This window comes from Meriones unguiculatus, chromosome 8 (assembly GCF_030254825.1).
Source record: "Meriones unguiculatus strain TT.TT164.6M chromosome 8, Bangor_MerUng_6.1, whole genome shotgun sequence".
Taxonomy (NCBI): domain Eukaryota; kingdom Metazoa; phylum Chordata; class Mammalia; order Rodentia; family Muridae; genus Meriones; species Meriones unguiculatus.
Window position 1 is genome coordinate 112653139 of NC_083356.1, and position 72089 is coordinate 112725227.

General features: G+C 40.8%; 1 protein-coding gene across 2 annotated transcripts; it reads right to left on the reverse strand.

Moving 5' to 3' along the window:
* Nucleotides 1-8052: 8052 nt before the first annotated feature.
* On the reverse strand, nucleotides 8053-45016 carry Dnajc10 (DnaJ heat shock protein family (Hsp40) member C10). Of its 2 annotated transcripts, none has more exons than XM_021657459.2 (23): nucleotides 44855-45016; nucleotides 43178-43526; nucleotides 41734-41896; nucleotides 40090-40140; nucleotides 36011-36093; nucleotides 35637-35768; nucleotides 35059-35152; nucleotides 34076-34153; nucleotides 32655-32698; nucleotides 28332-28469; nucleotides 26085-26174; nucleotides 25258-25371; nucleotides 23540-23654; nucleotides 20608-20735; nucleotides 20276-20392; nucleotides 17572-17673; nucleotides 16485-16640; nucleotides 15090-15223; nucleotides 14400-14453; nucleotides 13999-14146; nucleotides 12505-12624; nucleotides 11207-11311; nucleotides 8053-9203 (listed from the first exon to the last, which is right to left on the reverse strand). In XM_021657459.2, exons 2-23 carry the CDS (start codon nucleotides 43379-43381, stop codon nucleotides 9192-9194), a joined length of 2382 nt encoding a protein of 793 aa, XP_021513134.1. In that variant the 5' UTR covers nucleotides 43382-43526; nucleotides 44855-45016; the 3' UTR covers nucleotides 8053-9191. The 2 variants fall into 2 exon arrangements, with proteins under 2 accessions (XP_021513134.1, XP_021513135.1); XM_021657460.2 differs by lacking the exon at nucleotides 44855-45016 and adding an exon at nucleotides 44432-44613.
* Nucleotides 45017-72089: the final 27073 nt, after the last annotated feature.

Consider the following 72089-nt stretch of genomic DNA (forward strand, 5'->3'; position numbering starts at 1 on the left):
AATTGAACCCTGGAAGAATGACCAGTGCTTTTAACCACTGAGCCCCCTCTCCAGCCCCCAAATGCCTAACTCTAGAACCATTCATTTCCTATTACAAGCCACTGCAAATATACCTAGTCCTAAACCTATCTTACTGCAGAGCTGGTTTCAATATGAAATTGCTGACATACCAGACTTGCTCAGAAAGACATGGGTGGCCATCTGCAGCTTCAACGAGTGCCTTCTTGGGCTAAGGAAGGGGAGTAGACCATAGGTTTGTCCTAACTGCTTGAGCAATACAAGTTATAAATTATTCAGAACCTAGACACCAGGGAAGTAACAGTTAAGGGAACTAGACCCACACTCTTTTCTTTTTAAAAACCAGTTTTAAAAAGACTTATTTTATGTATGTGCCTGGTGCCCACAGAGGTCAGAAAAGGCTATCAGATTCCCTAAACTGGAGGCATAGATATTTCAAGCCATCATGTAAGTGCTGGGAACTGAACCCAGGTCCTCTGCAAGAGCCTCTTAACCACTGCGGCATCTGTCCAGCCTTGCCACACTCTTTCTCACACATCCCAGAGACTGTGCCAATGAGGGTGTGATAAGCATGTTGTCACAGCTTGGCTTAGCATGGGCAGCTCACCAATTCCGTAGCCTCTGCAAGAAGAGGTCCCATCCATCACAGTCATGTGGTCAGTTGAGCTAAAATTGACTTGATGAAATCCATACAGTTGATGGATAAACTAATGACCAAGTGAAGATAGCAGTGTTTATTCTGATCCCAGCTGATCCTAGCCAGTATTTTTCCCAATGATATTTTTCAAGATATTTTTTTGCAAGTAAGATTCAACATCATATATTACAAATGTACCAAATAAATTCATATCCATGTAACATCAACATTTCTCAATAAAATAACAAATACTCCAAATTGTGTCAGAGACAGTAATAAGTAGCAAATATTCCACAATTTTATAAGTTTCTACCCCTACTGTTAGTGTAAACATGAATATTTCTGTCTGATAAGTGATGTTTGCTGCTTCTGTGAACCAGACAGAGTTCTCCAGTCTTTCCTCCTGAGGACATTGCTATTGAAGCTACCGTATGTGGCTCTATCTGGGTGACTCACTGTGGCCATGCAGTATGAGGGAGAAACAAAGTTTTACAGTGGGAAGGCATGAAGATTTTAGGATTAATTGGCTAATGTATCATGTTATTAGATGAATAGAAAAATTGGGAAAAACACTCAATTCACAGAGTAAATGCCAATGACTAATAATGGCACAAAATGATTGGCAAATGGAAAGATCACTGAAATATTTTGACCAGTAAAATTGAAAACATGGATGATATTGGTACTCTGAGTCTACAGTGTTAAAAGAATAAGAAACAGATGGTGTCACAGCATGGACTATTTCAGAAATAAACACAGCTCTTTTCGAAGGACACTTAGACAATATCAAATTCTTTTTAAAAAAGATTTATTTTATTTATTGTGTGTACAGTGTTCTGCCTGCAGGCCAGAAGAGGGCACCAGATCTCATTCTAGATGGTTGTGAGCCACCATGTGGTTGCTAGTAATTGAACTCGGGACCTTTGGAGGAATAGCCAGTGCTCTTAACCTCTGAGCCATCTCTCCACCCAACAACACCAAATTCTACACACGCACACCATGCAGGCTGCATCACACACGCACAGCATGATACACATTTGAGCCATGAATATGGTATTCATGGCTTTGTCAGAGAGAAAAAACATATCTAAATTGTTTATAATAAATACTTAGGTTATATTAGTTTCACTTTATATGATGTTATTAAAGCATTATAGAACAGTAGGGAAAAAGTTCAGCTTTTAAGTACTAGTGTGTTGCAGCCTTTAAGACACCAAGTTACATGAAAATTGAAGTTGCAAGAAGTGACTTTTTACTTGTTTTGATTATTTGAGACAGATTTTCACACAGTTGCTCAAATTGGCCTGGAACTCACTGTCACCTAGCCTGGCCTCAATCTGCGGCCATCTTCCTTCCAAGCACTGGGATTCCGGGCATGAGCCATAAACTCAGGAAAAAACAAATCCAAGCCAAACCATTTCTCAGCATTTCCTCAAGGCAGTTAATCTTCGTAGTTACATACGTAAAGTTGTAGCTAGGATTCTGCCAACCGAGAACGTCTCAGGTTGGTTTGACCTTACAGCTTCTGTTGATTTCTATGTATTAATTTTTTTTTAGATTTTGTCTTATGTGCATGGGCGTTTTGCCCATATGAACATCTTGTATTGCATCTTGAATGTCATGCAACACCTATAGAGACCGAAAGAGAGTGTTGGCTCCTAAGGGACTGGAGCTACAGACAGTTGTTAACTGCGATGTGGGTGCTGGGAACTGAACCTGAGTCCTCTAGAAGAGCAGCCAGTACCCACCAAATCATCTCTCCGATCCCTGTGTTGAATTTTGTAACAAGCCTATGTTCATGTGTTATCTGTGGACTCAGAAAATCAGAGAGGGGTCAAACAAATTAAATACTTTTTCAGTGAAAGGAGAAAAATAAAAGACATTTTCTCACATGTGTCAATGGCCATTCTGTTTGTTTTGCAGAAGGGAACATGTGACCTGGACGAAACTGAAATTCTCAAACGGACCTGCCAGTTTCAGCTCTCCGGGACCATGTGCCTGCTGCTTCTGGCCTCCCCGCCTCCACTGCGCCTGCCCAGCACTTCTGCTGTTGGTAAGCCGGAATCCCCGCTGCTCTGCCTAAGCTGCCGTGACACACACCACACGGTGGCTGGTAAACACAGACTTGTTTCTCTGAGCTTTGGCTCAGCATCTGGTAAGGACCCAGGTTTATATCATAGATGGCTTCTTCTTGCTGGGTCCTGGCTAGCTTTCAGGTTCTATATCAAAAATTATTCATCTCTCCAAAACCCTTCTCCTAATGTCACTTGGGGGGGAGGTTAGGATTTCTTTTCTTTCTTCCTTTCTTCTTGATTTATTTATTAACGTATAGTGTTCTGCCTGCATGTACATCTGCACGCCAGAAGAGGGCACCAGATCTCACTATAGATGTGAGCCACCGTGTGGGTGCTGGCAATTGAACTCAGAACCTTTGAGAGCAACCAGGGCTCTTAACCTCTGAGCCATCTCTCCAGCCCGAGGGTTAGGATTTCAAAGGATGAATCTGGTGTGTGTGTGTGTGCGCGCGTGTGCGCGCACGTGTATGTCTGTAGTTTCCACAAATAATATCCAGGCTCTTGTAAAATCTGAAAACATTAAAACAAAACATTCATAACTTGAACCTTCAATTTTACCTTTCTGAAACAAAAAACAAACAAATCCTTTCTATTGGTTAGGATTAGTTTGTACCCCAACTTGGGGCATTAGGGCATAGCTAAGTGTGTTTCTGGCCAAAGCACCATATAAACTGTTATACTCATAGCAGGGACATGGAAATGAATCTTCAGAGCTGTTACAGGCTCCCTAGAGGTCTGAATTTAGGCAACAATACGTAAGGATGGAAAGCAGGTCTAATGGTGTGAGCCTGTAACCTCAGCACTCAGGAAGCTGAGGCAGGAGGATTTTCAGTTTGAGGGCAGCTTGGGCTACATACTTGAAAAAGAAAACAAAAATAATGAAAGGACTGATAAGCTCTAGCTTAGCACACAGGGGAAGGGTGAGGCCTTTCTTTCTGTGACTTTAGAACACACAAGGTTAGTGTGTGCGTGTGCATGCATGTTCCGTGTTCAAGTCCACATGAGCCCATCGCACATGATATGAGTTTCGTTTCTGTGGGGCCTTGGATAGAATTAGCTCTGTTAAAGGAATACTAGTATTCCCAGGTCTAAAGAACCAGTTTAGATGGGGTATAACACATGGAATTCCCTTAAGGGAAAAGATCTAGTTTCCGGTATGTTATGCTTTTATTTAGAAGTAGTACTGAAAGAATAAGCGTGCACACACGGAGGGAGGGAGAAGGGGAAGGGAGGAGAGGGTGGGGAAGAGAGAAGCTGAGACTCTGCAGTGTGATAGTCACTGATGATGGTTACCTCGTCTGGGCACTGGTGCTGACAGTCGCCTAGGTCCACTCCTGGGGCCACAGAGGTCATCTTGGCTCCCTAGGACAGTTCGCCGGCCCTGAATTGGCTGATCTTTCTTGGAGGCAACGGTTAAGAGCTCCGTGAGCTGTTTGACTAGACAAGAACTCTTGGTGGTGGTTTGCACCTGAGAATTCAGTCTCGGGTGTTACTGAGGGAACAGGCTGTGATGTCGAAGCACTTTCAGGGGCTCTTGCAGAGAAGTAGACTAGAGTCTGGGGAAAGGACGCGAAGGGAGGTGAGGCAGCCTACCTCACATGGCTCCTCCCTCTGGCCAAAGCTGCTCCCACCCATCGACCCCCCTCCTTCTAACTTAGTGATTGACTGCTGGCAGACAATTTTAATGCTTCATTTGTTTCTTTATACATTTTTTTATTAAGCATTTTAAAATTAAAAATCGGTCAATACCAAATCTTTATCATGGAGTAGTTCAAAGGAGTTCATTAACCTTCATCTGACCCTTCTCTTCATCATCTGTATTTTGGGCCAGCCATCATTGGAATTCTGTATGACTCAGCCCTACCCATTTTATTTTCTCTCTATTCTCTGTATTTTGAAGCAAACCTTGGATATTGGTATCATTAAAGAAAATCAGCCTACGTACAAACAGAACACTCCTGTTAAATATCATTTTCAATTTCCGTGTTTTTCTCCCCCCTCCCCTTTCTTCTTGGTCCTCCTGTTCTTCTCACCCCTCATTCCCCACCCCTGTTTTCCCCCAGGGCCTTGTGTCTACACTGTGCTGTGTCTTCATACCCTGCCCCCCCTTTTTTTTTTGTGCAAATCAAGATCCAAAAACTCTACACACTATAGTTGGCTGATTAGACACACACACACACACACAAATTCCTTTTTCTGTTTCATAAATTTCTACATTTTGATCTTTGTCTGCACATTAAAAAATGTGTTTTATCTACATGACTAGCTGATGAAATAGGTAAGAGAGGCACCTTTTTTCCACTTGGCAGATCAGTCATGGTACAGAGAGATAAAGTAAGCCAAACTACCAAGCCCACTAGGGAACTGGGTCACAGGACTGGGACTCCTCTTTCGGACAACAGTCCTGTAGAAGTGAGAGTGGGAACTTCACTGCATACGTTTAAAAGAGCACAGAAACTGAGGTGTACGAGAAGAAGCGTGCGTGCAGTGTGAGGATGGTGTTAAATCTTATGGAGTGAGACATGTCAACGAGGTGGTGTTCTTCACTCGTGGGAGTCTGCTGTGCTCCAAGGCATGCGCAGCGCCTTCCGCTCTGGGGGCCTGTGAGGTTTACATGTGTTGTCACGCTCTGCACCATTTGCATCTGACATCAATCACAGACTTTAGTTTGCTTTTATTTCGCTAGTCAATACCTGACACTCAGCATCTTTTTCGCCAGAAAACAACGCCAACCATGCGGCTGCCTTCACAGGACTGGCAGACGCAGTGGGCCCTTATCCTCCCCCATGTGGAATGAGGTCTCTGCTTACTCCTCGCTGCCACCTACTGGTGCCTGGTGTTTCCAACTGAAACCCACAGGGAAGCCTGCCTGAGGGACTTCTTAGGAGAAAATCGAGGTAGGAAAACTGAGAAAGTTCTCTTTAAAGGAGTAGGTGTGGCCTCGTTGCCAAAGACACATTAGATTTTCTAGTTAGCATCTTAGAAACATCAGTTGCAATATCAGGCGTTGTGAGGGCTACTACCTAAACAGGAACTAGCAGCGATATGCTTTCATTGTGACATTTACACGTGTCAGGGCACGGCATGCAAATTATGTTCAAGGCATACAGAAGGCAAGCACGGGCTGCTGCCACTCCAGCTCTCCAGGCGGTAGCCATTCCTATGATTTCCTGCTCTCCAGTGCACTGGAGTGTATTACAGATTTTAAAAAAGGTTTAGTTATTTAGTGTTCGTGTGGAAGCATGCATGTGCCACGGCACGCATGGGGAGCAGGTTCTTGCCTCCTACCTGGGGAGTTGAGTCCCGGGGATTGAGCTCAGGTTGGGGTGGGGTGGGTTTCCGAAGCAGGCGCCTTTAACGCCCCAAACCATCTCAGCAGCTCCCATGTAGGGTGTTCACCCAGTTAACTGCTCCAGAACCAGAAGAAATGCCACTGTTTGACCAGCCTTCCTTTTACCTGTCTCGCTGCCCGCCCTCCCTTCAGCTTATGATGGCACCGTGGCCACTCCTGCTCTTCTAGAGGCCTTGATACTTCGCATAAACAACCGAAGGGCGGCATTTTTCTGGGCCTAGCTTATTTCACTTAGTACAGCGAGCACCAGCTCTCCACGGCTGAAGACGTCCCACTGTGTGCCTTGTCCCCCCCCCCCGCCTTTGTGACGACAGCCACTGGAAGGGGTGGCTGGTGTGTGCCATTGCCATCTGTGGCTCTGGTTTGCATATTTCTTCATCAGTGTGGCTGAGCAGTTTTTTATATTTGTTGACTACACAGAAGGGTCATATCTTCATGCTACTTTGAATTATTGTCTGGACATTAAGATCTGAGGTGAAGTTTTTACTTCCACACACTGTAAGGTTTTCTCTGAATGATTTCCTCTGTCATGCAGTTTTTTAGTGGAATGTAATTTTGTCTTTTTGTGCCTGTCTCTGGTGTCTTTACAAGATCATCGCTACACTTCTATCTTGAAGTGTCCATCTATATTTCCTTACAGTAATTTATAAAATATGAGCCTTTACATTCAGGTCTTTCATTTTTTTATTGATTTTTGTGTCTGGAAAAAGAGAACAAGAGAATCCCCCTTCTGCTAGCGTTTCCTACACTCTCCACTCTCAGGAGTCTTGGTTGAAGATCAATTGTCCATATGTGAGTATAATTTCAGGGCCCTCTTTTCCACTGACCTACCAGTTTTTAATGTTGGCACAACGCTGTTTCTGTTACTATGATTTTATAGTATATTCTGAAGTCAGGTTTTGTGGGATTTTACAGTTTTCTTCTCTCACTCACCAAGTCACTCTAGCTATTTTTTTTTTTCTCCCCAGTTTGTTTAGACTTTGGGATTTTTATTTCTATATCTGTGAAGTACTTGCATTCAGACCATCACATATGAAATAATAATACTCAGTAAATCTTATCACAGATGAATTACTAGTACAGTAATCTGTAGAGCACAGTTCTGTTTAATTAAACACACGCATCCTGTGGGTAAAGCCATGCTCTAAGCTCTGGGTACACCGGGAATTACGCAGGCACGGCTGGAGTGCGCTGGGAGCACGCACACGCCCAGCTCACCCGGCTCTGGCTGGGCTGAGATCCTTAAGCTTGCCTGGCCAAAGCTTCACCCAAAGCGCTGCCTCCCCGGCCCCTTGCATCCAGCACAAGTTCTAGTCAGCTCTACGCAACCCGCCTCCCAGGTCTTGCTCGGGTCTGCTGGGTGACACGCCTTAGGGTGAGCCCCGTTACACCAGCGGGCTTGCCGGCTCTGGGAGACCAGACACTGCCGCTGCTGAGCGCACGCGTGCCATAAGCACACAGCTGAAGCCACTAGACAGCGTCTACTACCGAGCACGGGAGTTCGCTGTAGCGGCACTCTAGGCCCCCACCCTGGTGTGGGTTCACGGCCGCGGGGGCCTGCAGGCTCTCGGGGCGCACGGGCTGCTGCCCAGGGCAGGAAGCGGTGTGCATGTGACTAGTACGACAAGTTAGTGTGCTCTTCCTAAGACTTCTTTCCATTTGGGCAATTTCACGTAAACAAGCCACTTTTAGAAGAAACTGTAGGTTTTCCAAGTTTAATAGATGGAAGGCTCTTGCCATTTTCAATCATGACTGAAAAAGCTGGTTGGGAACGGTAACGCCCACGTGTGCTCACACGTGCACACAGGATCGGAATCAGGCACCAGAGAATCTGAATTCGGTTAGAATCGAGAACACAGCGCGCCGCCTTCCCATAATCCTAACCATGATACAGCCTCTATGAAGACAGACTAGGGAGTAAGACCAAGTGATAATGAGCTTCCAAACACAACAAGGATCTTCAAAAGCGCTTTAGAAAAAATAATTTGACTTTATTTACCGGCATCCTTTGACCATCCCATGTGCTGTGGAGGGAACTGAACTACAGCTCACTCTGCCTTCTGAGTTGCAGGAGAGTGCAAACAACTGAGAATCGACACGTGTCCACCATGTGCTTGACTCCAGCTCCTACGGCAACGCTGTACTGAGAAAGACCGCCTTTGTCAGGGATAGCTGAGTAACAATGTCTTCATGAGTCACATGAAAATAAACCTAAAAGGACTGTTCCTATTTGAATAGTGAATATTGACAGGAGTAAAACCACAGCTATAGGGAAAAAAATCAATGTGAATGATCAAAACAGAGACCCCAGAAGGCAAATGTGTCAACATCAGGAAGACACTGCAAACAAAACCATTAGTAGGAACATATTTATGAAAGCAAATAAACAAATACGTGCACATTAAAACACAGGCCCACTTGTGACTTCTACACTGTCCAATGAATTGCTGTAAATACTTTTCCTTACTTTGTCCTAGAAATCATAGCTTACAAGATTTTTACATTTACCATTGTGATAAATTAAGAACATCTCTTCAATTCTTGCAAGAAAACAAAAGGAGAACCTCTGTATATACAATACTATATAGTATGAAAAATGAGCGCAGTTTTATTTTGCCATATTATGAAAATAGTCAAAATAAAATATATGGTCAGAGACAGAACTGTCAGGTGTGACTGAACCCAAGCCCCTTCTTTGAGGCCCATCACAGAATTACAAGCCGAAGCCACACCCACTTTGTGCGGTGTGAAGATGACAGATGCACACAGAGGGCCAGGCGTCCAAAAATCAGTTGGGGTAGCCAGCACACGGGTCGCTGGGCTGGGCTTGGCCTATGGAATACTTCTGTATGGCCCTGAGCTAAGAACGATGTTTGTGTTTCTAAAAGGATTAACAACAACAACAAAGACGCAACAAAGAACCACATGTGGCCTCAGTCCCAGACGGCGCCATGTGGCTCTCGGCAGGAAGTGTCTGCAGACTGCAGCCTCACACAGACAACCGCAAGGCCAAGGGCATCCGCTTCCTCAAGAGCATCTTAACTTTGGAAAGGATCTTCTGATGCTATTTTCCAGGTTCTTTCCCTTACAGTATTTTTCTTCAACATCATCAAAGTTCATCCTGTATTAATGTAGAGTGATTAAAAGAGAAAGGTATTACAAGTTAATCAGTATTTCATTTTCTTACAAATACGGAATGTTCTTACTGAATGGAGTATCGCACAAAGCACTCCCTGCTAAACTAACAATGAAAAAGTCAGTTTTCCCTGCACAAAACTACTCTCCAAGTGGGATGCTACTATTGTCAAGGGGAGGACTCTCTCCCATGGCTGAGATGGGGAGACTGTCCCACTCTGATGGTGCCACTTCCTAGCAGGGAGCCTGGACTTGGAAGACGGAGAGAGGGCACTGGGCAGCAGCACGCATTCATCTCGATTGTTTCCTGACTGGGTGTCACGCCTCCACTTCACGTGCCTGCTCCTGCACCCTTGACTTCCCCACCAAGGTGGACGGACTGTGTTTCTGGACCGTGAGTCAGAAGAACTGTTTTTTATTCTATGTTGCTTCTGTCAGAGTATTTTATCACAGCAACAGCAAAGAAATGAAGAGATTAAATGATAATATTGTATGTTAATTTCAGTTACAGTATTTTGGCTTATGAGTAATAACACATTTAAAAATATTTAACGTAAGTTTTAAAGTAACTTGAAAAAATTAAAATAACCCAAACATTAGGAACACATGTTTACTCTAGACACTAAAAAGGCATGGATTCATATCTCATCTACCTCTAAGATGTGATAAGTGTTTGTGAAACAGGCCATAAGCCTTGCCCCACTCAGGGCTCCCATTACCTGCTCTACAGAGCTAGGTTCTACAACACCCGAGCCTCTCAGAGGAGGTGCTGTGTCTGTCCCTCCTCTGGCTTTCTGAGACTGAATTCAATTCTACTGACATGCATCCAACACTCAGAGTCTACTCCTCAGTATGCTGACAACAGAGCTAAAAAACAGAGGAGACAAATTGGCTTGAGACAAGCAGCAGGAAGGAGCCTGCAGTGCCGAAGGTAGATGAAAACTGAGGGTACTGGTCTAACCACATTCCAGCCATACCAAACACAAAGAAACATTTGCTTTCCAAGATAGGCTGGAGTTCTAGGATATTTATTGCTAATAATTCAACATTTTATTTATACTAAATTTAATAACTATTAGTCATATCACTATTTTTAATAACTATTGTATATTTTTCCTTCTAAAATTTATTTTGGGTGGCTAGAGAGATGGCTCAGTGGTTAAGAGTATTGGCAAACCAGGAACTAATCAGAGTTCAATTCCTAGCACCCACATGGCAGCTCACAATGGCCTGTAACTCTGGTTCCAGAGGATCTGAGACCTGCGCACAGACATGCAGGCAGAACACCAATGCACATAAAAATAAATCCATCTTAAAAAAATAATTATAATGGAAACAGGATCTCATTCCTGGCTAGCTTGGAACTTGCTATGTAGATCAGGCTAGCCTTGAACTCAGAGATCTGCTGGTCTCTACTCTATGTCCCAAGTGCTGTTGAGATTAAAGGTGTGTGCCACCAAACCCAGCTTGCATATTTCACATATTAAAAAAAGAAAGTCCACACCGAAAGTCCAGTGGTATACTCAGCTATACTACTTCTTTCACAACATTTTCTGCACTTCAAAGCTGTCCTCGTCCTTACTGTCGGCAGCCCTGGCAACCACAACCTGCCTTCCCAACTGCATATAGGAACAACTGCACACTGTGTGGGCCTTTGGGGCTGGCTTCATTCCACCAAGTGTACTTTCAGAACTGACCATGTGGTATGGATGCAGTCTTCATTCTCACCTTAAAGATCCCATGGCACACAACGCCACATCTGGCTCATCCACTCTGCCGGGGTGCCTGTCTTTCCCTAGTTTGCTGGATGAGTGATGTTGCTGTGTGAACTGGAGTGTACACAAATTTCCAAGCATTTCATTATCTAGAGGCTATAGTCTTGGCTGTCGTACTTCACAATGGGCATGGCTTCTAATACTCATTTTTGCATGGAATGCACACTAAGAACACCCTGGCCACCTGCCAGTTACTTGTAGGTCTGGCTCTTACCTTATTTCTCTTTACTTGGCTTTGGAGAGTTTCCAATTTTCCATAAATTAAGGCAGCAATAGTTTTTGCATCTCTGGAATTTATTTGCTCTTCCCATATACTTTTCTAAAATTAAAAACACTCATGTTATCTTTTAAGTACTTAAATTAAAACATGACAATTCTGTATTAGCTTGCTTACTTAAGGTCTTAAGGTTCTTTTCTTCTAAGGCTGTTTGAAACTCAAGCTTCAAGTGCATAATGCTGCAAAAGCAGTTAACCCCGACTTGGAAGAATAATAACAGGAGCATTATGGGAACACAAAATGATTTCTAAAAAACACATCACTGATTTCAAAGATTTTTATGTGGTGGGGTGTGTAAATGAGTGACTTGGGGAGGTTGCTTGAGTGGTTACCTTTGGTACTACAAAACAAAAACGGCGAAGACAAGTGTTCCATCCTTGCTCTTTCATTTAATTCCTTACAAAATAACTCAGTAGAAAAAAAAACCTGTCTTCCTTTGTCTTAAAAGTGATCACCATTGTTGCTGAAATGTCACAGTTCTGTTCATAAATACAACTCCCCTGGCAGACTGCACAGGCCTTACATGCCTTCAGTTAACAAGCCTATTAGCTCAAAAACGCAACTTGTGAACCAGGGACCACAGAGACCACAGACTGTGGTTTGCTGAGACCCAAGCAGAGCACTGTCTTTCACAGAAAGCCCACACAGCCAGCCACTGTGTGCACATGATCCTAACACTCAGAGGCAGGTGGACATCTGTGAGTCCAACGGCAGCCTGCCCTACAAAGCCAGTTACCCAACACAACAAAATCAAACCTAACCGACAAAGAAAAAAGGCGTATTGTTAGTAGTGTCCCCAAATTCTTACAACCAAAGCAAAGGACCCCACTGGTCATCACAGCCCTTAGTGAGCATTCTGCAAACAATGCTCGCTACTAAGTAGAGTTCAGTGTATCAATTAATTTTCTTCAATTTTCCTTCTGAGAACACTGAAAAAACATCATTATATTAAAAAGTAAGAAATATAAAACTTCACAGGAAATTACTACTACAACACAGAGATAACATGTATTAATGTTTGGTCAGGTTTCTATTTATGGAAAACGAAGTCTCTAAGGTGACCGAGAGCACAAAGAGTAGAGCATCCTTTGAGGTCCTCAAGCACACTGGAAAGGAAGATCATTCAGTGGGAAATAGTTTTAAATCATGAAGGGAGGAACTGGAGAACTACAAACCCCCACACTGCCCTGGGGTCGGGTCGCTGAGGAAGGCCCGGAGCGCAAGCCTGTACATACCTTTGCTCTTTCATACTGATAAAACTTAACACTTGGGTAGGCTTTGATACCGGCCTTCTGGCATGTTTGGGGGTAGGCCTGACAGTCCACTTTCCCAGCTTTCACTTTTCCTTTGATCATCTGAAAACAAAAGAAAACAATCCACAGAGCTTGCCACTTTCTCTATGGCATAAACCATCTGGCAATTACAGCCAAGATAATATATATCAAATCTTTATATATTTAAAGTTTTGTTACTTTTAAAACTCAGTATTAATTCTTGCTATTCACACACGATTATTGCTGCTCTTTCCCAAACCTTTTAAGCCTCCCCCGTGCTGCCATGTGTCTGGCATAAACAGCCCTTCCTTTAAGAGCACCTCGAGGCTTTACCTCTAGCCTCCCAACCTCCCTCCAGCCATCCCACGCAGCCCGCCACAACCAAACATCTGTCTTGAGTCCTAACTGGCCTTGTTCTTCTGGGGCTGAGCACACCATCTCCACAGCCTGGCTCAGATTTCAGCCCTTCTATATTGCTGAGGTCAGCTCTTACTTCAGGTCATCACTGCGGTGTTTCCTCTCAGCGCCGGCATGCATCCCTCCCTCCTCATCTATGCATGTGGTTCTCTCAGCTCATTTCTGTTATTATCATTCCCAACACTGGAGCATCTTTAAGGCTACAAGTGACGGCTCCTTGACCTGGACTTCTGCCTGTATTCACTGGACTGCGGGTCACACTGCCTCATCTCTCCTGACACCCCTCAAGTAACCCAGCCCCTCTTTTTTCCAGCACAGGGAGCTCCTTCTTTACCCTCAGGCTACTACATCCCGAGAGAGTGCCATCTTTGGGGATCGTCCTGGCAACAGTCTCTCAGTGAAATCTTATATAGTCCTAGGCCGATCTGGTAACCTGCACTACCAGACTGCTCTCTGTGAATACTTCATGACACCTAAACATAGGCTGTCTGAAGTTAAACTTTCTCTGCTCCTTCTAGACAGAAGCTAGCTGTCCCTGGTTCCCCTCCCCTCCCCTATCACAGACAGAGTCCCGCTTGCCCTCACAGTGTCCTGGGTCTCCCTTCTTGCTTTCACCATTCTCCTATACTGACTGGTGTTGTCCTGCAGCAGGACAAGGAAAGTGCCTTTGCTGTCTCGGCCTGAGGCCTGTGGCTCCAAGTAGGGAGGCCACCTTAGCGTAGCAGCACAACCACAAGAACAATGTGTACATATACTTGGGTTCTTGTAATCTGTCACTAACCACTTTTAACACTAGCACTTGGGAGGCAAAGGCAGGCAGACCTCTGAGTTTGCGGCTAGCCTGTCTACACAGGGAATTTCAGGTCAGCCAGGTATTTAAAGAGAAACCTATCTCAAGAAAGGTACAGAAACAATTTTTTTTTTTAAAATTGAGAGATAACTTTTAAAAACTAAATTAAGAAATAGTTTCTAATGTTTTAACCGATTATTAAAACATGCATGTTAGTAAATTTTATTTAACTACACAACAATACTTACCCTAGCCAAGAGTTCAAACTCTGGGGCAAAATTCTGGCAAGGTCCACACCAAGGAGCATAGAAATCAACCACCCAGTGATTTTTCCCTTGTAAAACCTTCTCGTTGAAAGTCTGAGGTGTTAAATCTATGGACGCTTGGGGTAAAAATCTGCAGTGAGGGAATCAAACAGCATTCCTCATTGAACAGAGGCAAAGCAAGCATTCTCTGGCATGCCGCAGTGTCACTAAGTTAAAAATGGTTCAGAGGACAGGACGGAATGGAGCTCAGTCCCACCCTGGCAAATGCCATTCTCTCCACGTATGTCAAATGCTAGAATCCCAACCCACAGGAAACTGTGCATATGAGAAGACAAACAGCTTTGAATCAGTGCTACGCAACAACATGTATTTTAATTACTCACCCGAGACCCCAGCTTCTCAGGGAATACGCATCCCTATTCCAGCCATTGTAACTACTAAAGAAGGAAAAAAGAAATCAAGTTGTAAATAGTAGTTTCTATTACTGGATATGGTCAAGAAACAATCTTACTGTAGCAATTAAAAAAAAATGTTAATGTCACCTAGTATCTCTTTCCACAAGATAAATAAAAGTTACATGTCTTCAAATATATTTTTACCAGTCTTTGTATTTTTTTATCTTTCCCCTCCCCTAAGTTGCTGGGAATTAACCCAGGATTGATGTACTTTTTGTGATTTCTCCATAGCTGAGTCTTTCATCTTTTAAAGAGAAGCCCATGGTTCAATTTTCACTTCTAAACTACAGTTGTGTTTTTGGATACCTATGTAGTGTGGAAAGGGTGGACACAGGTCTACTAAGCCCACAACCACAGCAGGCGAGCTAGACAGCTCTGATGCACTACTTCCTCTCAGCCACAGTAGGAGGTACGTTTCCTCCCCACCAAGTAGAGGGTCACTACAGGCCATGCGGACGCAGGGGCCCTGGAGGGACTTCACCACTAGCTCATCTCCCTCTCCGTCTTCTGAGGGCTCCTCCAGTGCTGGCCTCCCAGTACATGTGTTGGCTAACTTAAATGTTAACTGTATACTAAGGTGATGACAGCAGATGTCTTCAAATTTGAGAGAATACTTACTGATACTGATAACCTTTATTTGACTTTTGGGGATAAAATCTTATCTCGGGATATCTTTGAACATTTTCTTGGGTACAAAAAGAATGATACTGTTGGCAGTCCACACTGCCTACATTGATCAGTCCAGTTAATGTCTATAAAAGAACAAAAGTCAACACATGGGTCAATGAAATAAAATTATCTCTATAACTTAAAAAAAATTAAGTGTTTTGCCTAGATGTATATGCACTATGTACATGCACTGCCCGCGGAGGCCAGAAGAGGGCACTAGACCTCAGGTTAATGACGGCCGAGAATGCCGCTGGAAACCCAGCCTGGGTGCTGTGCAAGAACAGCCAGTGCTTCTAACTGCTGAGGCAACTAGCCCTCACCACAACCTTTATGCGTGTTCAGTGCTCATTATAAGGCAGGCACTTTATCCTTTATCAGTGTCACAGGAACTATGCGTAAGGATTTAAAACAAGCCATTTAAACTAAGGAATTTGAACTCTCTAAGTTTGTAATTAAGAACTTTCCATAGTTACTGCAAATGAAATAACTGGCTCTACTCATCTACTGTGTGGAAAAATATGTTTTTCAAAAATTCAATGTTGGTAGCCAAAATATAATCCAGTAGTTTTTTTAATATCCTTTTCTATGGAGGAAAGCATCGTCTGACCCACATTCAAAATTTTTATTCAAAAGAGCACAGAAATGCTTTTTTAATTTTAAAAAATTAGTTTATTCACTTTGTATCCCAGCTATAGACCCTTCCCTCATTCCCTCCCAATCCCACCCTCCCTCTCTCATCTAAAAATACGTAATCTTAAATGTTAAGATGTAATATAATTTACTTTAATTCCTGAGTTTATTTTCATCTAAGGGATAAATATGAAATTGACTTCCTTTTCCATTCTGGTATTTTAAATAATTTGCCTTCATTCAGTATTTTAAAGCACTGCCTGTTTTCAGGAAATTTATGTATATGCTTTACCGAGTTACTTTACGCTTTGTTTTGTTCTTGTTTGTCTGGAGAAAGAGCCTGGAGCTTTGTAGCCCAGGATAATCTCGACTCCCATTTCTCCTGTCTCAGACTTCTGAACACTAGCGTTACTGGTATGAACAGCCATACCTGCTGACTGAGCTGTTTTGAAGAGCTACAATACTGTGAGGAAACAGTTTGTGTAAGCTCTAAGAATAAAATAATAAAAAAAGCAAGCAGACAAGCAAGGTGACCTCGGGGTCAGCACCAGCAGCAGTTCGGTCAAGAGTGTATGAGAGTGCACTCACTTAGCAGGCAGAGGCATCTTAGGGAGTCAGTGAGGTCTGTACACACTGTCCAGTTCTAGGTTTATCGCCTCTGTTAGCCAACTATTCTCAGAAAGTATACGATGTGAGTAAACCATGGTACTGTACCCGGGCCATTCGTTTCCATTCTGGCATTAAGACCTGACAGGGATGACACCACGGAGAATAGAAATCAACCATCCAGACTTCATCATGCTTTCTCTGTCTAACCAGCTCACTGAAGGTGGTGGGGGTCAGAGAGACCACTGAAGGGTTTCTGAGATCCTAGAGACAACAATAAAAGACTATTATTACACACACCCAGTCTTCCACGTATTCCTGGCAGGCTGCTGGGGCATGTCATTCAGAAAAGTTCCTATTTTAGAGAAATCAAAGGACACTTACGGGTATTTAAAAGCAATCTATTATTAAATTTTGATTTTTGCCAATCAGTTTTCTTAAAAGGTATATTTTCCCATTAGCTTTAAAACCACTGTAAGCTGGGAAAAGAGGAGACTGAGTAGGTCATAGAATCAAGTTCTAGGAATAATCCAGATATCTGCATAGGCCATACATATCTGCTTTGCTATCAGGAGTTATATGTTTAGAAATGGCCATTTAACTATTGACACAAAGCTTACTACTATTACTTCTGATATTTAAATGGAGAAGCTATGCACCCTCCTAAAGCCTAAGTGTTTCAAACGCAGTTTTAACAGAGTCTCAGCCTGTATCAAGTGATACTGACCAGCACCTCAACTTTACCAGGTCAGCAATCAAAACAACACAACACAACACATGACTTTGGAGGAGGACAGATGAACAGGACAGAGGAGAATGGACACTAGTGGACAACAATAGGCTTCAAGTTTGCATTTCTTCAGAAGCCCTGAAAACCAAGGCAATGGTGTGGATGCAGGCTCCTCTGTGCTAACAATGCACAAGCCTAGTGCAGGATGCCTGGCTCGGATGCTGTGGATGAGAGCACGTCTCCATTGAAAGAAACAGGCACAGGGGGACAGGCTTCATGGAAATGACAATTTCCCATATTCTATAGCAGTGTTGCAGTAGGTAACAAAACAAAGGCTTAAGTTAAAAAAGATGAGTTTCAGAAAGCAATCTCCTGGCACAAAAAGAACAAGCCCCAATGCAAACAGTAGTCCAAAGTATACATACAACGGACAGATTTCTATCCACAGTCTCTAACTCAAAATACCTCTATGAACTCCAAGATCTGTTCTGCAGAGTGATGTCCTTCATATTCATGGATACTGGACTGGTTGAATACCACTGTTGTTGGATAAGCTTGGATGTTATACTGCAGGGAAGAAGAAATTCATACACTTTACCAATTTGTGTTAATTTTTAACAGCTCGCTTTTAGCAAGATTACGAATATTTTTAGATATATTACTTTTTATTTTATGTGTTTGGGTGTTTTGACTGAATGTGTGCATGTGCTCCCAGTGTTCATTGGTGCCAGGAGGTCAGAAGGTGTGTGGTCCCTTGAACCTGGACTTATAGACAGCTGTTTTCACCATGTGGGTGCAGGGCACAGAACCTGGGTCCTCTGTAAGAGCAACGAATGCTCTTAGCTGCCGAGTCATGTCGACAGCACCCTTTTCCAAGACTCTAGACATCTACTGCCATGTTCCTGGCGACTGAAAAATGTTGCCTTAGACAAATTTAGCAATGACAGTGCATTAAAGCTAGTACTGACGAGTAGCTAGTCATTACTTATTAAAGGCCAATGGCCAAATTGTGGGAAGTGAGCCAGAGTACTCGCTGGGTACACACTTCATCTTTTTGCTCTCTTCAAAGTAGGAGAGGAGAGGCTGTGAAAACATCAGCCACTTTTCCTAGCGACAGTGCTCTACCGTGATCATCCTCCAGGGTGGCGATCAGCAACATAAAATAGCAAGAACAAATGAACTGACTCTATACTTAAGAACTGAGTCATACTTTAAGAAAAGGGTCACTTTTTCTTCTTTACTCAAGACCGTTCTTATGGTACAAAGCGCTTCATTCCCTCCACACAGTTAACACAGGCATCAGCCCATTCTGTAGTTTGAAAGGCACAAAGCGCTTTCTCTCTCTATGGACGTGTGATCTGCTGTAGCTGAACTATGGGTCCTAAAGTTGGTAAGAATTTAGGAATAAGTGGGAAATTTTAAGATTCCTAATTCTAGAAAAATTATCAGATTATGAAGTTTTGAAAATGTGTGACTGAGGTATTTATTAGGGTAACAGAGACTAGGTAAAAATTTATAAGTTCCTTTTGTCTGCTGAGTTCTGGCCAAACAGAGCAATTCAGCCCTCGGAGCAATTTCACTCCGCAGTTAAAATTATAAAACCTAGCCTGGTGGTGGCTCACGCCTTTAGTCCCAGCACTCAGGAGGCAGAAGCAGGTGCATCTCTGTGAGTTTGAGGCCAGCCAGGTCTATATTGAGAAACCCTTGAAAAAACAAAACAAACCAAACCAACCAACCAAACCAAATAAATTACAAAGCCTATTTTACAGGCCAATGAGCTAGAGAGGACTGACTGCATGACTTGGTCATGATGAGCCAATTGGAGGAGGTGAATCCTGGCCTTAATTCAGATAAATATGATGCTGTTTTTAATCCTTATACTTTACTCAACTGTTGAGAATGTAGTCACTCGAGACAGTATACAGAAAAACTAAAAGGATTAAAGTTAGTCATGATGATTTTGCATCTTTGGTTGGCATCTACTTTATAAATCACATAAGGACATTAGACACCAATGGCTCTTTTCATTTATTTCCTTAAACCACAAAAATAGGCCCCCGCCCCTATTTATTTTAACTTCAATCATACCAAAGCCAAGAGAGCAATCTCATAAATACCTACATTTGTGTTTCTATTTAACAAATACTAGCTTTGGCCATGCCGGCTTGTTGCTGACACTGTCTCCCTGGTCTGACTCCTTCCAAATCTGCATCTGCTGAAATTGGCGGGCGTCCAATCCACTGATGCTCAGTCTTAAAGCAGCACACTGCACTGCTTTGGATATTTAAAGACGTTTCTCTGATTTTCAGCACACTTGATTGCTGCTATGTAGCCTGCTTTCTTCATTTTGCGTTGTGTTTTTTTAGGATTCATTCAAGCTGGTAAAGATTTCTTTTTGGTGCCAGGGTTCTGAATTAGGAATTAGACACGTGGGGCATGTGCTTGTCCGTGTGTAGATACTTTGGCATTTCACTGTACTATTTCTGAAGACTGCTATCTTTCTAATTTTTTTGTCAATTTGGTAAACTTAGAAGATATCAAAATTTTGATGTAATTTTTATTTTCTTGACTAGTGAAGTCAGACATTTCTCCCTTCTCTTATGTATTAGAAACAAGCTCTCATTTCCTCGCCATCTTTAACATGTAGTTTTGGTTAGAACACTCATATTGTAGACAGGATATCAACTTTCTGTACTTATATAGCTACGATCACTATCCACCATATCACCTACAGCTCTCCCGCTCTCAGTCTATTCTTACCCCAACACTGTCAAGTATCACATCCCATTCATAAGTACCAGAGTATATTTAAAATGAAGATGTTGTCACCCTCATACCTATAGTGTCACTTTTGCATCTCAACAATGAGCAATTCTTTTAAACTGGATATCTTGTCTGTTCAAATCAACTACTCAAAGCTGACAAGTATAAAGAAATCTAAAGAATAACTTACACACTGCTAAAACTTAAGACTTAAATAAAAAAGTTTATGTTAAGTATTTTGTGAAGTAAACTAAAAACATGCCTGAGTTTGGTCAACCGTCTACACATCTATTTACAACACAAATGCAATTCACGATTTTGGGGAACTGTTCCACCGTTACTGCTGTGAACAGGCATGCACAGGAAGCTGTTTCAGATTTGGATGGTCAGTTTGCCCTTGCCGTACCATGTTGCAGAGGCCTTCATGGATTGTGCAGTCTAATGTACCGACTCTGAGTTGGCCATACAGCAGTGTGGATGCTTTCCGTAACTCTGGCAAAAGAGCTCGACATGGCGGACACCACTGGAAGAGAGGAACAACATGAGCAGCATGACCAAGGACTTGGAGAACCGCGCAGTCTGTCAAGCGACACAAAGCCCACGCCTGGGGCTTCTGCTGCCTACGCAGCCATCCTGGGAAGGCCCAGAGGGAGCAGCAGAGCCCAGATGGTTCTAGGACAGGTGTGCAGGCTGTCGAGAAAATGGCCTTTTGAAACTTGGAAAGTAAAGACAACTCACAGGAGCGAAGAAGTCAACAAGCCACGGTTCCTTGTCATTCGCAGGGAAGTTCTGAGGTCCGAGTGTGGTGACATGGGAGTTAACACTTTCTTTGGCAAAAGCAAGTATATCGTATAGAATCTTCTTTCCTATAAATGGAGAAAAATTAAAACACATGCTGTCTTTTGTATCTACAGAAAGGTTCCAATTTTTATATTCAAGAAAGAAAGAAAGAAAGGCTCCATGGCAGCACTGGTTTTGGTGAGGTTCTGCGTTCCATATCCTCAAACTGGTTCAATAGATCCCTGTGTATTGAACACTCTTCTGACTCATGGACTACTTAAATGACAAGATCTCTGTGGCGTGCTTTCTCATCACCAGAAGCACAACAGCCACTGTAGTATTCTCTTGAACCAGTTTTCTAACTGCCAAGTAGGAAAATGTACTTGAAACGTAATGTAGCTGAGTTAGAGTGGATCATTCTCCCCAAGCCCTGCCTGTTTCTTTTTCCATACTCTCTCATGTGGCATAATCATTACTCAGTTGCCTAAAAGAGTCCACCGAGGGGGACTCTTGTCTGTTCGTTCTTACATGATTGTGTCCATCTCTTTCCCTAGCACCATGCCCACTGCTACTGCTTTAGTGTAGCATGGCCTACTCCAACAGCCATATTAGCAGTTCTGGCTTCAGCTTTCCTGAAGGAACCTGCTACACCTACGCCAGTGTCGCCATAGTAGCATAAGCTACAGGGCGGGGGATATGCTTTCTCCAGAAATACGCCCCCTGGAAGGTCCCTGGCAAACTCATCCCACTTGGAAAAGAGACGTGTTCTGAGATTTCTACGCTTCTTCAGTTGTGGCTCTGGGGCTGGAATAATGAATTCTTTGATCTTTCTCTGTGACACCTGAAACAGCACAACTAATTTTATAAAGAAATTTATTATTAGTAGATTGTTAAAGGCTTTAATAAAAATAATAAGTTTAAGAAAAGTAATGAATTAGATTTAGTATTAATAGGCATTAAGAAGAGTGAAAAAATAATAGGCTCCTTCTTAAGAAAAAATAACATGAGAAGTACAGCTGGCACAAGTTTACCCCTCCCTTCAGCGTCTTGTTCCTAGGGAAGATCATAAATCTTTAGCAGGACATAAGGGAGGATGGTTGACAAAGGTGTGTTTAGACTTTGGCAGGTATTCGACTTGGCTCGGAGGACTATTACAGCTCCTGACTTTCGTCTTCACTAGTCAGTGATAATGAAACCATAGTTTGAGGTTTTTGTTTCTTGTTTGCATTGATCAGAAAGTTTCTAGGCAAAGATTTCTCGTGGGCACTGCCCTCTGTTAAAACATAAACTTTGTATCCTTGATGAAAGTCTGAATGTTCTGGAAAGCATGCCAATTTTAAGGTGCTTCCTTGTGAGATCACTATAAAAATACTAGCTTGATTTCATTAAAGTTGCAGCAGAGTCAAAACCATCAAGGTGTCTCTGTCTGTCAATTCTTCGCCGAAACCGTGTCTTCCTGTCCAAAGCCTTGTTCTCCTGAGGATGACGGGAGCCCGACCGGGCCGGTCCGTGGCAGGAACCCACTTCCCTACTGCGACTACAGTCACCCTTTTGAAACCAAAAGTCAAAATTAAATACATTTAAGGATCTGCCATAGCCTACAAAGGCATGTTTCTTGACGTGGCAGAAGATCTTTCTTAAGTACAAGAAACCCTATTTTTTCAAGTGTCTTCTGACTTATTCATTCAACAGTCAAAATTCAGCTGAGCACTGTGAGTCAGACAGTCTTATCGTCATGGCAAATAGAAAACTCCTCCTTTTAAGGTCATGGACAACTGACAAGACAGCGACTGCCATTTACAGATAGAATACAGGTGATGTTACACTCTCCTGCCCGTTTTCTTTACTGCCTTCTGTTTCTTGAGCTGCTTCACACACTTTTCTTTCTGACGGCCCCTGAAAGGTGATCCTTATCACCAATCCTCTTTTCTTTACTCACACTAACTCATACTCACTCAGGTCCTTGCCATTAATGTAGAACTTAAATGTTTAAGTGAAAGAAATTTTGGCTTAATTTCTTTCTGGAAGCCAAGGAATATATTCAACTGTGAGCTGCCCATTCTACTCCTTGTCACTCATTCACTAAATAAAATGAGGAGAATTACCAATTCTTCTTTTTCCTACGGCAGTCCCACTCTAGCCAGCTTCTGTCTGCCACTCACTCTGGGCGGCCAGTGACTTTTCTACAACCAAGTATCTGTCCCTCAGGATAAAACTGCAATTCCTTTCCCCAGAAGATCAGAGATGATCTGTTCTTTGTCTTCTCTCAACAATGACCTTTCTTACCTTTAAAGTCCTGCTGGCCTAGATCAATAGGGCTCTCCTATCTCAGGCCTGCGAATAGATCTACTGGGTGTCTGGAATGTGCTTTATCACCTTTCTCCTAGGCACCCATTGCTTACCTGTTAAGTCTTAAGTGGAGATCACTCATTCAGGGCTTCCTCTAGTCTCATCAGTTTCTCTGTAAGAGGTGGGCTACATTTACTTGCCGACAGTCAGTTTCCTTTCAAGACAGTGCCAATGACATTTACTTCACGGACAAGTGCTGGTCTATGTGACCAGCAGAACATGAGTCGTGATCGCACGTGCTATCAGGCTATAAAAGGCCCTTGCTTGCTTTCTCACTTAGAACCAGCTATTCTGGGATTTCAGCTACCATGCTGAAAACAAGCTCCAGAGCGCACCACATGGTGAAGAACCAAGGCCTCCCGCCATATGAAGCTCCACGCTGTTCCTGTCGCCATGCCTGCTGCCATCATGCTTGCCCACATGATGGCGATACATTCTATTCCTCTGGAACTTATTATAAGCTCAAACAAGCCCTTCCTCCTTCTAAGTTGCTTTGGTCATGGCACGTTATCACAACAAGAAAAGTAACTAATACACTTACCATGATGAATTTCATAGTCTTTGGTTCCTTGTCCTTTAAACACTGCTAGACAGGGCTGGAAAACATACAGATCAGAACAGATGCCTGGTGCAGAAGAGCAGTCAAACCTTCCAACCTGGAAATCAAAAAACTGAGTTGCATAAAAAGCACATTTTACAACATCCACAAAGATACTTAAGTATCCCTAAAAGATAGATTTATCATTAGAAGTCAAATGGTTAGAAAATAAAAGGACAGAAATGGTTCATTTACATATAAAGAATGCTTCCTAGAGAGTTCAGATGTCTGCAGGAAATTCTTTACGAAAAATCTCCTTGAACGGGAACTTCAAAAACAATGTAAAAAAAGGATGATGCTCCCAGTGTGAAAGAAAATAGCATAAATAATACAGGTAAATGATAAACCAAGATGGGAAATGTAGCACTTAAGGCAAGAAAAATTAAAAAATAATACTCAGTGAAGAAACATCTGACCAGAAAGAAAAACGAGTCAGGACTATAAAGAGAAAGCAAGGAAGAATTGTGACTCAAAAATTACACGCAGGGTCCTGGAGAGACAGCTCAGTTAGAAAACTGCTGGTGTGCAACCATGTGTGGCTGAGTTCAGGAGCCAGCAGTCATGTCAGAAACAACAGAGAGGCCGTGCATTTGAAAGAGAGCAGACGGGTAGATGGGAAGGTTTGCAGGGAGGACAGAGAAAGAAGAAAAATGTAATTAATTACACTTCAATTTCGTAAGTAAATAAAAAAGCAACCATAAAACCTGAGCACAGAGATTTGCACCTTTAACGCCAGTGATGGAGAGGCAGGGACAAGGACTGCTGGGGCTTGCAGGCCACCTGGCCTAGCTCACCTGGCAAACTTGAGGTTCAGTGAGAGACACCATTTCAGCAATGAGTTCGACAGTGACAGAGGAAGACAGACAATGGTGACTCTAGCCTCCACACCACTTGCATGTGGGCCATGTTCACAGTCACTACTGTTTACTGGATGCTCTTAGTACGTACCTTTATACGAGCCCCACAACAGACTAAGAGCCACAAACAAGTATCAACAACTTAAAACAAGTAAAGTCACATGCATCTCCTCAGAGTACAATAAAGCAACGGTGGAACTCAAGACAAACAGATACACAGATAACGAACAAAATAATCAATGGGACACTTAAGAACCATAAAGGAAAATGAAAATGCTCTGAAGCTGGGCACAGTGGCAGAGCCTGCACTTCCAAGAGCCAGGAGAGTGAGGTGGGGACAAGTTCCAGGACAAGCTGTGCTACAGTGAGGACCCCTTTCCTTGAAACAAAGCAAATGAAAATCTTCACTAACAGACCAAAACCAGGGGACAAAGTAACAGTAAGCCTACAGCATTATGTCTATATACAAAAAGATACCATTAAGAGAACGGAATCTGTTCTTCAGGGACTATGGAGTCTTGTGTGGTCCAGGCTGGCCCCTCTCAAAGTAGTTGTGGATGTCCTTCAACTTCTGATCCTCCTGCTTCCACAAGGACTACAGATTCGTGCTACCCCCAGGCTTCTGCACCGCTGGGCGACCTAAGTCAGAGCCTCAAGCACACTGTGCAAGCACTCTACTAACCCACTATACCCCACACAGTGAAGCTGTTATGAAAAGAAAGAAAACCTGACAAATCTTTAGCCAGTTAAGAACAGTTAAACAAGGAAGGACACTAGTTAGGCAATATGTATTTTTTTCCTTACTTGAATATGCTCATTTTTAAGTAGAGTTTTCAGTTTTTTCAATTCATGATCGTTTGCATTTTCATTTTTTCCGAAATGAAAAAACACAAGCCAGCGATGATGTGCCAAACGTTCCTTGAAGTGACAAAGAAAAAGCACTGTCAGCAAGGCTAAGTGTGATTCCTAAGAATCTAGTACTTACTTCTGTGACATAAAGTTTAGCGGCCTTACCCATTAAGTCCAGGTCTTACCTAACTCAGTCAACTTTACTCTTACTCTGTAGTCCCCAGTAATAATGGCAGCTCAGGTCCACGTTAAGAGGTGGGCTATGGAGCTCTAAGAACACGAATGCTAGCAAAAGCAACGGTGGGTCCAAGGGAAAGCAGGACTTTAATAACCTAACATTCGGGGTAGGCTGTAGAAGCCAGATAATCTTTAGGCTTAATAAAATATCTGCTAAAATACTAAATCCAGAGCTAAGCGACGAAGGGGATAAACTGATGGAGTCTACTGTTAACTGCGTATCTGTAAGCACTCTAGAACCACGCTGCCCCATTCCCAGTGGACAACAGAGCTAGTAAGCAAGAGCGTCACACTCAAGTCATTATGAGATTGCTCTGTCATCGTATCCTGCTTTTTTGGTCCTCTCTGAAGCTCAGATTCAGGGTTAATTAGGTCTTTTGAATTAGAAACACTATTAATTTCAACAGTCAGAATTTAACCCAAAATTAACTAATATATAATCCCTTGAAACTGCTATTTTTGAGTCTATCAATACATAAAATATATTGTTAAAATATAAAGACCCACAATGTTACCGACATTTGTTACTGCTGTAAAACTATTACCTCTAGTTGACTTGCTGAAAGCAGTTCAAAGTCTGGAAGACTGTGTATGATTTCCATGTATATCTCCTTAGCATCCAGTGAGTTAAGAAACTAGAACAAGGGAACCACATTGTCAGCTTTGTAAGTAAATACTCATTTACTATATTTGACATCTTAGTTCAATTTCTATAGAGTAAGTATTAAGAAAACAAGGAGTTTTTCAAATTTAAATGACACTTTTAAAAGTATAGCACATTTTGGTAATTACTAAAAGCATTGTATAACTGGGCGGGTTTTTTTGTTTTTTATTTTTAATTTAAAAAGTCTGTTACTGTGCATGAGCACGCACATATACCAAACAGATGTGCACAGAGAGGTCAGAGGACACTGTGGAGCTGGTTTGTTCTACTGCCTTTCCATGGGCTCCATTCAACAACTTGAGTTACCAGCTTGTGGGTAAGCAAGCACCTTTCCTGAAACATTTTGCCAGCTCCTGGGATGTTTAATTGTTCTTTTTAAAAATAAGGATGTAAAAGATGTCAACTCAGTAAGTAAAATTTTCTACGGTAATCTTCTCTGTAATCTGAAGTGAATCCTAAGTCATTAGGAAAATAGGCTTAATTTCAGCTTTAGTCACATTTTATACAATGCCCATGTTTTACAGTCTTTTAAGACTTTTAAATATTAAGAGTATTTCTAATATTACAATAAGAGCCAGAACTGGAAAAACCAATATGGATGTTTTCAGAAATCAAATTCCATAGGTAGGAAATTTTAAGAGTAAATACATAAAGCTTCAAACATGTCTGAAAGCCGGGTCTCTCACTTAGAGCACAGCATGCTTACAAGAAGCATACCTCCCATCAAACACGGTCTCCTGTATTTTACTGTCGGCGTGCTCTCTCCTAGGACGAGGTGCTGTCCTAGCAAAGAAGCACATGCTGCTACAAGAAGGCAGCAAGAACATGCACAGGGCACTAACCACAGAGCTTAGTGTGTGTCTTTACAGCTACGGACCATGAATGTTACCAATTCAAACATGACTTAGCACACTAAAATTCCCTTAAACACCCGCAGGAGCAATCATGGAATCTACACTGCACTTGTGATAGGCATGACGATGAGCACATGGAGAAAAACAGTAATTTTTATACCAACAGCAAAAAACTCAGTTTTCATCTCAATTTCTTAAATGTGCTTTTATATGAAAAATTATAGCATAAATATTCCTGTATGAAATAATTTCTTGTCTAGGGAGCTGACTTAACAATCTGACAATGTGAACTGGGGAAAATTGCTGTAACGGGCAACTAAAGAAATATATAAGATAAACATGCAAGATTGTACAACAATGCTTATAGCCACGAAATTACAAAAATAAACATATCTCTTAAGAGGATGCATTAAACTAAGCATGTCACAGTCAGCAGATTATACTCAGAGATTATTTCTTAAAGGATGTATGAACATTTTTAAATAAAGTAATATATATATAATACAAATACAGTAAATTTTTTGATAGTGATTATAAACTATTTACTATTTGATTTCACTTATGAAAAAAGTATCTGTACCTATCCATTTCATGTGTACATATTGACAGAACATATATGCAAAAACATCTACGTGTATGTAATATTTCAGGGACCATAAACATACATTCTATGTTCAGCATTTAGCTGCAAATAAACTCAAATTTACAGAACATACTACAATAATGTAGGAGAATAATGGCAATATTCATAAACAACTTTTGGTGTACAATCCATAAAAGGCATGGGAGGGCACATGAATTTGAGAGGGAAAGTGGAGGGAGGGCCACGGGAGGAAGTGGAGGGAAGAAGAACAGGATGGGGAGGAGATATGACCGAAACACATTATTTGTATGTATGAATATTAAATATTAAACAGCATAAATTATCTCAGCTCCAGTAAAACCTAAAGATCTATACATTCAACATTTAAAGCTATAACTAAATGAAACTAATAAAAATCCATGACAAAATTTTTTATTGTACTTAAAATGTACTAAATTCCTTTGTCATTACAAAGCATAGCGCTCTGAAATATAAACACTGGCTTAAAAACAGTCCCTACGACAGAGTTTTAAAACTAGATTAAAAAAATTCCAGAAATTGTTTGTGCCAAGTAGTGAAATGTTTCACAATAACTGATGTAAACCGATTACTCTCCTTACGTTGCTCACAGAACACTACTTTCAGTGTGTGTCCCCGTTATATACAGACATTTCCTTAAAGCCACACATACCAAAACACTGGATTTTTCTTTGTTACTCAAAGTGGCTCCAGGAGGAAAATAAGCAGTGGTACTCGCTGTGATGTCCAAGCTCTTACAGAGGCTGTCCTGAGAGTCACAGTCCACCCAGCCCACATTCACAAGACCATCCTAATGGAAAATGGAAATAAACAAAAATGCCATGGTGAAAAGAAAAGAAAAAGGTCAACGAGATTTACTGTTACTTAAAAACTCAGCTTTTCCATTATAAGTTAAAACTTTTTAAAAATAGTCCTCTTCACAGTGTTCTAACTTCAAACAATAAATTGTAGTTTCCTCAAAATTAGACACCCACTATAGCAAACATCTGCCTTTTCATATTTGGTATACACCTACAAGAACTCCATTTTGACAGTGTTTTACTAGGCTGCTTGTAGTTTCAGATTAAAGAAGGCTGAACTGTGACTCGAGTAGGGCTCATCACAGCAACTGCCATCATCGCGATGGTCAGGAGGTGGTTTCCGCATCTACCGTGCACACTTAAACCAGTGCCCTGCCAGTTCTCGCCTGTTGCTGGTTGAACTCCTGCAGTGAGTGCCAACATTCTACATGCTAAGCACATTTCTTGCAATGTCAAGTTACTGAAAAAACTTTCCAAACTACTGAAGCTGGTAAGAAGAGAAAATTGCATCTATTCAGCTAGGACTCCAGAAACAAAGAGAAAGAGCAATAAAAAAGCAAAAACTGAAAATGGTTAACAGGTTGAAAAAAAAAATTAGCCTACAGATTCAAAAAACAGCGTTAAAGCAAAACAAGAAAATGGCACCTATGTGGTAAGTCATTAATAGTTAGGCTTTTTTTCCCTTAATATTTAGACTAAAATTACAATAAATTATAGCTTTAACAACATACCACATTTTGTTACATAGTATTTTTATTATCAATTCAAGTATTTTCTAACTTTTTTGAATCATAGACTATTTAGTACTATGTTTAATACTTAAAACTTCTTAGGAAATTAAACACAAATGACTTAAAAGCAGAGATGGTATTATACGTGAGCATCAGGAAGTAAAAATTTAACTGTACATTTAAGATACTCAATTCCCTTGGGCTGGAGATAACACCTCACATACTCAAAACCCTGGGTTCAGTCGCCAGCACCACACACAGACACGCACTCACACAAGCATATGTTCCATTTATTGCATAGAAGACTTATGAAAACCCACACAGGACTACCATAGATGACAGCGAAGCTGTAGGCAGTAAGGAGAAATTTTCATTCAAAGGCTCTTCTGGCCTTGTCTAAGAAAATAGGAATCAGAGATTTGTTGTAATCATTATGGTAAACAAATTACAAAGAAAATCAGTATTCCTAGCAGGTAGTCATGTAAGGCTCAAAACATAAGGAAACATTAGCAAAACAAAATGGAGAAATAGAAATGTCTACAATAATAGGTATTATGATCTTGTAAGAAAATGAAAATCTAGCCTTGATATATACATACACCCATGTATATGTATGTACACACACATACACACACTCCAGTTCATTTTATAGAGGTGTGCATCTATGAAGTAGAAAAGTTACTTTTCAAAATTGAGTTATTAATAAAAGTATGTATTAGGCCATAAACACAACTCAATTTAGCTTAAAAAAAAAAACAAAACCTAACACCATGTTTATTTACCCATGCTGGAATTAACATGAACATAAATAACATGAAGCTTCAAAAAATTACCTCTACTTTTAGACATTAAACACAGTACTAAATAGTCTATGATTCAAAAAAGTTAGAAAACACCTGAATTGATAATAAAAATACTATGTATCAAAATATGGTATATTGTGAAAGCTGTAATTTGTGGTAATTTATAGCCTAACTATTAGAAAAAAAAAAGCTTAAAATGACTTATCTATCTCAACTTTGGAACAAACTGAACCCTGAGTAAACAGAAAAAAAGAAATAAGGTATAAAACTAAAAATCAAAGTAGAAAGCAAAAGACTCATAAAATATGATAAACCATTCAAGTCTGATCAACAGAAAAAAATCAGAAAATAAAAGTAGACATCACCAAAGACCTTCAGGCAACAAGAAAGTGTCACCAAATCACATAGGGGTGTTATTTACAACTGTATATTAATGCATTAAAAACGCAGTTGTAAAGGCAAAAATCTCTCTGAAAGGGAAAGAAAAAAACAAGCCTTTCCAAAAAGATTTTTAAGGGCAGCATCTCCCTGATGCAAACACAACAGTATTTTCTGGAGGAGGAATAGAGGCAAATGGTTCTGATAACCAAAACTTACCAACAAACACACCATTAAAAGATACAGATGTTCACATCTTTGCCTCCAAACAGTCTACTTTGACCTACCTGGGGAGACGTGCTTTTGGCATTTTTAAAGATCCTTAAATGACTTTAAAGTGGTATTGAAAGAGCAGTAGGTAAGTTTTGAAGTGGAAGAAGAAAACACAGTAAATTAAGTTTGTGATTTTAATGTTAGCCAAAACCATTTCTTAAGAAAACCCCAGGGCTAGAGAGAGGGCTCGGAGGTTAAGAGCACTGGCTACTCTACTAGAGGTCCTGAGTTCAATTCCCAGCAACCAGTGGTGGCTCACAGCCATCTATAATGAGATCTGGTGCTCTCTTCTGGAGTGCATGTGTATACACAGACAGAACATTGTAAACATAATAAATAAATCATAAAAAAGAAAACCCCATAATATACAGAGACAAACTGCTATGAAATTGTGGTAATGATCATGTGGCTTCTGAGAATGTCAAAGTACAGCCACACAACGTGTAAGTGCTCATGTAGGCAATGATCTCCACTCATGTATCTGATAGTCACCCTGGAAGACTTCAGGGGAGCAGCGAGATACTAAGGCTTAGAGAATTCACAGCTGAGAAAAAAGAAAACGTGGAAGAAAAAAGAATCTTCCAATTCAGTGAAAGGTTTTCCCAAGTGTTTGTGGGCTTTATTAAAATCTGTAAAAAAAATTTAAAACATGGACACCCAACACAAAGGGCTTCCATTAAAAGAGAGGACTGCTTAGGGCATACTATCTGATGAATACAGAACACAATTAAGAATTAACTGTGTCCATGGACGCAGTTCCTGAAAACGGGGTCAAGGCTTCAAGGGGAGCCTTAGGTAGGAGGGCAGCGAATGTGGTACTGCTTTCAGAGGGCAACTCCCTGCATGCTACTGTGCATCAAGACCTTCCAGTGGGATCGGAGATGAGGTAGAAGACAGCACAGATGACCCTGACCCTGAGCAGAAGCAGGCCAATGTGTGCATTTGCCCTTAGTTAATAGGCAGCAAGCTAAGGTTAATTACCAGAAAACAAAACAAAACATCCACTTCCAAACTTGGTGTAGCCCAGTGTACAGTGTGCAGAAGACTCTGGTGACTATGTGGGCTCCGGCGAGCTGTCACTCACCACTCAGGAGCAGCCTCCAATCATGCAAGTACCGTTCATGTTGCATGCTCTGCAGAGGCGCACTGTTTCCTAGCTTTCACACCACCTTTTTACTGTAGTTTTTCTGTGTTCCCACGCACACTTGGCAATGTGCTGCCGCCTCCTATACCTTCAGCACTGTGACATGCTATTCCGTTTAGTAGTCTAGAGGCAACAGGCTACACTATAAAGCTAGGTATGAGGCACCCCGAACACACCAGACTTGTCTTAGTAAACTCTATGATGCCTCACAATGATGAAGTTGCCTATCAGGGCATTATCCTTAAACAACAGATGACTATGCTACACACACACACCCGACACATGTAATGAAAATACAAATCAATGTTAGTTGTTTTAATATGCCCACCCTCCTAATTAAACAGAAGTGAGGCATGTACAAACCTCACAAGTTTGACCTACTATGTATAAAAATCACACCCAGTCAACATCAGTCTTATATAGAACTCTTGTAGCTTTCACAACTGACCATCTCAAAGAACACAGTTGGAGCTTTAGCAATACTAAAAGGATAAACATCATTCACAGCACATTTCCCATCCACACCCAGTAAGCAGAAGAAATAGCAGGCTAAAAACGAAGACAACAAAATGCAAAGACTGGAAATGACAAAAATGTAAGCATATAACTGGAGTAATTCACAGAAAATAACAAACACAGAAGACTTAGAGGTGAGTTCCAATCAAAGCACATGTTAACAGTGACTGAGAAGTTAATGTTTCAGAAAGACATTGAGAGCTAAAATCACATCTACAGAAAACAAGGTCACAGGGAAGGAGGATAAAGAGCTCACGAAGCCATGAAAAGATCCTTCCAGCTAGCCCACCTCTCAAACGGTGACAGCTTCACAGAAGGACGGATGCTTACCAACATGCCGCTAAGCCTGAGTCGAGTCTGCGACGTCAAACAATCTGAGGGGAGGAAAAGTGATGAGAGATTTTAGTTTTAATACTGATGCGCCCCTCTGCCCCTACAACCACGTTGTTCCCAAGGCAAATAACTGAGGTGTCCTGGTAAAAAAGGATAGGCTGCGTGGGCAGATTTGGGGCCTGCTAGGCAATTTCTGTCTGTCTCACACTCACTCTTGAAACTTCTCAGGATTTCCACCCACAGAAGTGTCTCTAAAAGGCTGATCCTCTCAGTAACTCTTTGTCCAAGATACCTCATTACTTAAAAGAAATCAAATGTAATGAACCCATTTGAAAAGATATATGCATAATCCTCAAAATATAATAAATCTTAATCTTAAAATAGGCATTTCTCTTTTCTTTTAAACAGATCGTATTTTATTAAAATATGAATAGGATACAATGAGGTAAGATTTGGAAGACAGGGTACGGTGGCATCTCAGAGGCTCGAGATAAAAATGTGCTTATGTGTGGATAGAGAAATCGACATTTAGCATTAGTTAGAAAAGTAGTTCTCAACTGCCCCTTTGGCGTTGCCTATCAGATACCCTGCATATGCAGATATTTACATGAGAACTCATTAAAGTAGCAGAATTACAGTGATGAAGCAGCAACACAAAAAATGTTATGGTTGGGGGAATAACACAGATAAGGACCTGTGCTCCAATTGAAGCAGCATCAGGAAGGTTGAGAACCACTGGGTTCCAAGGCTGTCTTCATAACATGGGTCATGGAGGATGGGTAACGGCAGCTTTTTGTCAATACATTCACAGAAGAGGGGCACGAAGGTAAAAAGGTGATGAGTAAGAAAATACCCATTCTGGGATCGGACACCAACAAGTATTAACAAGGGCGTTATTTTGTAATATTTGGAACAACATTTAATTGATCTCACTAAACATAGTTTACATCTTTCAATTTGGGCACGCAGGACACTGAATTTTAAATAATTTACAAAGGAGTAGCCCTAGAAAATGAGACTATTACCACCAAAGACATACTCTTATGAGGCAAACACATTTTCTATATACATGAGTTTCAAAGTCTGAATTTCTAAAAATTATTTTGGAAGCAATTTGCAGACTGTCCTGTTTATTTCTGGCTATTTGATGTACAATTTATCTTGAGAACTAGGCTGAAAAACTCATCCATTAAACATGAAATTATAGAGATACACTGACATACAACTAATTTCTTTAACCAGTTATGTATAATGTAATAAAGACGCACACATTTACTAAGTAAACACTTGTAATTTGGGACTTAAAATTGTACTTGTAATAACTGATTATTGAAAGAAAAAAAAATACAAGTACAGCAGCGTAAGCTATTCCCTAAATTTAGATACCAGTCTTCCTATTCTAACAAAATGACACTTACCTTCTCCTTTAGAACAAAATGTGATCAGCCAGCCGATACCAGCAGCAAAAGCAGTTTCTATGGCATTCACAAAATTTCCTTTAAAGAAGATAAAATTTGAGAATGAAACTCAGTAATGAAACACTCTTGCAAATGGTATTTCTTTTTTTCCAAAGTTAGTATTTCCCGCCCTCTAAACATCACCTTCTCACCTTGATCTGTTCCCTGGGCATCCCGACTGTAGCGGTTATTTTGAGAAAACTGAAGCAGCAAGTCAAGCCTGGATGCCCAGCTCTGCCTATCTATGGTTCCTCCCTCACAAGCCCTGCACGCTACTGACCCTCAGGGTTGTTAAGAACTGCTAATTCCCAAATCCCCGCTCTCTCGGAAGCCTTCCTGCTCAACCCGAGGGAGGCGTCTCTCTTCGCTCGAGAAGTCTGGTCTAACTTTCCTCTCCTCACCTGGTTGCTGCACAGCCTTTATTCTTCTGTATGGTTAACTCTTAGCCATAAAGGTTAGTGGGCTACGCTTCAACTGCTGACCGCTACCCTGCTCACTAAGTGAGGCTGATGCTGGCTGGGACCATGTGCTCGATTACTGCAAGCACAGTTTCGACCACAGTGGTGCTGAATGAATGAGTAAGACATCCCTTCAGCATGAACTCTGCCAACCTATAATCATGTGGTGAGTTAAAGTCAAACACTGAAAGTGTTTTGAACTTTAAATGAGCTTCCTGCCTGTGGCTGTGGAAGCAGGCTGCACTGCAGCGCTGGGAACCAGCTGTTTGAAGGCTCCCATCTCACAGCCCTCCACACCTGAACTGCAGCAGTCTATACAAACGCAACAAGCCTGCTCAATGCACAGGTCAGCAGGGACCAGAGAGTGACAAATTCCTTTCTAAGAAGCACAGGCAAAGATACTTCAAAACATCCCTACCATGATGCAAATGTCAAACTACGCTGTGGATTCCCAGGGTCCCCGAGAACCAGCCGAGAGCATCTCACCTGCGGAGAGCTCTGTCACCGTGCTCCTGACATGCTGCATGGCGAAGGTCACTAAGCTTTCCTTTGATCTGTCTCCACTGTACTTCACTGCAGCCTGTCGGTTTTTAAAAAAACATCTTTCACTTTTCCATTTTAAAAGTCTCCCGAATACTTGTATATTCAACATTATTCTGAACAATGCAGGAAGTTCTATTTTTAACACAGTGTATTTACAAATGCTACTTGGAGAGCCCTGGCAGTACAGACCATATAGAATACTGTTTTTAATACATCTGTAACAATTTTAGCTTCAGTTTCATTACTGGAAGTTGGGAAAAAGAAGGATTTTAGAGCTTTATAGCCCACAAGACAGCACCTAAACACTGTAAACCATAAAACACAGTCTGTGGATTAAATATCCTATATGACAGAAACTGGTGGGTCCTAAAAGTTTTATAAAGCAATACAAAATGTTTATTATAAATTAGCTCCTAAAATAAGGAAAAGCAAAAACATAGCCTAAAAATTTATATATTGTTTTGTGTAGAATTTACTGTTTAAAAAGTTCCATAAATCTTAGAAGTGGAAACATCCCTTACCATTCCAGACCTAAAGATGAAGAGGCTGGGATAACTGTTGACCCCTTTCATCCGGCAAAGCATGCGATCATCTCCACAGTTGACAGCTCCAATTCGAAGTAATCCATCCACTTCTTTAGCAAATTCTCTCCACTAGGAAAAACAAAATAAAACAAGTGTTTCTCTGATAATGTTTCTTCTCCTGAACATACTTCGCTCTATATAATCTTAAAGGAGGATTTTTTTCCTAAATAAAACATGGGAAAAGTATTTGATAATGATTTGATACTAAGACAAAATAATTTCTAACAAATTAGAATAAGAAAAATGGATGCACAAATAATGCATCAAATAGGAAAAAAGGCTTTAACAGCTGGGACAGTAAACATACGTACAGTGGGGGCTAAATCGTGGCAATGTGAGCATCCTGGAGAGTAAAAGTTTACAAACCACAGTTCTCCAGAATTGACAGCAGCATCTGAAAGCACAGAAACCACAATGACCTTTTCACTAAAGGTTAAAGCATATTTCAATCACAAACCATTTTGCTAAGATGAGAATGACAAAAAAAATAAAAATAAAAAATAAAAAAATCATGAGTCCTAAATAGTTCATGGTGTCCTTATTTTCTGTGATTTTCTCTAGAGAAGTAGTAGCGTCTCTTTTCATATATATATGAACTTTTACATATATATCATATAGAAAACTTTTACAAACCTCTCCTAGGCCTATACTTGAATGAGCAACAGCTCTGCAGGCTAACTGTGGTCATGAAGTCATGTGAGGGTGGCACGGGAAGGTAACGACCAGGGCTTACAGCAGTCTTTGCACACAGTAAGTGAGGAGGAGACCCGGGGCTGAGACTGCAGCTGTTCTACCACCAACAAGGCTCAGAAGGCCAGTGCCTCACAGACGGTGAAACTGAATTTTGAGATAGGGTCTCACTGAGTAGGCCTGGTGGCCTGGAAATTGCTATGAAGACCAGGCGTGCCTTGAACTCACAGAGATCCTCCTGCCTATGGCTCAGAGTACAAGGATTAAAGGTGTGTGCTAGTGACCTGCATAACAGAATAAAGATTACAGTGATTAAATATTTTTCCTAAATCAGATATTTATCTTGAAAAATCATACAGCTCAAGAATGTAAGATAAACTGTCATCTTAAAACATCAATACATATTTTTGCTAAAAGAGATTTGAACACCATGTAATATCTCCCCAGCAGTATCTGTAAAATGACCCAATGAGGACAAACTTTACATTTTTAATCAAGGATTACTCTTTTGTTGGTGATTTTAAAATAAAATTTTCACAAGTTATTCTAACTGTCAAGACGCGCACTGTTTATCTTGTTTAACTGACTGGTTAGCTGCAAATGCTCAGGAATACATTTCAGGGGCAAGGCAGTTCTGCAGAGAAACAGTTCATCTGCACATTGCAGGCAAGAGAACATAACCTAGGATTCCCATCAGTCACTTTTTAAGCAAAGTTTGGTAAGTGTTAAACACGGTCTAGATGATCTAAACAAACATCATGCTGGCTTAAACCAGCAAATACCTTCCACAGAGCTGAGGAAACCTGCAGGCAAAGAGAGACCGCCTTATCAGTTCTAAGCACGCGAGATGGCGCACCTGACACGGTCTGTATCCCAGCATCAGACACCTCCATCTATGCAGCAAGTGTGTGCTCAGTTCACTGCCTGAGTAGTAAGACCAAAAATACATTTTCACTCCATTTCTTTAGTTTTAGAAACGTGGTGTTGCTATGTTGTCTAGACTGGGCAGAACTCAGTCCTTCTGCCTCAGCCTCCCATGTAGCTGGGGTCACAGGGTGTGTTACTGTGCTGGGCTAGAAGTATTTTTTAATCGTGTTGTAAAATAGCATAATGAAATGCTTTTCTATAACTCAATAACCTAAAACAGCAAGTATATCTGAAAATGCAAATTTCTGTTGACTCAGAGACCAGAAGATCTATTAATACCTGTACAGTAGCTTCTACTAGTATAGAAAATGCAGCACTGTCTTGAGTTCCTCTTTTGAGCCACCATCAAAAGGATACTTGAGCTGTGGATTTATTTGGTGAGGTGTTTTCTACCTTTCAAATAAAACCTAGAACTTGATCACAGCTGATGTACTATTGTACTATGACACATAAAATGATAATATGCTTATGCTCAATGGAAAACATGATGCCTCACAATAGAAAAAGATGACCTGCACAGCTTTGAAATTAGAGCTTCCCAACTACTGCTGTCCCCTCTGCACTCAAGCCGGACAGCTGGGGTTCCTTTCCTGGTAAAATGAACTATGTAACTCGGACTAAACCTCCCAGTACTAACAACTGGAAAACTGGACAAAATACAAGACTCATGCTGAAAGCCTCAGATAGGTGTAGCAAAGCAAACCAATGCCATACATGGTAAGGTGGAAATCAGAGCCAGTGCAGGCCACGGCTAGGAGAGATGCTTGAGGGGCAAGAAACTAGGCAGCCATGTCAATGGATTAATCAGCTGGAAGGATAAAAGGACTTGAGGGCACAGAGGAGGGGTTGTGCAAGCAGAGCTGAACTGGGGCTTGAGCACAGCACAGCATCTGTATCAGTGTTCTCTGTGAACAGAGCTGATTTCAGACAACCAGGGCCTCTCCCAGAAGTCACTATGTATATCATTCAAAAATGATCCTACAGTTATTTATGGGAGATTAAATGACTCAAACCAACAGAAAAAATGGGCAACAAGAACTCACAAACAAGCCCAATGTTGACATTTGCCCAAACAAAAGTTAGGTCTCTAACCCTCACTTGTCACCTTCTCTCTGCTTCTTGAACTAAAATGTCAGGGTCATCTTATCTTAGTCTACTGGCATGAAGAACAGAGCAATCTTTGAATTATCTCTGAGGTTTCATGGAGAAATTTAAAAATCATCACTTTGGGGTTCTAAGTGAGCTACCTGGGAGGCCTTTTCTGCACAGTGACATCTGAAAAACTACAAACTCATTGCAGATGAGCCTTGGTCAAGTCTCACTCTGGGTGGTGTCACAGAGCAGCCAGGGCAGGTTTGCTTCAGTCCCTCTAGTTACATGTAACCCCGTGTCCTAACCACACGGCCCATGAGACACTTACAGTCAGAGTGAGAACTCACAGAACCACATACAGTGGGACACAGGTTAGTTTCATCTAACAAATCAAGTTCCCCTATTCCTGTGTAGGAAAGATGCTGAAGGGCTCATACACAACTTAGAATGGCATTATGATAAATACCTAGCTACCACTTATACCAGAACTCAACTCTAACCGAAGTTAGGACAGAAGGCAATCCGTGCTTAGAAGAAACTCTACTTAAAAATATAGTGCTGTGCCACATCTTTTATAATAACACAAAAAAGCAAATACATTTTTTGCAACTAGCATTTTGTTTTAGTTTTCTAAATGAAGATGAAACTGGCATTTTTCTGAGCACAATTTATTGTTCTGAAGTAGAACAGAAGTGGTGGCGTGCTTGCCAAGTGTGTTCAGGGCTCTAGGCTCAACTCCAGTGACACACACGCATACCCACATTCACACACACACACACACACATACCCCAGACACATGAGCACGCACACACACACATACATAAAGTAGAAAAACTATTACAGCTGTTCAAAAGGGGAAGGTAGAAGATTGTAATCTGATTTTTTGATGTTCTAAAATGCAATGGGAATGGAGTGGGGCATTTTCATACAAATCACATATGAAATTAAATCTGCTTCCACAATAACCACACTTATATCTAAAAGATAAGAACCAAATAGCTTTTGAAATCGCCTTTTTTTGTTGTTGTTGTAAGTATACAGCAAATTAACTTTAAGTATAAACCTGAACTGTGTATTATTTTTATTTTTGGTATTCACTCAGCATTCTGCTCAGTATTGACTATGCAATAGTCTCTACAATTTTCTGTATTTGACAGTTCTGCCTGCACACACCGAGCACCATGTGCTGTGTTGCACTCGCAGAGAAAGCGCCGAATTCCCTGAACCTGGAGTTAGCAATGGTTGTCAGACACACGTGGGTGCTGGAATTGAATCCAGGTCTTCTGCAAGAGCAAACATGCTCTACCCACTGAGCCATCTCTCTAACCCAGTAGTTCTCAATATTCCTAATGCTGCAACTACAAAATTATTTATCGCTAGGTAAACTGCTGTCAATTGTAATATAAGTATCTACTAAGCACATGGCTTTAGGTGACCCTGTGAAAAGGTCGCTCAGCTCCCAGGCTGAGAACTGTTGCTCTAGCCCCACATTGGTGTTTTTCTTTTGAAACACTGACCTACATGCTTCTCTGAACAGTTGAAAATACCATGTACATCATATTCTTTAAAAGAAAAAAAAAGCCTGAACAATTTTTAATTCTGACTATATTTAGACTTATGAGTTTCGGATCAGAGATACGATTTGTACTATTTTCAGAAAATCACATGCCTATAAACTTACCAAATTCTCTTCTTTCTAATGTTATGATTTCAGGATCATCATCGTAAATACCTAAATTTAGATGTAGATAAAAATCATAAAATTAAAACTTCTTCATTAAAATCAATCACCACATAAAAGTTTATTCACTCTTGCCTTAGCTATGCAAAAATCGGATAGTTATGCTGAACTTCAAACTTGAAAACTACACATCAAATTAGAGAAACAGCAGTAGGAACTACCTACTACTGATTGCTCATTCCGAGACTGACAGGCCTTGCTAAGGCTTATCATCAGGTGAGCGACCAGGTTCCTCATCACACATCAGGATGCGTCTCGATAGGTTCCTAATCATCTCCTCCACCCCATGCAAAACCTGTGTTGTGTTGTTATTTTTTAAAATAACCACAAACTCATTACGAGTTGCAAAAACAGCACGAATTCTCTTACACACCCTTCACCTAACTTCTCTAAAGAAGTGAGGACATGCTAGACATGTTACACAGCTACGGGCACCATCAAAACTACAGGCCTGAGTGTTGCTAGACTACAGTGCTCACTCAGAGTGCGTGCTCAGTGTATGGTACTGCTTTAAAATACAGGAAAATCTGCAAGGTCAGACATTTAGCAGTAAACTTACGTTTTATTTACTGTGGCTAAACTTAATGTGAGACAATTCCTATTAACTACCTAAAATATCCAACTAACATTACATAGTACATATAGAATGGAAATATATAGTATTAATAGTTAGCAAACTTTTTTTTACAGAGGCCACTTGTAAATATTTTGGGCTTTATAGGGCATGGTAGTGTAGAGTTTTTGAGGGTTGTTTGGTTTAGGTTTTAAGCACAAATACTGAATTTTGTCCTTAAGAGTCTTACAGAAATTATAGAAAATATGTAACAAATGAACATAATTGTATTCCAATCAAATATTATTTTCAAAAGAAAATCAAGTCTTGAGTAAGCTACAGAAGTAAACTTAAGCCATTTCTTTTAGTCTAATATAGAAAAGCACATGTCAGGTCACAGCCTGCACTAGAAGTTAACTAGCGACAGCAGAAAACACTGGTTCTGTGAACACACTCTGAAGTGACTGTGAGCGAGTTATCTCCTCCTTCCCCTCCTTCCTATGTGTCCCCTCCTCTTGCTTTTCTTGTTTGCCCCATCAACATGTAGAGCCATGGTCAACAAAAGTGCCACGTGAGGATGGTATTCCTACCAGTAAGCTACAGCTACACTTCAAACAAAGTGTAGCTTTTACTGGAATATGTAATGCTTGCCAGAGTTTTGAAGGGCGTCAGTGCTTAACTTCTAATGCGACATGGAGCCAAAACACTGCTGAGCTAACAGAAACCTTATATAAAAATATTACATGCCATCTGACCAATATACCCTAATGTATATACAATAATTTCTTTACCCAACAGACTTACCTTTTCAGTTCAACTTCAGAGTAAATTAGAAAGAGCTCATCAAAGTGACATACATGAATTATAGAAACTAAAGAGCAGGAAAAAAAAACTAGCTTTCCTTTTACTCATATTAAAAAATAAACTTCAGGTCAGGAGGTTTGGTGGTAGAGGGCATAAAGCCTTTGGCTCAAGTCCCAGCATCAGGGAGGGAGGAGCCAGGACAGAGCTCAAGGGTGACATCACCTTACCAAAGTCGTAGCGGTAGTAGCTCCAGCTCTCGTACTGGCCTCCTTGATTATCCTCAAGTCCCTTTTCTCCATACTTGTCATACTTCTTCCGCAGATCTTCATCTTTGAGTACTTCATATGCTCTATTTATTTTTAAAAAATCACCATGTGCATTTGGGTTATTCTGTTAAAAAAATAGATACAACAGTTATTTCAAATGCACAGTCTGAATCTATTCAGAAATACAGATTTAATTGATCCCAGAGATTCTGAATACTAGATACAACAGGAAAAAGGGGTAGGTAGTACATTAGGACATGAACCAAGATGAACTAAGGACATACTCATAAGGAAGCATGTTTTCAAAACATGCCTAAGTAAGGGAAAACTGACAGTTCTGGCAAAAGTTTCTCAATTATTTGGATAAAGTATCCAAATAAGATGAGAACAATGGGTAAAGATCAGTAATTCTCTCCTAAAAAAATTCTGAAAAAAGTTCAACTAAGAAAAAAAACTAATAGTCTTGAAGCCTTTACTTCAAAATGTGTTACTTCTATAACGATGATAATTTTCCCAGTTGAGGTCTAACAGTCTTTCAATTCACCAGTTTCTTAAATAAGAATTAGTGCCAGAATAATAACTCAAAACAACTGAACAATGTTACTTTTTTTTACTGTTTTGTAGAACTGGCTTCTGGATATCAGTGTTGGAAAATTTAAAACAAAATTTGGAAAACAACAACAAATTCCTAAGTATAATACAGATCTCTGGGAAAGTTAATCAACTAAGAGTTTATAATCTCAGCTTTATATAATGGAGATAAAATAATCTCATGTATAAATTTCTACCTAGAATAATTATCTCCATTAAGTAGTCATTCACGATAAGCTAAAAATTAATAAAAAAATTTAAATTCCATAAAATTAAAAATAAATGTTTTTAAAGATTCTTGGGTACACAACCAAATATTTACAACTGGAAACACATTTGGAGCTCTCAAGTTTTAGTTTATAAGTTTGTAAGTCAAAAGTTTGGACCATTCAAGGAAAACAATAGTGAAAGTTAACCCACTCTTGTACGAACAGTTCTGAGGGGACGTTGTCTCTCTTATTCTTAACCCACTTTAGCATGAGCACTGTGTCAAAGACATGGCTTGGATGAACGTCTCTATTGCTGGAATTCAGTTTGCAGAAAAGAGGTAACTGCATTTAACACTGACAAAATCATCTTCACTTTGCTTCTCCTGGTTTTAGTATAACAGGTGAATTATCACTTTCAGGTGGTGGGGATCAAACGCTGAGCCTTGAGCATGCTAGCTCAGTGCTCCTCTACCTCTGAATTACATCTCCAGCTCCCAAATTATAATTTTTAACATTATGCTTAAGCATTTCAAATGGTTATTTAAAAACAATTAAAATAAATATTGAGATACAGTAAAATAAATGGGTATTTAAATTCTACCTACCGGATTTTTATCAGGATGTAATTTCAGTGCTAACTTCTTAAAGGCTTGTCTTATTTCTCTGCTGCTTGCAGTTTTAGATACTCCCAGTAAACTGTAAAAATTCTGATCCGTGCCCACTACTACAACCACATGTAGTATGAGAAGACAGACACTGAGCCTCTTCAAGTCTCTGATAAAGTCATCTTTGTTTAACCAGACTCCCATTCTCTTTCTTATGAAAGTTCTGTTTAAGTAAACATTAAGATGCAATGCTGGGTCCAGTGGTTACAAGGAACACATGTGAGAACTTCTGTCCACATTACTTCACAGGTCAATCAAGCATCGCAGGACACAGCCCAGAGATTGAAACCTAAAGAGGGCAAACCAGGCAGTTAAAACACTACTCAAACTAAACAGCTATCACATCATTTTCTGAGTGGCAGTCAGCAAGTACACTCTCCACTGAAGGTCACATCATAGCGAATGGCTTCAAATATGTGCTCTCTAGGACCCCCCTTGCCTCTATATTCAGGGAGGCGTATTTGTGAGGTCACTCTAGATAACAGGATAAAGGGAGTAAGTGGTGGTAGCTAGCTCACAAGAAAACACACATACATACACACACACTTTGGATAAAAAGGTTCTGGTCAGCATGACACCACCAGAATAAGATTAGCAGTTATTTCCTTCTCTCCCAACATGTTGACTTTTCTAAAACCTCTTCCTTTTCAGCTCCTTCTATGCATGGGGAGCTGTTCAAAAAATATTCCTTTTTAAATCTCATTTGTAGAGAATGCCGTTGAGAGAAATAAAAGGAAGCATAATGCATTTCCAAGGGGTTTGTACCCTTTACATAACCATTTAAGAACATCAATATAAAAATAACTTACTTATAAAAATAGATAACTTACAAAGCAGGCCACCCCAAGTTTTCTAAAGTGTTTGCACTGAGAGAAGAAATTACTTTATCTATATAAAAAACACGGAATAACAATTACAAAACTGTACAAGTTCACTGTAAAGCTCATGTCTGGAATACAGGAAAAGAAACAGGAGAACTGGGCATGCTTGCCTGTGAAGGTTAGAACCCTAGCACTTCACCTTACAGCTAAGGTAGTGTTCGTTAAGATTTTAAAATGCTTGAGGAAAAAAATTAACTTCCTAACATCCTCAATTTCAACTCTTATGTACAAATACGTTTCTAAAAATTCCCCCTTACCTGGGAACAGGCCTCAACTTTAGTTTTACCCTCCTTTTCATCCCACAAAACCATACCTTTGTAAAATATACTGCTAGAAAATCAGATCTACCCAAACTGACAACTCTCGGGAGAGAAAACAATGGAACAGATCTCAGAGGGGACTTTGGGACAAGGTGTCCCCGGCTGAGGGCGGTTCTCAGGCGGCGTGGGAGTAACCGAACAGCCAGGACCGGCGAGGAGGAGGCTGCAGGTAGACGCAGTGGTAGCGACGGATGCCGCCACCGCTCCAGAGCGGGGTGGGGAAACACAGGGGCCAGGTCTGGCGAGCGAGCGCCCGAGGTCACAGGTCGGACAGGACAGAGGAACCCGAGGAAGGCGTGGGGTGGGGGGGCGGGAGGGGCGAGGACCCCACAGCACGGGGCGCGGAGGCGGCGGGGTGCGGCCTGCGCCCTCCCTCCCGAGGCCCCTGCGCGGCGCGGAGCCCGGCCCGCGCCCACCTCGGCGTCCGCAGCTACCGCCCCATCATCAGGCCGCCGACGCCGAGCGCGCGCAGCCCTCGCTCCGCAGCTTGACCCGGCGGGGCGGGGCCTGGCGCGGGGCACTGTGGGAAAGGCGCGGGGCGGAGGGCCAGGGGACCACTCGGCGGCCGGCGGGTGGGGCGGGCGGGACCGCCAAGGCTGACGTGGCCTTCGGGGCGGCGGCGGCGGCGGCGGCGCCCGCTCCCACCCGGAGACGGGAGCGAACCCCGCAGCGCGGCCCGCGGCGCCCCGCGGTGCAGCCGGCCGCCGGCGGAAGGAAGGGCGTGAGGCCCGCCTCTTCCGGTCCCGTTGCCAGGGCGACGGGGAAACCCGGGTGGAGGGCCCGGCTTGCCGGTCCTCCCGAGAGGTTTGGTTAAAGGGTGGGTAACCTGGGAAGGGCAGACTTGGCAGGAAGTGGGGAGCTCGCCCCAGTCGACCCCGTTTGCAAGACAACGAAACGAGCAATTAAAAAAATAACAATAAAAAACTTTCTAGAAATAAAATTATTCGCAACTTTGTGGATCAGCGAACACTGATTATTCTACGGGATCCCCGGGTTTCTGCATCTTGCCCTCCCGAGAGGTTATTTCTCCTCTCCTTTGTGTCTACTTGATTTGATACAGAAACTGAATTTTTCCCCCCTTTTTTGAGTCATGACTCTTTGATCATTGAAGTAGCTACGCTTAAAATCCCTGAAAAGGAAATGATGGAAGCTGATGGTCGTAATTTGAAATAAGTAGATGTTGGAAATGAGTCTTTGTGTAGTAAACCAGATACTGGTTTTATGACTGTGCTGCCTATTGCTAAGCCAACACCACTATCGAAAAGAAGAGGAAGTTTACCGAACAAAGACAGAAATAATAGAAGCAGCCCGCTGTAACATCTGTTAATCTGTACCAGGAACTGGCCTGAGTACACATGCCCTAACTCAGTCCTTCAGATAATCTTGAAATGTGTCATACGCATTTCAAAGTCTAGGGTGCCTGGGAAACTAAAAATTGAGGGAAAATGAGATTCACAGTTAAGCAACCTAGTTCCAGGGTCTGTAATGATAATCATATGCCCCAGTGAACCAAAACTGCTAAGAATAAATCTAAAAGCAAAATAGAAAACTGAAGAATTAAGTAGAGGCTGATAGTAGGCTTTTATTGTCATAGTGAATACATTAATCTTTTAGGTAATAAGGAAGCTTATTAAAGCTTTATTGTAAGGAACCAGAGTTGCATTTAGATCATTTGGCAACTACAGAAGGGAGGGTATGAAGGAAACCCGCCAAGGAAAGGGAGGGCAGTGAGAAGACACACAGGCAACATGGGGCAGGTAATTTCAAGCAATATGGAAACCATTTTCTCTTCTATGGGATTCATCCTGGTGAGTAAAGTGGGCCAGGATTAACTGTCCCCAAGAAACTGGATAATGGAGGGACATTGGCCTGTTATTAAAAAAGATCTATAATTAGGAAGGAAAAATACTTAGTGAAACAAAAAGAACCACACACTGGATCAAGCCGAAAGAGTCAATAAAAGAAGACCAAAAAGTAGACACACCATCCAATAGCTTGCAGCTTATTTTAAGGGGGTTTAACCCCCTTTTTCCAATGGGAAACTTAAGAGTTTTGAGTGATGAAATGTTATTATATAATGATGACTTTGCCTTAATTTGAAAATAATCTTAAAGTTACAAAAATTAAATGTATAGTACAAATAACTGTTTTTCTCAATAGTTGGGGAGTGAGTTGACTTCTCCCGTGACCTTCTCAAACTAGTGTGCATATTTTCATAGATGGGACACTTTCCTTTATAAGTACAACCTTCAAAAACAGGAAGTGACTGTCAACGCATTATTACTGTGTAATCCACAAACAGCTTGCTCTGGTTGTTCCAGTAACCAATAGGTCTTCCCAGTAGAAGGATCTAGTCAGCAGGTGGCTCCTGCTTTCCCGGCATTTAGCACAGTGGTGCTTTAGACTCCCCTAAAGGGAAACATTTTCCCAGGTTTTCCTAGATTTCAAGATCTTACACTTGTAAAGAATACTGTCCGGTTATTTTATAGATAATTCTGTTTTGGTTTGACTGAAGGTTCTTTATGGCGGGATTTGTATATCCCACAGGCATGTAACAAATGACATGTTCTCTCTGCATCCTCTTGGATGGTCTTAAACTTCTATTTCTTCCATTATTGGTAGTGTTACCTTAGATAACTTGATTATAGTTTTCTGTGGTGTTCTTCCCATGTAAAATTATGCTTTTTCTTTTAGTAAGATGCTCTTTGTGCAGAACTACTTGGAGACTATAAACATATTCTACTTCTTGTTAAGCTTTCCATTTATTCATTATATCCTTATGGATTCCCATTTTATAAAATGAACCAGTTACTCTCATTTATTTAGAAACTTAAGTAGTTTATATTTGGCTGATTGGAGTTCTTAGAAATTGGTTTTGGTGTGATTTTGTCAAACCTGCCATTTTTAAGCATGAATGCTGTGGCACACATAGGATTGTCTAAGTCCATCCCGGACTCTTCCTGCTTCAGCACTGATGGTAGCTATTTCTCCAAAAAGCCTGGGTTTTTCTGAAGATGGTGTTTGATTTTACAAGATCTAAGGCATGCTCCCGAATGCTGTACTACTCAATGCTTCTCAGTAGGCAGAGGAAGCGACTACATGTTCATATATGCAAATACTCATGTTTATGTGTAATAAAACTTTTTACATAACAATTCCAAATTTCAATGCAATTCCAAATCATTCAGAATTTATTATTCTATATAATTTTTTTCTTTCCAAATCTGTAACTTTTTTTTTTTTCTGATGAAAAGCCTGGTTTCCCTTATCCTTGATATGTTTATTCACTTAGTTCTCCATGTTGCCCACCTGCCATTGCTGGTGTTGGCCCTCCTTCTACAGCCAGCTTGGATTTCACATGACATTCTGAATGGCTCAGCTGGCAGAGGCTCTACTCATCTCTTCAGGTCTAACCTGTGCTAGGCTGCCTTCTCAAAATGATGCCTTCTTCAATATGAAAGAACTCCAAGATGAAGTGCCACACTCTCCCCACCCCTCACACAGGCGAGTCCCCCACATTCACTGAGCAGTGACACCGCAAGGCCTCATTTAATGAATTTTGGTGGTCTGGATTATTTAAGACACACTAAATTTGGAAGTGTTGTGTAACATAGCTTTATTACACAGAAACATGAATATTTGTGTATATTAACATACAGCCTCTATCTTTGCCTACTGAGAAGCAATGAGTGCTACAGTACTCGGGAACATGCCTTAGATCTTGTAATAAACTATTTAAAAATAAATTATTTAAAAAAAATTAAAATTGGTTTCATTTATTTTATGTGTTTTGCCTGTGTGCATGTGTATACATCACATTGGTACTTGATGCTCGTGGAGCTCAGATCCTCTGGGACAGGAATTATAAATGATTGTGAGCCACCGTGTAGGTGCTAGGAGTCAAACCTAGATTCTCTGCAAGAGCAGTAAGTGCCTCTTCACCACTGTACCATCATCTCTCCAGCACCAGGATACTTTTATTTTAAGTAATTAATTAACTAATTTCTGTTTTTTGTTTGTTTATTTGTTTTTTGTTTTTGTTTTTGTTTTGTTTTGTTTTGTTTTTGAGACAAGGTTTCTTTGTGTAGCCCTGGACTCACTTTGTAAACCAGGCTGGCCTCAAACTCACAGAGATCCGCCTTCCTCTGGCCCCAAAAGTGCTGGGATTACAGTCATGCTCCCCTGCGCCCAGCTGCCATTTTGTTTTAAACTAACCATTTTAGCTACAATGTGGAGAACATATTCAAAGAGAGAAATGGTTGATCAAGGACAACTGGAGGAGAGTGATAAACTGGTCCAGATGATAAATAATGAGTCAGTGCAGATGAAGAAAAATGAACAAGTTCAAGAAGAAAATCAGAACTCACATTCTACCGTTTATGAAGACATTATACTATTGTTACACTTATCTACAGAATGTTAAATAACAGAAGCAAAGAACAGTGGTTTACAGTATCTCAGGAACAAAGGACAGGAGAAGATGTTGGCTAAGAGGACTAAATCTCAGTTATAAGATAAATCTATTCTGGGGCTCTAATGTAACGTTAGAGTTGCTATAGTGTATAAATACATATACACATAAATATATCTTAAACTTGAGAGTAAATTTTTGTATTCTCACATATGTATATGTGCATAGTAAATATGACTAGTGATGATGATTGACATGTTAATGGTTAATTGACTCAGCTAAAGTAGTGTACTGTATCTGTATGTAAATTTAATTATCACATATATTACAAATATACACACATATACACATATATACATATATAAACATGCACATATATAATCATATTGTATAATTTTACTATATGGAATATGTTATTGATTATTAGTATTTATTATTGATTTATCTGTTAGTTAAACAGCGGTTATTCCTAAACCAGCTGAATAGCCAAATCACCACACAGAGACTAGGATGTATTTAATTAACCTGGAGCACAATGCTGGGCAATAGTTACTCCATTCCAAACCTCCAAGCCCGCATAGCTTCCTCCCATTCACATATCCCACATTGTGTTTGCTTTTATATCTTTGGTCCAGTTGATCTCTCCTCATGGTTCCAAGTCCTCTCCTGCTGATCTCTCCTCTCTGACTCTTCCCACTCGCTTCCTTCTCCTCCCCTCTGGACCAAGATGTCCCACCCTATCCTCTCCCTTGCTCGGCATTGGCTGGTTGTTTTACTAACAATACAGAGAACAAATGGTGGCATGTTTAGACAAACTTGAGACAGGTGATGCTTAGAGTAAATATCACAATGCAATGTCCAGATTGAAACTAGATTGTGGGGTAGAGAAGTCAGCATCTGAAAGAACAAGGGTAAATTGTATACATTCTACAAGAATATTATACCAACAGGAATAATTAAACTTTTGAATATAGCTGTTTTGGTAATGAAATGGTCATGATGAGGAAGGAAGTTTACAGGAATATCTTTATTTCAGAAAACTAATAAGGATATCCACTTTAGGGAGGCCAAGATGTTCATTGTCTGACTAAATATCAAATCTAAATATCATATCTCCATCATTTATGCATTAGACACATTATAACAAGAAGGATACTTCCTTTTAAGTTTTACTTTTGTCTGGGGAATTACATCTTTCAGGATCTACTGTGTTTTTTCTGAAGACATTTTCTGTGTACTACCAAACTATATTCATCTTTTATATTTACATTGATCACAACATATTTCCTATTGTTTAAGTTATCTAATATTTATATATGTAATATAATAATATTAATATTTATAATACAATACTATATCTACTATTTATATTTAGACACGGGAGGTGTGAACTGAGGTAAAAGCCTGTTTACTCAGTGAGGAAGCTTTATTTTGTGAGCGATACACAAAATATCTATTTACAAGCCTGATTCCATAATTAAAGTCCTAGCTCTTTAGGAATCTCTATCTGTGTCATTCTACCTAGCTGGGCTAACCTCTCTCTTGAGCTCTTCTGAACCCAAGGGGGCTCCTTATCACTTGTTCCTAGAATTCTGTGTTTCCTGTGTCCTGGCAGCTTCTTCTCTGCATTCCTGCGAGCCCAGAAAGAGGATCCCTAATTTCAGGAGTATTTTATTGATTGGTCTACAGCACTGATTCCTTAAGAATAGAAATTTGCTTTTATTTCTTTGCTCAGTGCCTCGTTAGAAGAGAGCTTGGCATCTATTCCATACGTGAATTAGGGGTAGAATGAAGAATCAATATTTGTACAAAGAGGAAAGAGTAGCCTTTGTTCCTAAAGAGTAGCCTTTGTTCAGTGCTGGGTAAAGAGCATATTCACAGTGCAAAAATAAATGACAAAGGAATGATATAAGCAATATGATCTATGTGGGAAATTTTAGGGTGACGTGCTCAGAGAATTAGAAGGAACTGTGGGTGATTCTAATAAAAAGAATCCCTTAAAGTATTTGCACTTTCAGCATTGGGTAGGTTTTGGGGTCATTTCCTCCATTCCTTCAACTCACAGGAATATTTTGAGTGACATGTCTAGAGTTACTCAAAGGGATGAAATGGGAGTGCAATCTGTCTTCTCTGCATTTTTAGTATGAAATAAGTTATAACTAAAATTTATATATACTTCCTGTGTTGCAGGTGCTATTTAAAATGCTTTACTTTCTCCCCCTGATGGGGGGATGAGGGAGGAGCAGCCCTGCCAGGCCACAGAGGAAGACAATGCAGCCAGTCCTGATGAGACCTGATAGGCTAGGTTCAGATGGAAGGACCTCCCCTACCAGTGGACTGGGGGAGGGGCATGGGAAGAGATGAGGGAGGTAGAATGGGATTGGGAGGGGATGACGGAGGGGGCTACAGCTGGGATACAAAATGAATAAATTGTAATCAATAAAAAATAAATTAATCATAAAAAGACCCATTGGAAAAAAACGCTTTACCTTTAATAATACATTTAATTATCACAACAGCCCTCTGAGATAAGTGCTATTTATTATTGGCAATTCTTTTCAAAGAAAGTTACTTTTCGTTTGTTTTTTTTTTTTTTTTTTTTTTTTTTTTTTTTTTGAGACAGGGTTTCTCTGTGTAGCCTTGGCTGCCAGGATGATCTCAAACTCACAGCAATCCCCCTGCCTCTGCCTCCCAGAGTGCTGGGATTACGGGAGTGCAGCACCACACCCGGCTGTTTTTTGTTTTTAATTATCATGTTTTATATGCATGTTTATCTGTGTTTGGACATGTGCATGTGAACAACCCAAGCTCAGGGCTGTGAGAATCAAACTCAGGTCCTCTGTGAGAGCTTTCTGGATGACTGGCCCTCCAGGCACACTGTTGCAAATCCTACTTAGGAGGAAACCAAAGCAAAGAGAAGGGTAAGCCTCTTGCCTTCATCACCCAGTCAGGAGTGATAGACTTTGGATTCCACCCGAGGTAGTCTCAATCAGAAGTCCCCCAAGAACATCACAATCAGTTAACTGAAATATTTTTTTTATTTTTTTAAAAATTGACTTTACATCCTTGTTGTAGCCCCATCCCTCCTGCCTTCCCAGTCTCACCCACCATCCCTTACCTGAAATATTTTTGATAGATGTATTTGATAGATTGTTGAACTCAGGCAAGGTGTTCCTTCTGCAGACTGTTTCACAGTATCATAGATACTAGCCTTGCGATGTCAGGGATACTTCATTAGGTAAGACCTCATTTGCAAAGGCACTGCAAATTGTTTTCTGGTATTGGAGAAATCACCCACAGCACCTATCAATGAAGCTGGCATTTGTGTTGGTTTGAATGAGATGCCCCCTATACGTCTTGAGCATTTGAATATTTTGGTCCCCAGTCGGTGGCTGACTGGGAAGGATTAGGAGGCGTGGCCTTGCTCATAGAAGTGTGTCACAGGGTGGGGGAGGGTTTGGAGGGGGAGTTGGAGGGTGGGGAAGGCTTAAGCTTTCAAAAGCTCCCCAGGGAGCTCTCAGCTGTTGCCTCTGTTGTCTTCCTGCCTACCTGCTGTGCTCTTCACCACGAGGGGATGGACTCCTAGCCTCCTAGCCCTCTGGAACTGTAAGCCCCAAATAAATCCTTTCTTTCAATAGTTGTCTTGGTCATGATGTTTTATCACAGCGATAGAAAAGTAACAATGCATCTTTCAGGTCAGTTTGGAGAATTGTGTGTATTGCTCTAACTGGAATTTCACATTTTTCACCTGCAGTTAATATTTCTGCTGTTGGCTATGACTAACAATGCTTTTGTGCTTATTTCTTTAATACCTCAAATATTTTGACTCTATAGTTTTTAGTATTAAAGTTTTATATGGCAATTAAACAATCTAATAAAAATTATGGGGGCAGACATTGGAGTGTCTGCACATGTATTTGCATGTATAGATAAATCTTGTGCACCTTGGCTTTTCTTAGCAATCATGTGTTTCTGCCTCCCAGGCTCTGGGATTATAAGTGTTCAAAACTCCTCTGGAATTTTTTGAAAAACTTTGCTTCTGGAAATGAAACTCAGGCTGTGTGCCAAGCACTTTATGGACTGATCCATCTCGCCAGTCCCAGAGTTAGTTGATTTTTTAAAAAAAGAAGGCTAATTTTCCATCATGGCTGTAGGAGAAGACACACCCTCAATGGACCAGAGACTTTTGGGAATTGCTTGAAATGGGGATGACAGAGGTGACGAACAGACAGAGGTTCTTACAGAGCAGAGCAAGAGGAGAAGAGTGCTGCAGACTGTGAGAAGAGCTTTGGGTGATCTTCTGAAGAGGAAGAGAATAAGAAGTGGGTTCGGGGTGACGGCTAGAGCAGCAGTGGATCTGGGATAGTTTTGTGACTGACACCTGTCAATCACATACCCTTTACCACTCTCATGTTTGTTGACTCATTAGAATGACACGCAAGACGAAGAATACCATTGCTATGCCCAATGTTCATCATAGAAATAACGCAAGAAATATAAGAAAATCTGGAAGGCAAAGGACACGTTTGAAGAAGATGATGTCTAAGCTCCCAAAGTCCTGTCCCAGTGGAGCTGTGTAGAACTCACCACTGCCATTTGCTGTGTTTAGGGAAGTGTAGCAAAGGCCAAATGCCTGAGGCTTTATTGGAGCTAAACGCAAAGAACATTCTCTTGTTATCAGCCATCTTTAGCAGTCCTAGCCTCCCACGAGGAAAGCAGGTATTCAGGGAGCCCACACCATAGAGTTCACGTGCCGTGGGCCAATCTTATCACTTAAGGAAAGTTTTGTAACATGGGAGGAAAGTATTGACCAGCTAAGTTTTTGGATTCCAGCCACAGGCTAACCCTTCAAGAACTACTCCTAAGGTCAGCTGCCCTGCTTGCTGTGATAATGCAGTCATAGATTCAAGGGTGACGTGAGCTTTGTCTGAGATGTCAAAGAATAGTTCTGGTCTGCTAGGTGGGAGAAGATGTTAGACTAAGAAAACAAGTTAGTGACATAGCGCTTTCTTTGTGAACACCAGAGAGACTGCTGGACACAGGAGCAGCATATATCTATTGGCTGCAGTAAGTACTTAATTATGGGAAATATTTGATTACTGCTTGGAAATAACAACATGTTCTTTAAGTGTTGAACTTGTCAGTGGTCTCTAGGGAAACAATGCAAGGAATGAATTTACATTAAAAGAGACCTTGCTCTGTCAAAGGGAAATGGTATTGCGTTTAGTAAATGTTAAAAAAAAAAAAGAGGGTTTATTAGATTTTTGGGGACAGGATCTTCTTAGCCTATGCTCACTTAATACACTAACCTATATTTCAAGTTGTTATAAGTGTTACATTTTAAAATTCAATTAAAAATAGATATGGGACCATTACATGCATTTATTAGTTTGAAAAGATTTAAAATAATTACATATTGAGAAAAAATTGGGAAAATAGAACAGAGAGCTCCCCAGAGGCTCCTCTCAGTTTTTTCTGTGGCTGTGTTTTACATCACTATGATCCGTGTTGAAACAGAAAGCTGATGTTAGCACAGAGTGTGCCCTTAACAAACATATAGATGTGTGTGTAACCATTACAGCCACAATCCCAAACCATCTCTGCACAGGTCTCCTTCTGCCAACCCTTCAGTCACACATTGCCCACAGATGACCCACCATCCCCACCTCCAGAAGAATATTTTTCCATCTTTATAATATCATGATTGATGATGTTATTAAAACTGCGATGTGTCCTTTTAAGATTTCCTTGTATTCAGCAGAAAACCTTCGCAATTGATCTATGTTTTTGCAGGTTCATCATTTTGAAAAGCATTCTGTAATATATGCATATCATAGTCTGTTTAACTTGCCTTCTATTAATTTGCTTCCTTAATCATTTCCACTTTAGGACTATGGCAAATAGTGTTGCTTTGAACATTCCTATGTAGGATGCAGAATGTGTTAATGTGTGAATGGATTTTCATTTCTCTGGAATAAATGCCCAGGAATGTTATAGCTGATTATATGGAAATGCATGATTAGTTTAGAAGAAAAATAGTAAACACTTTTCACAGTAGCTATACTAATTTGCATTTTCACAGGCAATAAATAAGGTTCCTGATAATAGAACTGCAGTCTGATCACAAACCCAAGCATGGGATTGCATTGTCTTCTCAAGAACAAATAAACTTGCATTCTGCCTGTGATTCATGGTGGTAAAAGATCCTTGGCGTTTCTGATGGCAAAGCCATACAGTCACCTGAAACACTGGGGAGACAGACTGTGCCACATTCTGGAGAAAAATGCTATACAGAACAAAAAGTCCTAGAAGGTGCTGGTTTTCCACCCAGGTTCAGAGGCATAAGCAAATGTGAAATAGTCCTAAAAGAAAGGGCAAACTAGGGCAGAGACTTTCAAGGAATATGTACATGTACAAATTGTAAATATTGTGCTTTTATAGACAGGAGAGCAGTTATGAATTGTAAGTGGGAATGGATTCGCCTTTTCCAAACACCCAAGGGAAGCCAATTCAAAATGAGACATGAAAAAGGGCTAAATAACGGGATCAGGCACTATGCTACAAAGTAATATGAGACATTTACCTCACTGTATGTGGGAGGTAATTATAAAAGTCAAGGTGCTCAGGGGGACAGAATCAAGTGGACAGACAGACAGACGAGAGAATATTTATTAGAGGAGATGGCATATGTAATTATGGAGATTTTTGAGGACCCATGCCTAGCCACCTGTAAGTTGGAGACCTTCACAAGAAAAAAAGAAACGGCTCTTCATTGCATCAGAACACATAAGGTTTATTGCAACGGTTACTTTTAAATGTCAACTTGATGAGAGTAACAAATATTTAGGAAACTGGTGAAGGAATTTGTTGGTGTGTTTTTTAAGGACATTTTCAGAGAAGATGCCACAGTTTAAGTCCTAAAGGCTTAGAACCAGGGAAGCTGGTGGTGGAAGTGCCAGTCTGAAGCTGAAGGTCCGAAGTATGGTTAAAGGACTTGTGATGCTGATGGGCAGGAGAAGAGCGTGTCTTATCTTTACAAGGGAGAGAGACAAGTTGTTTTGCTTTTTCTACCCAGGTCCTCAGCAGCCATCTTAACAGAGGATGGACTTTACTCAGTTAGACTCATGTTCTCTGAAAACATCATTTCACCAAAAACCAAAATTCTTCATCAGTTTTCCAATGTTTTTGCAATCAAAACTTCAAAGCACAAGGCACAGCCTGCATGTTCTGAATCTCATGTCAGGTCTTCTGGAGTCTTGGTTCAATACCACGGTATAATGGGCAACGGCATGTTCACCTACTATTTACTGGCTGTTGGACATTCATCTAACAAATGGCACAAAACCCAGGATATGTGGGCCAGCACGCCAGGTAGCAGGGATTGAAGACCAGTGGCTCAACTGGGAAAATTCAAGCAGGACAGCCTGCTCAGATTCAGGTGCTGAGATGAATTCCTGACAGGTAATAGGAGTAGGGCTGTCTGTGACTCTGTGGCCTGCCACCAGGTCCCTTCCGCCTAGCTGGGCTGCCTCGTAAGGCCTCAGTGGGAGAGGATATGTTTAGTCCTGTTTCAACTTGATGCCAGAGTGGTTTGGTACCTTTTGGTGGCATCTCCTTCTTTGAGGGGAGTGGAGAATAAGGGAAAGAGGCATGAGGGCAGGAGTGGGAGGAGGTGGGGAGGGGACTGGGATCAGGCTCTAAAGTGATTAAATTAAAAAAAAGTAGACTCAGCTGGGCAGTGGTGGTGAAGGCCTTTAATCCCAGAGACAGAGGCAGAGGAGGCAGAGAGGCAGAGGTGGAGAGACTGAAAGGCAGAGGAGAGGTGGAGAGGCAGAGGCAGGCGGATATCTTTTAATTTGAGGTCAGTCTGGTCTACAGAGCAAGTATCTGGACAGGTACGGCTACACAGAGAAGCCCTGTCACAACAAAACAAAAACAAAACAAACCAGAAGTAGAATCTAAAGACAGACAGTTAAGAGGTGGGAGATGACATTTGTGTATTGATGTGCTGAGAGGGGAGTTTGGGAACCTAGGTAGTGTGAAGGCATTGCTGTGCAAAGTTTCTTGTATGTTCCGGAGGCTGGATTTGATCCCCAGGGAAGGGGCAGATGACTTTGGCTTCTTGAAACAAATAAAAAGTAGGAAGAAGATGAGGGGGTGTTCCTAGCTTTTGCTCTTTGTTTACCTGCTTCCATGGTTCATTCAACAAAACAAGCAGCGAGCAAGAAGGTAGCTGATGGCTCCTATAGACACCAACTCCAGGGACTCCTGAAAGGACACAGCAGGCACTGCTTCTCCTCCTGTCACTGCTGTGCTCACAGGCACACACTCCTTCAGCTCCTCAGCATGAACCTGCTTACAACTAAATGGAGTAAGATTAAATATGGAATAGTACCTTTCACGAAGCAAGACTGTTAATTCCAGAGTGAGCAGAACAGAAACATATGAGCTGAAGAACTGAGAGTTCACCCTTTGTCCAGATGGCTTCTGGTGTCCAACAATACCTTAGAGATCAATTTTCATTTATGAGAGAAATGCATGAACAGTCTCCTCAGTTATACCCCTGCTGACGGGGCGCTCTCTTAGGGATGGGGGCACATTCTTGGCAAACTACCAGATGATCCCAAGGAATGAATGGGAACCTCTGTCCGTCCGCACCTTAGAGGCCATTCTTGCAGCCTCCTCAACTGGTCTTCCAATGGCAAACTGAATACACCTTGTGTTGGAATCTACTTCATATTCTTCTCTACAGTAACTTTTCATAAAAAATGGTCAATTTCTTTCAGAAAGTTTTTGAAGACGTTGGCCGCAACATCTGCTTTAACTACAATGGTGTCAGTCGGTTCTCTTGTTTGTAAAAGTATTTGTGTTTTTTATTTGATGATGTCATGTTTCTGTAATTACACCAACCTTTAGAAGATTACACAGGGTGGAAAAGACACACACCAGTTGTTAAAAGAGGGCCATTCTATTCTTCTGATTAATGATAAGCCACTCCCACCTCATGCCGCGGTTGTCGGCCTTCGGTTGTGACCCCTTTGGGCTCACGTATCAGGTATCCTGCTTCTCAGATATTTACATTACTATGTGTAACAGTGGCAAAATTACGATTAAAGAGTCGGGGGGAAGTTGACGCCCTAGGGATCTGTTCTGAGGGGCCATATACAGTCCGGAAAATGGGGGGCATGAATGTATCTGGGAGGAGACAAACACTGGGCAGGACTCTGATTCAATTGGGCTTAACTGATGTTTGTAATTTTTTAACCACTTAAGGAAAAGTTTAAGAAATTGAGACACTCATTCTTTTCTAGTACAAAACTACTCTTCCAGAATCATCCATATGTTTTTACTTATTCAAAGCAAATATTTTGTTTTTTATTGTATTCCTTCTTTGGACCATGGGTTTAAATGTCACAGGGGATAATGTCGTAGCTTCCTCCAGGTTTGTTGTGGTATATAAAGGCCACTGCATTATTGTAGAAATGAAATGATTTGGGACAGTGTCTGACATCATCATCATCATCATATGGTATGTATTAACTATTAATTTCATTACCAAATCACCAGTGTTTTTCTTCATTCTGCTTAAAAAATTGTTCTCTTTCTCTATCAAAAAAATGGGGGATGCACTGTTTATTCTTTTTTTTAAAAAGATTTATTTATTATTATTTATACAGTATTCTGCCTGCATATATGCCTGCAACCTAGAAGAGGCCACCAAATCTCATTATAGATGGTTCTGAGCCACCACATAGTATGCTGAGAACTGAACTCAGGACCTCTAGAAGAACAGTTAGTGCACTTAACCACTGAGCCATCTCTCCAGCTCTCACTGCTTATTCTTATCCACTGCTTATTCTTCACGCTCCATTGTTACTGCTTGTGAGAAAATCATTTTGATGGGGAGCCCAGACTGTCTCATAACACTAACATACAATTGGTCTTTGATTTGTCAGATCTTGGATGAGACAGAGCCTCTGTCATGTGCAACTTCTGCTTGCTTTAGCAGTCATGGCCTTTAAGACTGTGTGGTCAGAATAAGAAGGTAAACATGAAGATGCGTAGGTTATAATAACTGAACCAAAGCACCTGGCTGCCTCTGTGATTGTCTTTTCCATTAGAAGAGTTGGCTTCAGCTGCCTGGGAAAACATTCCTCATCTCATCTCAGCCAGGTCCTGCCATAGACTTCCTCTCCTGTTGAATCTCTTTACCTGTGAAGGAATTTACTTTTAAGAGTCCTTTCTGAGGGCCTTTCTGTCTTTGATGTTTTAGTAATTTTGGGTGTACATAGACCCAAATTTTTGCATTGAAGCGAGAGGAGAGAATTGCTTTACTATCCTCTGCTGTGTTCCCTTGAGATAGGGAACTGAACCTGTGGTGAGGAAGGTGACCAGCAAGCCTCACTGATCCTCCTGTTTCTGTGGCTCCTTTCCCCCCACAGACCTCACACAACACTAAGGTTACAGGCAATCATGAGCACACATGGATTTTCACGCAGGTGCTGGGGATTTGAACTTAGGTATTTATGACTGGACAGCAAGTGATCTTAAACAAGCCTCTCACAGTCTCACCCTCCCCTTCCTCAGCGTTACAAAGCATCAAACAGGACTCTACAACGTGCTGCTGCCAAATTAATGAAATCAAAGCTAACACTCAATGAAACTTTCAAGCCAGGACCAACACACTGGAGGTCAATGTTGAGTGACGGAGCTATGTGAAAGGCAGAGCGTTGTCCACCAATAGAGGAGCAGATGGGATTTCAAGGAGCTAAGGTTGAAAGGCCTTTTCAGTCTCTAACACTGACCCACTGTTCTGATGACTAACCCCATGATGGCTTCTTTTGGCCTTGTCATTTCTCGTGGCCAGCAGCTCACATTTTACTGTAAGCTTCTATCCTGTTCACTTTTCAAAAGGTTTTAATTTACATGTTATTCACATTTAGATGTAACAATTCTTTCTGTGTGAGAAACGGTGAAAGCTGATGTTTCTTGTTACTAGCAGTGGATTATTTAAAGTTAAGTATTCATGTTAATGAAACCATTAATATTCTGTAATGAAATACAACTTAGTTCTACTGTCATGAGTTTTTCCTTTAACACCTAGTCCTGTAAGGAGGAATTTATATACCAAAGACCTAATCTAGTCCTTGTAAAAATGTTCTAACCAGTTTTTTGTTTATTAATTAGCAACATTAACACATTAAATAATGTTTTGTTTAAAAATAGTAAAACAGTGTGGGGAGGCTTTTCTTCACCCTGACGCTAGGTCGGCCCCTTCCTTCCAACCCTGTAGGCTGTGTACCTTCAGGACTTCCCTTCCACACACTGCCAGCCAGTTCTACTCTTCCCATCTCAAGGGCCCAGAGGTGTGGCTCTTCCTGAAATTACCCCACAGCCTTACCACAGCCTTGCCACCTTCTCACTCTCATGGTCCCCTGGTGTGGAACCTCGGCTAGGCTCTGCTTTCTCCCACCACACAGACAACACTTCTCCTCTTGGATATTGCTTCCTTGGCTGAGAGGGTAGGCATTGCTCTACCATACTCTGTAGACCTACCAGCGCTTTTGGGACCTAGCCTCTTAGTGCTGCCAGATCTCCTGGCTTCTCCAGGATCCCTACCTTTCAGACTAGACTTGCTCCCTCTACCCTGTAAGCTTCCTACCCTGTTAGGATCTTCCCAGACAGCCTGAGTAGGCCTTCCCCTTCTGGCCCCGCAGGCCTTCAGACTACACCTAGCTTCCCAAGAGCTCCTGCTCCCAACCATTGTTTGATCAGAGCTCACTCTATACCAGAAGGCTACAGAAGAGAGAAGAACCAACAAGGAGTATGATGACCTTTGAGTAGTGTCTGCTTGCCCAGGCAATAGCAGACTCTCAAAATAAGATTAGGGATGGAGCCTACTGCCCTCCATACAAGTTCCCCAAAGAAATGTCTCAACCTTCTTACGATTTAGTCCTCCCTTGACTATGCGTACATTTATATGGAAAGACATGTAGAGGAATGGTAAAGGTTATTTGATCAGAAAGGAAGATGCAACTCAGGTGTATTCTATGCGGTTGGTTATAGGCATGGACTTTGCTTTTTATACCAGTTCAAGGTCACCTTGAATAAAGACTTGGGGTTTTAAACAGCATTCATACTATGAAAGACCATGAGGATTTTCAAAATTGCATCACGGTAGGACTATGAGCCGATGGGGTCCAGGGACTGGGGTATAATGGTTTGAATGAGAAATGCCAGCTATTTGAATCCTTTGTACATGGTCAGCGGTGCTGTTTGCCGAGGTTTGGGTGTTTGCCCACACTGAGACAGGATCTTTCAATGAGCTCTGCAGGTGCTGTTTCAAACAGACTGACTGACTAGCGAGCCCCAGAAGCTACTTGTTTCTGCTTCTCCCTGGCCCTGAGCCAGTGCTGGTGTCATGCTGGCATCCATGTGGAAGGTGAGGCTCCAATCTCAGGCTCTCATGCTTTCACACTATAATAACTTCTTCTTATTTCAGGACATGGTAGTTTTCTGTAAACCCACATGCATGCACCAGGGCAAAAACCGACCAAAGCCAGAAATCCCTCACTTATGCATATGCTGATATGTGGCATTCTATTTGGTGTTTCATGGATTATATGTTTATTTTTTAGAATCTTCAGAAGTACAGACCAGTGACCCACTTCATGGATCAGGCAGCCTAGGTCGGGGGACATGAAATGCTTTGTGTGAAGCCACACAGCTCATCCGTGGGGACCCCCAGGCTGGCGTGATTAGTTCTGGGCCGATGTGAGCAGGAGGTGACTTCCCATTCATTTTGTGACATCTTTTTTCTCCTTTAGAGTTTTTCAGGATCTGGACCGTGACATGTGGTTAACACTTTTGCTGGGCGGAGTAATAAAGTTGTTACATAAATTTCTACTTAATGTTTCTGGCATACTAATTTCAGCTTATATTTTAGAAGGAGCAGACCCATTTTTTCCTCATTAATTTTCACAAGTGTCAGAAGGTCAGGACTCTCCGTGCTAAAATATCTCTGATTATAATTCAGATCGTCTATGAAGAGCGAGAATGGTTAAAAATGATTCACCTCAGGGACCTGGGAGGACAGGATCGGGGTGTCTTACAACCAGCAAGCAGGATCTAGTTGGACACATCCCACAGTCCTTTGTAACAGACATTGTCTTGCTTATTAAGCCACTGACATTAATTTGGCTGGTTCAGTTCCACTTTGGTAACCAGCTTAAATCTACAGACAAGCTCATGCTAGTAAGTTTCATCTCTATTTGCTTTTATGACTAAAGCCTTAAAAAATAATGGTTATTCTTACAGAGATTTTTTTTTCCTGTTTGAAAAAATCAGAAGGGAGACAGCATAATCTGTACAAATACAAAGTAAAATAATATTTTTTTCTTTTTTACCCGAGACAGGGTTTCTCTGTGTAGCTCTGGCTGTCCTGGAACTCACTCTGTAGACCACCCTGGCCTTGAACTCCTAGAGATCCGACCGCCTCTGCCTCCCAAGCACCAGGATTAAAGGTGTGTGCCACCAGTGCCCGGCTGTAAGTAATACATTTATTTGTTACTAACTTATTAATTTTATTTCTCATATGAAAGGACTTGAATTTAGTCTGCTTGCAGCAATGGAATGAGACAGAAGCCTAGCCACTTTCTTAATAAGAAAATAGTGTTAAATCTAACCAGAAAACTAAGATGACATATGAATTATAAGTCAATAGAAAATTTAATATTATTTTTTATAATTACCTAATAAAACATTGTTTTCAGAGCTTTTATAATTATGATGAGTCAGACAATGTGTCCCTATTTGCTCTGAACCCTGATACTGATTCAAGGCACACATTTTATGTTGTGAATCTCTGTACATGAACTCCTCTCTCACTAGGCCGTAGCCAGTTAACAAACACCCATCGTTTACCATCGGTTCTTTCACTAGGAAGAAGCACAGGGCTTTGTGTATCACACGTGCCCAAAAAATACATTTACAATTCAATTATTCGTTACAGATGTTGTAAGTTTCTTCGTAATTTAAATTTTATATTGGTGTTTTTAAGAGGAAGCCAGAATCTAGAACTACAAATTTAGCAGTTTCCTTAGATTTAAAAATAATTCATACTCTTGGGGGCTGGAAACGTGGTTCCACGATCGCAATCTCTGTCTTCTCTTTCCGAGGACCCAGGTTCCGGTCTTCACCCGGAAGTTGAACTTCCTGTAACTGCAGCTACAAGCAATCTGACCTCCAAGTTTGGCCTCCACAGCACTGGCCCTCAAACATGCATGCCCACTCCCCGCAATGAAAAAGAAAATACATTAAAAAATTATATTCTTTAAATGAAACAACTGCAGGAATCATCTAAACAATGAATAGATTTGGTCTTATTCGCACTTCCGGATCAATTCGTTTTACTGAGTCAAAGTCCTGTTCTTTCCTTGCACACCCTGGGGATTACATCTCCTCTCGAATGCCTTTGAAGAACTGGCAGGCATGTTGAACCTGCCTGATCCCCATTGCCAAATGTCTGTATTCCTTGCAAACAAGAAGGCTCAATGCCAAATACACTGTGTTCTCATGTTCTGCATGAGCGTATTTAGAGATGAAATCAGCTGGGAATGAACATTAAGGTCAGCCTTCAAGAGACTATGAAGTCATAGCCAGGAAGCCTCATCCTTTTGCCTTGGTGAAGGGGTAGGTTGTGTAATCATTCTATGAAAATCTCTTTGGGCCTTAAAAAGCAATATTTTCATGACAAGAATGAGCAATAAAAAGATAGAGAAGCAAAAAAAATTATATTCATCTTTTCTATAAAATCACTATTAGATTTTTCTGCCCATTATTTATTTATTTATTTCAAATCTATAAGAATATTGAAAGATTATCTTTCTTCTTTCCATTAAAAATTACAACACATTCCGGAAGTTCTAATCTTTATAAACATATGCCTATAATATGCTTGTATATGTATGGTTCACTAAATGGATTTATATAATTTGGCTGGTCGCTCTATAGTATGTTGAAGCTTTTGAAGCCTTTTCAAAATTTCTTCTGCTAATATAAATAAAAATGCTAGTATAAGTATCATCTTGCTAATGTACCAGTATTTGCTGCTTCAGATTCCTTACTTTTTTTATACACAGACATATAAACAAGATAATAGATTCACAGGAGTCTAACTTCAGAGCTCAAGAGCCTCAGGGTATTCTTGCAGGATAATTTTTAGTAGGAGGTAGAGGATCACTTTCTGCTCATAAAAACCTAATGATTACTTTTAAGATCACAAAGCTGTGGTTTTCCTTTGGCAACAGAGGGTGCACAGAATGGCTCAGTGGGTAAAAGTACTCGCAAAGCCTGATGCCCCGAAGGGACACTTTGCATGCCTGCTTGTGCTCCATTGGAGCATCTTCTTTGTTGACATCTCTGTTAGTGGTTTCAGACTACTCTGAAGTGGGATGATGGGTTTTCTTGTTGTTGAGTTTTAAGAATAATGTATAGCTTTTAGATAACTATTCTCATTGTCTTTTGCATGTTTTCCTCTCAGTTCTGGCTTGTCTTCTCAGCATCTCGGTAACTTCTTTTGTAGAACAGGATTTAAACAGAAATGTAGAATATCATCTATATTGACTATTCTGTGTCATGTGCACATGAATGTGCAGATGTCCTGAGGTGTCTGCTGTTGTCTACAGATGTCTACTGGTCACCCTCAGGTCAGACTTTGGTGGTGTCTCCCTTCTGCTGTGTGGTTATCAATCCATCTGAGCATTCAACATCTTGTGTGTGTGTGTGTGTGTGTGTGTTCACCATCTTAACATGAGCAGATTGCAGACTCTCCCTCCCATCCGAGCCTAGCTCCCGAGGTAACAGCGATATAAACAAATATTTTTCCTCGAGCAGAATTACTTTCTGAGCGTAAAAGCTGTCCCCAGGGCTGGAGAGAGGGCTTGGCAGGTAAGAGCACTGGCTACTCTTTCTGAAGGCCTGGCTTTGAGTCCCACAGCTCAAATGGTGGCTCACAATGGTCTGTAGCTCCAGTCTGACAGGATGTTATCCCATCTTCTGGTCTCTGAGGGGATCAGGTACCCATGGGCTACAGACACACACAGGCAAACCACCCAAACACACAAAATAAAAGTAAAAAGACCAAGCTATCTCCATGTGGCTGCAAGAACCATTTCCTTGCCTGTCCAGGAAGTACAGAGGGGGTGGGTTGGGTGGGGAGTAACTGCTGGTCTTGAAAACCTGGTCAAGAAGATTCTCTAGAGTCTCTCTGCAGTGTAATTGTGACAAGGCACAGAGATGGCCCAGAATGAAAATCTTTAATGAGTTTCAGTTCCCAGACACAGCCACACTGACTCTTTAGAGATTAACAGTTACAGGGTTAGTTTCTTCAGACACTGGCTCCCTAGCAGGTTTCTGTCTGTGACTTTCTGACCTGGTGGGTTGTGATTTTCTCTATTTGTCTGTCACTTGGGGCACACCTTGTCCTGTGACCTACCTTTTCTTACAGAATTATTTATAGATATTGTCCACAGCTCTAACAGGAGATGTGGACTTACAGCTTTGTTAGAATGATGAGGCTGTTAGACATGGGGGCACACACCTGTAATCCCAGCACTGGGGGAAGCAGAGGCAGGCAGATCTCTATGAATTCGAGGCCAGCCTGGTCTACAAAGTGAGTCCAGAACAGCCAAGGCTTCACAGAGAAACCCTGACTTGAAAAAAGACATCCAAGCTTCCAACATGCCAGGAGGGCCAGGCTTATTGTTTTGAATCATGTGAAAAGCAAAGTGTTAGACATTAAAAAAAAAAATGGAATGAGTTGGTCATGATTCTAAATGCTTATTTTATAATCATAATGCTTTTTAACAAGTTTTAAAAATTGACTAAAAATAATAACTGCTTTATAAAAAAATCACTTTGAAAAAAACTGAAAACGTATTATATTTAAATATCAAAGTGATCACAAGTTTTTGAAGACTAATTTATGACTTATATTTTCTTCTAAGGCCTCTCCTTGTCCTAGGTGCTTGGCAGCTTTGATTGTTAAAGGCATGCATGGCTCTCTCTCCCCCTACCTCCTTTCCTCTAGGAAGTTGCCAAGATTTATAACTTGTCTATCCTGTTTCTTTTCTCTCAAACGCTAATAAAATTGCTCTTAAACTTTCTTCTGACTCAGTTTTAAAACCATATTTACTGTAAACTCATGGCTGGGCTTAAGGCTATTGGACTCTAAAGAAATCTTCAGTTACCCCAGTTTACATTACTTACTGTAAAACATCACATTCCTAAAATTGTGTGCTTCAATGGCAATTCAATGTTTACTATGTATTTAATGTAAAATATATTATGTAATATAATATAACAGTAGAATAGAAAATAAATAAGAAGATAGTAAAATAAATATTTAACTCATCAAAAGTTCAAAAATAAAGCCAAACACTGATGGTTAGTATCTGCTCACATCACAATGAAAGGTCACTAGATAATACAAGTTTCTTGGAGCAAGCAGCATGAGCCAGACCACTGTTGTATAAAACCCTGATGAAGTCTCAGCACCTGTAAGTACAACTATGAATTTACAGGAACCACAGAGAGCTCGGAAAGTTGCTGGACACACAGTCAGCAAAATGTAAACAATGACACTTTTCCAAAAGACAGCCTGCCTCCCCACATTGTAAGGAGAATAAACAAGAGACACAAAAGCAGTCTGCCAAATAAAAGAGTCTCAAAGGTGTACAAAACATCTGTGGGCTTACTGGGGTAAAACATGAGAACTATTTTTAAGTTTTGGTATTTACGAGAAAAATGTAGTTTTGAACACTGGATGTTTGATATTATTAAGAAATCCCTGTTAATTCTTTCAGTTGTCATAATATATTGTGGTGTTATTAAAACATTTATTTTATGTAGGTAAGGAATGTTTACAATGAAACGATATAGCATTTGAAATTTGGCAAAATAATTTACTGTGGAGAGAGCCGGAGAAAAAAGAGGTGAGTTAAAGTGAGCAAGGTGAGTGACGAAAATGAAGGATGATCTCCCGGGATTGCCCAGACCCCTCGCTGCAAGCGTGGGCGCATGGGATTCATGGAGCCCCTCACGGTGAGGGAGGAATATGGGCTTGTGCAGGCCCTCACAGTGAAGCATGGCTACACTGTGACCCTCATGGATTTTGTGTATATTTGAGATTCTGGGAAGGTCCAAATCCTGCCAGGTCATTAGTATAATAAAAATGAAAAGTGGATTTGTTAAAGACCAATAAATTCAGCAATTCTCAATTAAGTAACATAGAATATAGACATCTAGTGTAATATAGAATAACATGAACTATTTCAGTAGGAGATCGGCACGTGTACATTGATTTCTGGATGAAAGAGCAGTGAATGTTTTTGTAGATACCCATAAGCCAACATGAGGTCAACACGAGGTCAGCTTGATCTAATCAGACATGAGTTAAATCTAGATTCCAAAGAACACTGAATTTTCCTAGTGTTTACTCTCTCAAATGAAAAAGAAGCAAGATCTCCACAATTAAGTTTCCAAAGAAAAGTTTGATACTGACTCTAGTAAAAACGCTCAAAACAAACAAAAAAAATTATACAAATGTAGACTTGCATATTATTTATGAAGCATTAGGAAATCAGAGTTAGCAATGTATTAAAAGCATAGTATACTATTTGGAAGTAAGTTATTTTTTCAGTTTTAAAGATAGCTTAAAGTTTGGAAATTTTAATATATAGATCATTATGTTAGAGCATTACAGGAAAAAACTCTTCCAAAATTAACAAAATTTCCACCATTTTTAGTGTTGCTGTACATATCTGGAAAGGATATTTTAGTTCAACTTCTCCCTCATCTGTAGATTTCTGGAGTGATAAAAAAAAATTATCTAGCTTGCCTCCAAACAAGAAGATTGCTAAGTCCAGTCAAATTAGTTCAAATCAGGCTCATTACATGGCACAGAATAATTATATGCTATGTGATGATTAAAATTGCTCGAATGACTAATGGAGTAGATTTTAGGTCTTATTAAAATGCAAATTATCTTGACAGAAATGATATATTCTGCTTCATTTACCAATTTGCAGAGGAGACTTTGTAACGGATGTGGAAAGGTTGGGAAATGTACTGGGTGCAGAGACAGGTAGGTGGGTAGAAGGTAGATTCCTAAGACCAAGGCGCCTCAGAAAGCGCATTGAGCTGGTGCCTTGGCTTTTGGTGAACCTTGACTACAGTCTGGGCAGTTTAATAATTCAAGATTGCTTTATCTATCGTGTGTGTATGTGTGTTTCTATAAGAAGCTGAAAATTGTCTTTTCAAGAACTATGAAGAATTGTGATGGAATTTTCATGGGGACTGCATTGAATGTGTAGATTGCTCTTTGGTAAGATGTACATTTTTACTATGTTAATCCTACTGACCAATGAGCATGGGAGATCTTTTCATCTTCTGATATCTTCTTCAGTTTCTTTCTTCAGTGTCTTAATGGTTTGATCATACAAGTCTTTCACTTGCTTGGTTACAGTTACTATAAGATAGGTTACATTATTTGAGACTATTACTAAATGTGTTTCTGTTTTTTTTTTTTTCTCATTCTATTTGTCACTTGTATATAGAAGGGCTACTGATTTTTGTGAGTTAATTTTGTTTACAGCTACTTTGCTGAAAGTTATTTCTCAGTCATCAGAATTTCCCTGTGGAATTTTTAGGGCCACTTCCATGTATTATCATATTGTCTGCAAATTAAGATACCTTGACTCCCTCTTTCCTAACTTGTGTCCCCTTGATGTCTTTCAGTTGTCTTATTGCTCTAGCTAAGACTTCAAGTACTATCCATATTGAAGAGATATGGAGAGAGTGGGCAACCTTGCCTTGTCCCTGCTTTTGGTGGAATTGCTCTGAGTTTCTCTCTGTTTAAGCTATGGGCTTGCTGTAAACTGCTTCTGTTATATCTAGGGATGTTCTTGTATCCCTAGTATCTTTAAGACTTTTGACATGAAGCGGTATTGGTTTTATCAAAGACCTTTTCTGCCTACCTAATGAGATAATCAGGTTTTTTTTTTCTTTTAGTTTGTTTCATTTGTTGATTTTAGCATATTGAACCATTCCTGCATCATCTCTGGTGTGAAGCTTACTTGATGATCATAGATGACCTTTTCGATTCAGTTTGTAAGTATTTTACTGAGAAACTTTGCATCTATGTTCATAAAAAGTGGTCTGTAATTCTCTTTTAGATGGGGTCCTTTTGTACATCTGTACTTTTTTTTTTTTTAAAAAAGATTTATTTATTTTATGTATATGAGTGTTCTATCTGCATTTACATCTGCCAGAAGAGGGAATCAGTTCACATTATAGATGGTTGTGAGCCACCACCTGGTGGCTGGGAATTGAACTAATGACCTTTGGAAGAGCAGACAGTGCTCCTAAACACTGAGCCATCTCTCCAGCCCAACATCTGCACTTTTAATGAAACCAGTTAACAAAATTCCCATTTGTTGGCACTTCTCAAAGGCAGAGAAGCAGGCCCATGTTTTGCGGCTGAGACATCACGTGCTCAGGGTCGCTCTGAACCACATCACAATGAAAACCAAGCTGTGAACCTTGAGCACCCACTAACAAACGTCAGGCCTTTCAGAAGCTCTGCGCTACGGAAATAGTGTTTATGCAGCTCTGAACTGCTGAACAAGCATGTTGGACAAGACAGTATGTCTAAGACAGCATGTCTAAGACAGCATGCAGCCATATAACACAATGGCAGGTCCTCACCGACGCTTGCTAACAGCGCAGCTGTGACAACCGTGGGTGAGTTGCCGTGAGTCTATCGTCCTATCGCCATTCTTCATCCCACCGGCTAAACTGCCCTGCTGCTCTCTCAAGGCCAGCAGGAAGTGATGTGAGCCGCAGCCGACTAGTCTACCAGCGCCTGGGTAGTTACGGAAACCCGCATGCTTCAATCTCCAGATCCTCACTGCAGACAGAAGGACGTTCAAGGATTGTCTCTAGAATTGGGAAATTACGAGAGAGCAAGTGCAAGTTTAGCATAATGGAGGTGGAAGTGTTGCTGAGAATCTCTGGCTTGCACCATAAAAACATTGCTCAGCTTAACAGGCAAGGTTTCTCAGAGTCCAGAATTAAGTAAAATAGAGGGTACTAACCGGAGGTCAGCCTGCCCCAGGAGAGAGGCCCACACTGGTCATTTCACGTCATCCATCAAAATGGGTTTATTTAAGGAAAAATAAAACAAAAAGACATCAGTCTTCAGCTGTTTTTTATCTACCCTTTCCTCTCTTTTTAATTAAAAAAATTTTTTTTTTGCTATTAGTTGTTTACAAGTGTTGAATTATTAATCTCTTTTATGGAACATTTTTGTGAATATTAATTCTCTGGAGTTATTTGTTGATACTCTAATAATTTCTTGCATTCACTTAATATTTTAAAATTGTATTCATGTTAATTTTATTAAATAAAATATTTTAATATAAAACATTAATAGACATAATGCTTTTAATGTTTTCTCTTATGTGGTAAACAGTAATGGGAATAATGATATAATAATCACTATTTAATTAGTTACTGTTTATAAAGCACTTGCCATTTTTTTAGATATCTATGAATATAGTTAAGGATGCAAGATAAATGTAAAAAATCTTAAATAATTTATAAGTAAGCTGTTAGGCATAAAAATAATGGATATGGGCCATAAATATTACAGTAATTTATAGAGAGGCTTAGCAAGAATAGGTCAGGTCCCTCCTGAGGGAAGGAGATCCTTTGTCAGGTGTGGGATTATTCAGAAAGAAGAGCATTCTAGAGAGGTAAAACAAGCCGACCAAAGCTACAGTCACTAGGCAGGGAGAGTGAGGGAAGTCTGGAGACGTGGGGTCTGTGTAGTTTGAAAGCTGAGTACTTGACAGTGTGATTTCAAGACCAGCAGGACAGTCACCCCACGGGAGCTTCAAAGAAGTGCAGTCTCACTCTGTCATAGACCCGCCTTCTTAAAACCTACACTTGCACAATTCTCTGATGTTTTATGCATATACTAAGGACTAAGAAACACTTTTCAATGGCTGGTTTCCAAATGCTAGCCAGCAAACCAAGATCGTTTTTGGCTAAATAAAAATGCTCAGAGAGCTGATTGCTAAAAATAGAAATGCCTAGCACCCTCTCCCAGAGGATGTTACTCAGTAATCAGAAACCCAGTTCTCGGAGCCAGTTCCCTCAGGGCGTTGTGATGCGCCATTGCTCCAGGCCCAGAACGAGCTCTTCCAACCCTGATTTGATCTGGTTCTAGGCCAACAACTCTCAGTGTCTGCCACGTATTAGACTCACTTGGAGAGTTTTAAAACATCGCTAGCTGGGCGCCACTCAGAGAAACTGATGGATCAGAACCGTGTGGAAGGCAGGAGTCGTTCTCAAAGCCTCTCAGGTGACTCACTTCACTGATCACTAGGGTTGAGAAACGCCATTTCTTCTTACCTAAATGGTTGAGATGTGTAGAGGAGTGTGGAAATGCATTTCTTCTTAAGCACAAGAGACATTTCTGAGACCATCGAGGTGTTTGAAGTAGATATGACGGTATGAAAAGAGAAGCGCAGAAACCTCCTCTAAGGATGTAATTAAAAGCCAGGGAAGCAGAATTTAAAACACAAGTGGTTTTAGCGTATTTGTAGCTGAAGCAAGTGCCAGAGAAGGGATTATGGGTAGAAGTGATGGGGAAGAAAATGATTTTACAAATCAAGAGAGAAAAACATGTATATTAGGAGGAACATGTACATGTAGATGGCTGTTTAAGGAAGGAGAGGCTCCCCACCTAAGATGAAGCCAGAGAAGAAAATGCAGCTGAAAAAAAAGACCTTTTTGCAGAGGACTCCGCTTGACTTCCCAGAACCCACACCAGACATGTCAGACCCGGCTGCCATTTCCTCCCCATTCCTCTCCACCAGGCTGGGGTTTCCCTTCTTTCTCAGACTGGACTACCCTGAAGGGAAATAGGGTTATCTGCTGTGATCTTGCACTGCTATGCTCATACCAAGTAATTCAGGTGTAATTTTGAATTTCTGCTTTGGCTGAAGTCGAGGATTATGAATGCAATCACATCTCTGTCAACACCTTCATATGAGGGCTTTTAAATAAAACCCCATTTCCTGACACCAAGATTTCTTTTCTTTTTTTTTAAAGATTTATTTATTTATTATTATGTATATAGTGTTCTGTCTGCACGCACACCTGCACGCCAGGAG

What these genes read in the sequence shown, in the direction of transcription:
- Dnajc10 (XM_021657459.2), bottom strand. Translation starts at nt 43,381, where the DNA reads ATGGGAGTCTGGTTAAACAAAGATGACTTTATCAGAGACTTGAAGAGG. An exon ending in CTACTACCGCTACGACTTTG is followed by an intron (nt 40,141 to 41,733) that starts GTAAGGTGATGT and finishes ATCTAAATTTAG; the next exon opens with GTATTTACGATGATGATCCT. An exon ending in GCCACGATTTAGCCCCCACT is followed by an intron (nt 35,769 to 36,010) that starts GTACGTATGTTT and finishes TGTTTTTCCTAG; the next exon opens with TGGAGAGAATTTGCTAAAGA.